The following is a 68,521-nucleotide window of genomic DNA, read 5'->3' on the forward strand; positions in this document are numbered from 1 at the left end:
ACGGAGAAGTTCAAAATAATAACTATAATAATCAGTGACAGAGTTTTCAATGTTATTCCGCTGATTTTACTGGATTAGTAGTTTTACCCATCAAATTTGACTTGATTCGATGCAAACAGATAATGAAACACGTAATGATAGATTATTTATCATACATTAAAAAGGTACATCAAAAGTATGAAATCAGTACACTTTTATGGATTTTTAGTTATGATTATAAAGAAATCAAGGTGAAATGGATTTGAGACTGACTGTGTGAATATGATTTGAAAAGATATCATGAGATAGAAATCTTACAGTTAGTAAAATTGAACTAATTTACTGAGTTGTATACTTGACCCTTTCCAGTGAAATCTAATATTCTTTTTATGTTCTACAGTTTCGAAGATTATCTACTAACTTCATAATCTTTAACATAATCAGCTGGTCATCAGTTATTATCCTACTAAGTTTATTGTGTAATGGATTTGATGAACTAATATAAGAGCACGATGAAGCGATATTGTAGAGATTATTTTAACTTGTAGATGGTATTCATCACAGGCCAACTTCATTTAGGATGTCATTGTTAACTAGAAGGTACTGGACAACTGTTCCACGATAGAATAGAATATGAAGTAAAACAATCTTCATAAGTGGTTTTAGATTACTGTTGTGGATTGATTGCAACTGGAAAATTGTAAGATTAGACGCTTATCGAGATAACTCAAGCTCCTAGGCTAAATCCCTTATAGAGTTGTGGATGCAAATTGCTATGTAAACCAATTTCAGGATGAAACAGCTGTATAGCGGTCCTTGGTTTTCAGTAGTGTGAATATGACCAACAAGAGTTAAGATTAGTATGGTGATAAAAAACCATCAATCATTTTGCTCAATCGCTGGCTAAGAAGATAGTTTTTGACTATATGTCTGTCAGTGAATACAAATGAGCTGCATTTATTCAACATAAATTGGTTTTATTACACATGCTCTTGAAATACAATAAATTTCGTAAAATCATGACCATAGGAATGTTCAGTAATTTATATTTCTGAAATCCCATTCTGTATCATTTAGTGATTGATAGAGCTCTAAAGGTTTCCACTATTTCTAAACTTGTCAGTAATCAATAAACTCGAAGTAAAATTCTTAGAAGTTCTGTCATGCTAACGCTTCTCATGTCAAAAAATGTTTCTTCAATTAATTTGTTAATCATCTAATAATAAGTGTATAAGAGTTTAGTATAGAAAAGTCTACACAGTTATAAATACAGTTTTTCACACAAACTCTATTACTCATAATGATAGCCAAGTATATAAGATCCTCAGATAAACATAATTGTCAGACTTCAATTTAAAGTACTTTTACGTTTTTCAAATGGTCTAAAATGTCATACAAATAATTTGCCATTATTAATAGTTGAATTATATTGATCTTGATCGATTATGTTTTTCTAAAGGTTCATGTACACATCTGTTCATATTTCAAATACTAATTTGTTTATTGATGTTTTCATTAAGTGACTTCTATGATAACAATATCACTATTTCGATTAGCTTCTGTCTCTTTACAGTTCATTTGGGCCTGATACACCATACCTATATAAAGCCGGGTTTCAATAATGACTAACTTTGATATTTACTTTACAATAGTAACAAAAAGTTAACAGTATCAATTATGTTGTTTAAAATAGCGTACGGCATTAAAAAACAAGCTATTGTTGACTAGCAGAATGTGGTGGCTTAGATTAAACCTAAACTACATATATGTTTTGGCCATAATTAACATTTACGTAAAAACAGTAACCAGTTTCAGATTTTTATCGTAAATTTTAAATTAATTTGGTTTTTGATTATGACAATAAAACAATAAGATGTCACTATGATTAGAAAAACTTGTACTCAACTTCTCTGTTCCTATCATTAGAAATGGCGGTTAAAGTATAGTATACTGACAAACTTAAGGAACTTACCAGCCAATCAGTAAACACTGCCTAACTGCTGTTTTGTCCTACGTAATTCTCCTCTCATTTACTACAAATGATTTTGTAGATGATGTTTATTTTATTTCTATTTATGGTTGTTTCCTTTGACCTGCATAATATTGACTGAAAGTATTTTATGGATTTGTGGATTACATATGTTTCTAATGTCCTTAATAATCTGTCTGTGACAGCGGAGATATTTTTATGTAAGATACAATTACCATCAATCAAAGGAGTTCAAATTTAGTACGCCTTACTGAAGCCGTTGTAATTGAAAGCTCTAAACTGAATCGATATATTCAAAAAGCTACAGTTATCAATCTAGTTTTGCCCTAGTGACCTCGTTTTCATAAGAATATTTTCCAATAACTTTTTACTACAATTTCTAGCATCTCAGTTATTATTTCTGAGCTTTACTCAACTAGTCTATATTTTTATTTACATATTAAATAATTTATCTTTGATTTTAAGCTGTTCTTGTGCTCTTCCAGAATATTCATATATTTCACCTACAAATAACTGATTGATTGATCAATATTAATTCCTCCGTATCATTGTCTCATCATTATTTAATCTCCACATGTTAATTCAATTTAATTCAAGACATTTCCGATGTAAACTATATACACATGTTTTATTTTTATGGATTAAGATTATGAGTAGCTGAGGGAATCTATGAAATAAATCAATTCATACTATTCTCTTACTATATTTAGAAATCAAAACATTTGTACTTAAAAATACTCGACAAATTCACAATCATGTTTCCCTATTAAACTATATCATTCTCTGAATTAATTTTAAAGAAAAAAAAATGGGAAAGATACGATTATTAATTCTTGCGTTAATAACAATTTATTCAGGTTTATATTATTATTCAAAGTAATTTTCGTCTGAAATTTCAACACCGCTAATACTGTCGTAAATATATGTCGACAGGATTAAGATAATAATAATCAACAATAATCAGTTGAATGGAATTTACGTAAATATTTAATTTACATTGAAACATTTAAAAAAGCATTTTCCCTGCTATTTACTCAATAATGTAACGTTTTTTAAAAAAATAATTTATGGAGTTAAAACAAATTTCATAATTATTCATCAATGCTTCATCATTGAGCCAGTTAATTAGATTGTTACTATATGAATCTTTGTTTTGTTAGTCTTCATATTTACATGTATACAAATGTATACAAAAAAGAGATATCCTATAAACCAAAGTTAATCATCAAAATCTATTGATTGAATGAAGTTATTCAGTAGAATGATTTGTCATATGGTAATGATGACAAAAATTAGATACTTAATTTCTATCTAATGGACAAAATGTCAATGGTAAGGGAGAAAACCCTGGGACGTATATATATATATATATACATATATATTGCTTCTAATTTTCCTTGTCATAATTTTCAAGTATAGTGAACAAAGTATTGACTGGAACAAATTATTACTAGTTATCTAATAATAAATATCATCCATATTGAAATAAAATGGGAATATAGAAATTTTGCATGGTTATTATTATTATTTATCTTTAAGTTAGTTAAATAAAAAAATAAAAAAATCAGTAATAAAAAAATGAATTAAATAGTAAAAGGCAAAATAGAAAATGTATGTATGATATGAATTTTCTTTTAATGTACAACTTTGTATATTAATTTATATTAATGAGGTGGCCATTCTTATTGATTTTCAAATGACTTATATAATAAAAATTGATACCAACCGATAATATGTATGATTATTGTTTAGTATCAGAAGGGGTTTTAAGGAGATTTTAGTGATTTCAATAGTTGAGATCATGAGTCGCTCAATTTTGTGGATTAGTTGAAGTAGACACTAACACCGTTGGATACCGGCTCAGTGGTCTAATGGCTAAGCGTTCACGCGCGAGACTGAAAGGTCGTAGGTTCGAATCCCACGGGACGGGATCGTCGTTGCTCACCGCTGAGGAGTCCCACAATAGGGCGAAACAGTTGTCCAGTGCTTCCAGGTTTTCCATAGTGGTCTAGCTTCAATTGACTTATGATCTCAAATATTATTTAATTGCAAGCTGAAATCACGTAGAGAATGACAGGTCTTATCTCTTAATATACATTTATTTCACAGTATTATTATTATTATTTTGATGAATGTTATATCGGGATAACATTACCTTATGAAGGTGGTATATTAATGGTGAATTGTAAGTTCATCTTTAAGTAATAAATCTCATCTTTAATTAATTAAAACCTAATACTAACTGGCATCTAAATGGCTGTAGCAAAATAATTACGTAAAATCTAGCTTAATGAAAATTTATTTTACACTAATCTTTTTTTCCAATAATCAATAAACCCAAGTTGGATTTTCTTCCTGTTACTGTAGGATACCATAAGTTTTGTAATCGACTGTGTTTAAAGCGAAACTATAACTAATAGGTGACATTGAATGTAGATTTTGTGACATCATCAATTAAAAATTAATGGTATTGTTTTTCGGCTTGGTAGCTTGAATAAGTAATTTTTACCGTTAAAAAATAATGTCTATAATGAAATCTCACGAGGTTATTGATTTACACTACAGAGAAGCTTTAAAATAAGACAATACAACTGTCGGTAAAAGCATACTATACTGACGACTTGGGACAACTTATCAGACAACTGAAAAGCAGTATTCATTAATAAAATAATTGACAAAGAGAAGCAACAAGTTTCACGATAATTAACTTAATCATTTCATGATAAATTGTTAATTATGTTGAAACAAAAATGTTGGGTTCGCATTAAATTGATTGGGTCAGTGTTATGAGTTTGGGCTGTCGTGCCGTAGAGTTTTCATCACCAAGTGACATCAGCTGAAATACAATGAAGCTTTTCCACATTTTTGTTGAGGAAGTTCAGAGTTAGGAGTTAACGTAGTACAATATTATTCAACTGCGCAAACACCTTTGACTAAACACTAAATTGTATCAAATACACTTACATACAGTCTGTATCAGGAGAAAGTATTTCTTGTAATCTACCTTAAGTCTCACTGTCACGTTCCATATTTGATGACAAAATACACACTTTTACCAATGTGAAGCAGTTTAGGAACCAAATATTACCAATTTTCACTAAGTTCATTATAATATACAAACTATATCTTAGTGAGCTTTCAATTTTGAGCGAAAATGTATGCGCACCACCTTGACATTGACTGGTTCAGTCAAGACCGTTATTACTTATGCTCAACTGTGCGGTATTTTTCTTTTGCTAGTGATTTTGCCGATTATTTTACATATATTGATAAAATCATGTATCTTGACAGATGCGATCATCAATCATAAGGTTCTTTTCGACCGACATGAAGAAAAACACAAATTTCTTATGTTTACTACGTGGATCATTGCTAACAAAAGAATCGTGGGCTTTTTCCTCTATCTATTAAAGATCTTTCAGTGTGCTAAGAAGATCTCATGATACACAGTTTTTTTAATAATAAATAACGTTTCTTATACGTAAGGATAACCGCAATAATATCTTTCAAATTCATAATGACTAATTTTGTTATTTGACTGTGCTAATTCTATTTTGTGTCCCATGATCACTGTTGATTGCATTATGAGCTGTACTTTTCAATTATAATATTGTCTTTTTCAGTATCAACGGTCATTCGACCTTATCATTTATCTCCGTTTCCCATCTCTCTGACGATCAGTCCTAAAGCATTGTGCACCTGTAGTCCAGTCAACCAAGTTTGCACAATTGATTCATCACTGAATAGTGACAAATATCATATTTGCATATTTGTTCGGTGATGATCAAATTTTATGGGTGGATTTGTATTATGTACTTAAGTCTAATTAACTCAACATAGTGTTTACTTTGTTGGAATGCCAGGTAGCTAACTAGAGGTGAACTAAATGAAACTAAGAACATTGGTTTCGCGCTATTTGGGACTCATCAGTGGGGTGTACTTGTAATCTTGGGAGAACTAATGCTTCTTGTAGGACTTGAATCTTTGTCGTACAGTTTCACAGTCTGAGACATTATCACTGTTTTGTTACTATCAAACGTAAAAGAAATCAGAGTGATGTAGTTTTTAATTTTACCTAATTCATAGAAATAGATTCATTTTATTGGTTCACGTTTAGTAATTAGATAATCTGTTGTTGTGCATAACAAATCGTCATCAAACCGTGTTTTAAATTAACTCGATGAGATGTGTTGCAACACTATATTAAAATGATGGTTTGAACTACAAATGACTGCCACCTGGTCAAACATTTTAATTTCACTTGAGGTAAGAAGATATAATATTTAGTCATTGAAGTGTTCACGGTAGTATGAAAATAAATAGACTTGAAATATGGAAGAAACTTTTTATTGGTATATCCTTTATTACCATTTAAGAGTCATGTCATTCAACACCAATCAAATTTGCTCTCTTACTTTCTTATTTAATAAAATACAGATAGCCTTCTGAACATGAAATCAGAATGCAATGACTTATCTCCATAGCATTCTGTTATTTCCAGGGGTCACCGAATTTGTAAGAATTGGTGACAAAGGTTGCCTCAAAACAGAAAAATTTCATTCCAAAACATTTCACCAACCTTAGACTTCTTAGCCTGATTTACCTACGGACACATCATAACTACAAGCAAACTATCGGTCATTAGGTTAACTATTCAGTGAATTCAAAACCCATAAGTAATTTTTCTAAATATCAACTAATAGTTTGAGAAAAAAGAGGAAGTTTATCAAGTTATTCTGTCATTACATTTTTATCACTTTAACCACGTTATGATTGCTGCCTGGTCAAGTATTTTAATTTCACCGCATATTCAACCGTACAAGCAAAACACTTTTTATTGTAGACTCATTTCAGCTAAATAACACAAGCATTAGCTATTTTATATTCTCACAAACTTCTTTTAATAGCTTACAAACTATTGTAAAACTAAATACTTGAAACATTTAACGAAATTATTACAGTAACTGACATATCACTTTACTTGTCTATTATCTGAATGAACAAAAATCCACTATACTAAAATTCATGCGATAAACCGATGCATGATGGGAAAATGTGACTGAATAGAAAGTACCACAATACTGAATATTTTATTCCAGGAATAATATACTTCATTAACAAAACGACTATTATTGTTAATATTAATGTTAGTCAGTTACGAATTCAGTATATTTCACAGTAGTACCATTGTTACATTTAATTATTCATGAAACTATATAACTAATAAGTGTTCATTATTTTACATACCATATGGCTTCATTATCAATCTCCTATATTGTAGATAACATTTTTTAGGTTTAGTTATCTACGAATTTCTAAGATGATTGAAATAATTTTCCCTGCTTATATGTTTTAGTCATCTAGACTGGATTACTTTTTTAATATTTTGTATCACATAAATGTGTTAAACAGTTTGTATTCTGAATTTTCTGTCCGTCTCTCGATTCAGTAATATGTTATTCTCATTACAAGATTCATTATAGACTATATTTACCGTTTAGAATGTTATGAGTAATGCTCTAGTGAAAAAATTACTTAACAAGACAGGTTAATAAACTGAAAGTTAATTAATCAGTACAAGAGAACGTTCATCACTTGGTTCTTATCTGTTAAGACTCATAATATATATAACATTTTACTTAATCATACTTGAATATAATTAAAACTAGTCTATCAAGTAGTTGTGTTAATGATTTGGCCTTAGTATTACAAAGTTCACATTTTTACACTCAATTTATTATTTTTATTTTCACTTTTCTATAAATCAGCTCACATTGAGTTGTTGTATTACTTTTTTTCATTATGCTTATCATTTTGTGCATTTTCTCTGAGCCATTTTGATCAATTTGTCATTGTCATAATAACTACAATGATGCCTATCACTAGTACAATGTCTTCTACGTTTAGTGTTATTGTTAAACTTAATCAATAACCATATTTAGTGTTAAAAGCTTTACTTATACTGATTCATGTGTATATGTATATTGCTTAGTAAAACGCAGACAATATGTAGAAATATCACTACAGAGCCTAATCATAAAGATGCCGTATGTTTTATGGAAGGTATTACTTTTAAAAATTGATAAAATTTTAAGATTTTTCATGTAACTTTGGTTATTTAATCAAATAAGATACCGATGACTTTTATGATAAAATCTAACTTAAACAATATTAGTGAATAGTGTTTTTACTTTCCAGAAGATACAAGATTAATCACTGATAAACAGAATGTAATACTGTTATGTGAATTCAATATACATTCAAACTTTTATTCAGTAAGGACCTTAGTATATCTTAAGTAATTACAATTAAAGTAATATGCATTAACAAGGAACTATTGCAGACGCTGGATAACTGATAGATATCATAAAATCTAACTGTAATAAATAATCAGTAGTGGTTTGTTAAAGTGGAGAGGAAAAAATTCTTCCAGTAACTGAAAGGAATTTAATTAGAATTTTAAAGCTGTATACTAGTACAATATTTTTTTATTTTCATACTAGAAAGGAAAGGTTTAAATATACACTGACGTTGTAGAGAATAAATATTAATTGCTTTTCATGATGGCATAAAAGAAGGAACAACATGGTATAAGCCTTACTGGCTTCCACTAGATGTATAATAATGTCATCTGAAACACCACAACTTGTACTCAATTACTCAGTTACACGAACTTTTATCTACCAGCGGCTCATCACAAAGAGTGAGTGCAGGCATACACTCCTACCTGTCTTGCAAAAGTAATTTGTATTGAGAAGGTGCAAAGTACGTACCATACCTACGAATATTGGTTGCCAACTGATAGCTTGCAGGTTGCATAGCTTAAGTATCATTATACAGTAAGACAATATCATTTACATACTGACGACCAGAAAATCTTTCTCCAAGTGACAAACACAACACCATTTAACTTCACCAGTATTGTTTCCAGAATGTCATTGATGGCATAATTAAAGAGGAATGGCGAAATTGTGTAACCATGCCTGGAATAGAACAGTGGACAGAAGTGGTTGTGAGCCAATACTCTGGCTGAGATGTTTGCATAAGGAGCCCTTAGGCTGTTCGTAAACCCCTCAAGCACACCCTTCTTTAACAGAATCCCAGAGCACAGTCCTATTCAACTGACAGAAGGGTTCACTAATATTAGGAAAAATAATATTTAGGGGATGGTGAATGTATAATCAGTGTACTTACGATTAGAAAAAAACCAGTCTGTTCGTGAGTCGATGTTTCACAGATTTTGTAAAACCTGCAAAGTATGATAGGCCAGTATTTTGGACGCAATCAGAAATAGACTGATCCCCTGTAGTTGTTGCATAGTTGACGTCTGTCTTTTTTGAATATTTGGGTAACAGTGGTTTTATTCCTAAACATTTCCAAATAACTCAGTTCAGTGACCAGGATCCTTAAATATGTATCAATAAACTCCGAGTTTAGTTTAAACATGAGAACAGAACAGAGAAGTTACGATGATGCATCACATACTTACAAAAATAATCGCATTCCAAAATATCCAACGAACAAATATCATTACCTATCACATCAATTAATAAATAAGATATAAGCAGGTTGCCAAGTTATTTACCAAGATTACTTACTAACTTTAGAAATTCATTTTATTTGACAGTTACTCTTAGTTAATAAGATATGTGTATTAAAGAGGTGATAAACTGATAGTGCATCTTATTCAAAATGCAGAAGAACGCTAAACGATAACAAAAAGATCATTAGCAGATCGTTGATAGATGGGATATAGTTGATTTTCTATAGAATAATTACTAAACTAAAACCACTTTGCATCATAATGTTGTGTAACACTGTACATATCTAGTTTTTATAAATTCGAAAATGAAATACTGATTCGTAAAATTAATGAATCAAAATTATTTAGTTGTAGGATTTAGTCGGAAAAGTAAAGTCAACGATTTACTTTTATCTTTTTGATATGACGTTTTGTCTACGATTATTATTGTTGAACTACTTCAACTGATTCATTATAAGTAGTTATACAATGGGAGATGGTCGCTCAGTTTCGTGGGTTGGCTTAACATTAACATCGCTGGACGTCATCTTAGTAACCTAGAGGTCAAGCGCTCGCGCGCAAGACCGAATGTCCTAGTCTTGAATCCTGCCTGCGGAGTAGCGGATGCACACTGCTGAGGAATCCCATGCTAGGACGAATCGGCCTTCGAGTACTTCTAGGTTCTCAATGGTGGTCTTACATTGACCAATTCATTATTTCAATCAAAAACTCAACAATCTCCACAACCCCATATTCAGAGTTATATGATAATTTGTAAAAATCAGTAAAAAATGTACCATTCCGTAATATGAGTCTAATGCCATACAATTGTGATTAACTAGTATGATTAATAATTATCATGAAACTTAACAGATTGTCAGTGACACAGTGACGTTTATGAAGCAATGAATCCGAATAAGTTCATCACGTAGTTTGGCATATTCTAAACGTTTGATAAACAGTTAAATATTTGTGGTATGTCGATTTCAACTTACTCCTAAGATTATTCACGTAATAAAATTCAAACAGATCACTGGTAACAACTGTGATTATGTGATTTCATAATTTGCAAGATAACAGGGAGAAATACATAACTCAGCCAATTAGTGTATAATGATAAACTCGTTTTAAAGATAACTTCTTCACTAAACAATTTCGGATGACAAAATCTATAACTATATGACTTCGAAATCGGGACCATAATCATTAATGATATTGAATGATTTTACTACTGTATTGAGAGTTGAGTGCGGTCCTATATGTGGTGCACTAAATGTCAACTCAGTGATCTGAATCTTTTGTACCTGTCCAGACCAACGCCTATCCAGTCGTAAAGTGTTTCCTAGTTGATGTCAATCAACAACAACAAAAATCGCTACGAAAGTGTAGCAGTTATTTAATTTTTTTATGAAAAGATGTTAGTAAGATAAATTTAGTAAAATCTTTAGCTTGGAATAAGCAGTTTAACACCGATAATATGAATGATTAAAGATCAATTTTTTCATTACACACAGTTATCGGAAAACTATATATTTATGGAAGTTGTGTATAACTTATAGTTATCCAAATAACCTTTCTGTCTTGTCTATTTAATTAAATAAAAGCTAATAAGATTATATAACATAATGCAAATACCCGTTGCCAATGTTGTCCAACTAGATTATAAAACCAAAAAAAATTATTGTCGAAATCAGTAAGCAAAGTCGATGAAACCTCAGTGATTACTGAACTTTCAAATCATACTGAAAATAGTTCATAGTGAGTTAAAATAAAAGATGGAACAAAAAATCTACTTAACTAAATCATAGAACTGTTACCAAGTGTCCAAAATGTTTTCAATACCAACTACAGTTCCACGATTGTGATGTTTACAAACTTACTATGACGTCAACTGTTTTAACATTAAGATAATATATTCAGAATGTATTCGGACAAATTGTTTTCTGAATTGACATTTACACAAATAATTAATATGTTCATAATTATGTCAAACTGACCCTAAATAATAAAGACGGAAAATAATATCACATGCTATTAATTCGAAAAATTGATCTCATATTAGTTACTGTGACTTCGTTTGTCAACTGATTAATCAATTTAATGTAATTTCATGTATATAATTCGTCATTACTTTCAGGAAACATTTATTTATTTATTCGCCATCTCATTTTTGTATGAGCTGTAAAACTATTCAAAGAAAACTTAGTTCTTTGGGGTTTTCAATAGCCTAACATAACTTTTCTAGTCCTTAATAAAGTTATTTGTTAACTAACATATCAATTTCACTAATGCGAGGTTCATAAGCTTGTAGTGTCAGTTATTATGTTAAGCTCATATCCCATTACTCATCACATGTCTGTAGCTTACTTTTGTGTAACTATAAATATTGATTAACGCTTGGTTAAATGGAAGATGGCTTACCAGCCATCTCCACCCTGCGTCCTTTCTCTTCTTTCTATTCCATTCGCTTTATATACAAAATATATGTATTCACTAGTCCATTCTCGTTATTCGGCTTACTTAATTCCGTTATTAACTAACGCGATTTAAGTCGATGATAATATACGCGGATAGGCGATAACAAACATTCATACGATCTAATTGGAGTCAGGTCCACGGGCCACTAAAAGCTTTCGATGCATTAATATAATACTGTTTCAAAAATTTCCGATTATTTATATGCTATTAAACAGATTATACTGGTGAATAATTCAGTAAATTATTTCTAGCATTTCATTGTTGTATAAATCTTTTATCCGGTACACTTTGATGAACTCGATTTCAAACCGTTATATTGTTTGCTTGGGGGAAAACTGACGGCAGTTGCACATTAGTTCATGGAATGTATTATGAAATACATCATTATTTGACTATGAAAAATATCACCAAAATTGAATACAAATACATTGTAAGTCGTCATTGGTAGTGAATTCTTCTTTTCCTCGAATAGCATGTTTGACACAGAATAAAAAGATGGCTGATGATTGTCAACAAAAGCAGCATTTTAGTCTGAGTAATCTGTTTACCAGATTCGAGTACTCAAACAGTATCTCCATAGTTAAATACAATGTAAACCTTGATTCATGCAAAACCTTTATGAACATTTGCTCAATACTATTCTCAATACATTTTTTGGACTTAAAAAGCGTAATTACAAGGACTTCCCTTCTAGGCTTCCTTGTTTCAATAAAAAAACTAGACTTCTTCCTTACAATGTGCAAACAACATCTATCACGACACATGTGCTTTAGGACTATGGAAGTGAATTCGCCACTGTTAGTTGTTCCATCCATGAATAGACAAGGAATATGAGGTCATTATAATTTTTACAGTAATAATTCGTTTAATTTATTCTTCATTGTATCAAATTAATGTTAATTTATGATTGTAAGGGTTTTAAATATCATGTTTTGTTTCATTGAAATACTCGTCTCTCTATCCTGAAACGATATCAATTTTCTCGGTAAACAGTAATAAAATTTTAAGTTTTGTTACAATGTTCAGTTTTTTTTTATTTAAAAGAGCTGAACGTATTTTTATCCAATGATTCCTACTATTCAGATTCGCTTGGGATTTATATATGTTGAAACATAGTTCTGTTAATTCAGTGGAGTCAAAAAAAGGACTCTAAAAAGATAATCACAAAAATGAAGAACGCTAAATGTATTCCATGTTGACCTAAAAAAGAAGAACTTTTCACGGAACGTGACAGGAAGCAACCATGAATGATATTATAGCTATATAATGAAAATCATTCATAGTGATATTCAACTGTATTCTGGCAATTTCCATCAATGATTATTTCAATATTACATTCGAGTGTATAATGACGATTTCTTTTGTGTGTGTATGCAGTTTGGTATTCATTTAAGCCATAATTACTTCAACTTAATTGATTATCACGAAAAAATGAATCTGTATATAAAAGAGTGATATTTTTCCCTAAAATATATTCTTGTTAGCCTCAGGCCAAGTTTTGTCTTCCTATATTCTGCAGATCAGTAGGATAAAGGATTGTGGGGGGTAGCAGTAGTATTTCTAAGAGATTAGTATATTATCAGTACAGATCCTTTCTCAATTGTCGTGCATAATCCACTCAGGCATATCATGTTTCAACATAGTTCACTCTGAATTTGTTAATCATTCGTTTGAACAAGAGAATATTATGATGTAAGAAACATTTCCGAGTTTATAGTGGTGATTGAATACATCTGATTTCCTGATACATTTTGTGTTCCTCATCATATATCATGATGGGTACACTCATATTCAAGTAATATTCATACATTGTAACCCAATACTGCAAATATGAGGTGCCATTAATCTGTCAGTACGTTCCACTAAGTTTATTTGGTTGGAATAATATGTAAAACAGTAAGGATCGCATAATACAAAAAGTATATTTTCATGTGGTTACGAAGCAGAGTTCATGTAATGTGATAACACCTACTAGAACAATATATTTCAAAATCTACCTTGCCATGAAATATCAGCTATCAAACTACTGATCTGACCTGATGAACATAAGTCTGTTAAATATTGATTAAATAGCTTGCATTATGAAAATCCGTATAAAGTATTACAAAAAACACTGTTATTCAAATGGCATCAGTAACGGGAATTGACTTGCACATCGAGATATGTAGTTTAATTACTTGTTATTTAATCAGTTATTTGTCAACTGACTTCATGATCCACCTCATGTATTTCACCAATCACATAGATATTTAAGGAATAATGAATAAGCGTCATTTTCACAGGTATTAGAACAAAATATTATTCTGATCTACGTTGATAACGATTTCATTCTACACAGAGAACAAACCAACAATTTAAAACTAGCAAAATATCTAGTTAATTATACTTCCCAATTTACATTATGGAATTGAGTGTATGAATCAATTAAATTCTTACTTCTTAGATTAGGCCAACCAAAAATCGAAATTGTCAGACTAGAACAGACTTCAAAATTAAGTTAGATGAATATTAAAAATACACTAAAAGAGCCTAGGGAATACGTTAAAGAAGGGAAAAAAAAAAAAGATTTAACTCACTCATTAGATTAAAATACTCACATTCATTACAAACTGTGTTGTTGTTGTTTTTTTCTAAATAGTCTTATAAAATAACGACAAACACATTTTGTTCAACTGACAAATAATAAAAAAAAAGAACAAACAAACTGGACTTTACATCACTTCTACTTTATGATCATGCGAACTGAAACTATAAAGAAAAAGTGAATTTTAGCATCAAGATTAAAGTTAGGTCAACTATAGTTTCATGTTAAGGTGGTTCAGTCTTAGAATACTTATGATGCACATGAAAATGAATACTATGTGAATGAACAAAAAACATTACTTGATGTTTTCTATTTTTTGTTTCTCACTGTGTTAATGTGTATTCAAACTTACAGACAGACGGTGATTGGTTTTGATTTAAATTCTTAGGTGAAAAATGTCAGAATTTAATGTTTCATATTATTTTCATTTTACATAAGACTAAATTTCTTGTTCATTTTATATGTTATAGTCTGAACATAAAACAGATTACATTCCCTATTAACTCCGTAATAAATAGATTTAAAACATATAGGAATAAAATTACGGAGAACATAAGTTTGAAAACGCTTCATTCTTATTCATATGCACGTCAGAATGTAGAATTTATATCTAGAAGAAGTTGTTTTCTACTAAGATTATATTTGAAGGAAGATACTTATCTTTTAAGTCTCAATCGAATATTTGATTACTATACCTTCATGAACTGATTAGTGAACGTTTGCTTGATAGTCTTTACTATCTTAAATCCCGTTTTTATCGTATTTATGTTCATGACATTAACATAACCTGAATCTAGTCTCCAAGTAACAATTAGTCGATGAATTAGTTATTGTTTCAGCAATGTGTGACTGAACCAGCGATGATGAAAATACCGTAGATATTTCTTTCATTGAGACAGTGGGAAACAGAGATTACAGTCAAGATATTTTGGAATTAAATTACCTATACTTCTACAGAAGTGTGGGTCAGCAAGAAACGATTGATGACATCTGAGCGTTCCAGGGAAGCCTCACTGACAAGGAAAAACAACTGGTCAGAATATACTGATGAGAGATTATACGAAGTTTGTTCTCACAGTAGAATAAAACGATCATCAAAACCACTATATCATATAAAGTGACCATTATCTTTGTCTTTGTATGTATGGGCACTAACTGACTTTTCAGATCATTTCACCACATTTGACCTTATATTACAGAAAAGTTACAATGCATGATTATGAGGTCAGAGGTGGATCGGTAAAATGATAAATACGAGGATGGGTACATTAACTTGAAACGCAGCTATTCTGAATAAACAATTACATCCTAGATTATGTACATGAAGAAATTATTTAGTTCGCTTCTTTTGAAGTTTGCACTGAACATAATATTTGGAAAGATGACTATTTGAGAATGAGGCCTAACGAACGTAACATATACTTGATTTAAAAAATCGTTTCTGATCACCAAGTCTACTATGATATCAACAGTGTTTTGGTAAGGATTCTTTATTAATGAGCTCTCAAAACCTAACATGAATTCGAGCTCGGAAAATTTGGATTTGTTTTCAACTATCTATTTTTCATTTTGAAAATCATAAACCATCTATTACGAATGGAACTAACTGTATTGCATCATAAACTAGGTATCATAATGTTTTGTTCTGGTATAACTTTTATTTCTTTATCAAATTTCAGTAACTGTTGATATCAACTGATAAGTATTGGAGGTTATCATCCAATGAAAATAATGGTTTTATAAGGATTAACACAAGAGTGAATTACGATCAGTTATCATGCATAAATACATTCCAAAGATTGTTGAACAAGTGACTCTATCTTAGTAATTATAATCTGTAATACAAGGAAGACATTTAACTCTATGCATATAATTTAAACCCATATATTTGTGAAAAAAATTGACACGATGAATATGCTCAAAGTATACAGCGAAAATCTTCGATCAGGAAACTATCAATAAACAAATGAAATTTTTGCATATGATAATCAAAGGGTTCTTGTATACTAAATGTAAATTAGACATATGAAGACGTGGGATAACATACTAAGGTTATCGTTTTTCGTTCTCTAATCATAGGAAAAACTTGTTATCTGCACCAGACCAACCTACCTTCTCCAAATAACAGAACTGTTTTCAGATTAGATACTAACACTACCTTACTGAACTATCTATTACATAATGTACTTAAAAAAAAAAGAAAATTTTATCCACTTTCTGGATCTTCAGAGGTGCATACTATAAGTCATTAAAATTAGCATTTATAAAAAGAACTATAGATTGTATCATATGCTGTCGATGCAATCCATTATTGATTAACTCTAAATGAAATTAACACAATTATCCAAATTTATTTACTGTAACAGCTAAAATGGATAACTTTAAAAGAAATCAAATGTAAATAATTGCATATTTGTTAATACTTACAATCATTTTCAGTAAAAGAAATAGAGCTGAGGATAAATGAATTCAATTAAAGCGTACTGTATATAGATCTTGGGGCTAACGATTGTTAATAATAATATTGTCTAGAAATATAAATAAACTGAAGATAAATAATCTGTTTACAGTGAGGAGATAACTGAATGAAAAACAATGAAAGCATCAAGATGCCTCTTATAGTGGTAATAGAAAAAAAATCAATAGGTGATATATCTTGAAATCTTCAGTGCATCAAAACAACTGCTGTACCAAGCTTTTGTCCAAAACGTCTAATGCAAGATACTATGATTTAATTTACAAACTATTGAAAAGCTGAAATATTCCCGATTACGATGAAAAAGTTAATAATAATAATAACAGTAATGATAATGATAGTAATAGTAATAATCCAAAGATTGATCACTGTATTATTTCTCCCTCCAGTCTAAAATTATAAATGATTAATCCATAGCTTAATGGTCCGAAATAAAGTCTCTGAAATTAAAAACAATGTAATAAACTAGAATTCAATGTCAGAAATACAAATAACGAAGTTTAACATTATATTCATAGATACTTTATGTCCAGTTAACCCCGACAGCATTCACTCCATTTTATATTGTACTTGTTTAATTTTACTCTTAAAATAAACGACAGTAGATTTTCATGTACATTTTCTCTGAAGTCTCAGCTTCACCATGATACACTTTTAGTATGTTTTAGTCAATAATCAACATGAAAAACCTTTTGAAAGTATGTCATCAATCAACACAATCATAATATTTGTGTTTTGTGAGAATTCAATGGTTATGACTAAACAGGAAGTTACGGATAACAGTTCTTCTGTGAAACATTATTTCTTAAATATTTTATGGAGTCTTTGAATTTCATTAAGTAAGCGGTGAGACTATAATTTATGGACGAACCAATCAGGTATAAGATGACAGGTCTCGGATTTAGGCGCAAAATTCACTCATCCATTTGGTTAAATATAGTTTTGACATTATAGCTGATGTCAGTTTGTGATGAAAACCCATCAACTGTAAATCATAATTCTAATTCTTCACACTGCTTTATAACCCTCATTTGAACCTAGTTATTAAGTGGATACCCTCAAGGTCACTTTAACGTCGCTCAAAGGTCGTCCATAAATTATAGTCTCAATAAGTAAGCTTCACTAGTCTTTTTTCTAAGTTTAAAAATCCCCATAGAATATTCAAAAACGAAGAATATTTGAGCGAACAATTGTTTTCAATAACTTCATCATCAGGCTCTACAGTTATAAGTCCATTTAGTAATTTAGTAATTCTAAACAAGACAGACTACATAGATAAGATGAATTCACTACTGAGTGATCAAACTAAATTCCAAAAGCTTGGGTCATGTAAAGACCTCAATGAAAAGACCGAACGTCAACTAACTGCAGCATTAAAATTCCTAAATCAACACCAACACATCTCTGAGCATACCTATAATATGCTTAAGCCTTCTGGAACACATACCCCTCGACTATATGGTCTACCTAAGATCCATAAACCTGATATTCCTCTACGCCCGATACTGGATATGGCAAATTCACCATACCATTCAACAGCAAAATGGTTAGTTAAGTTATTAGAACCATTGCACCAAGAACTTGCTAAGCATAATGTTAAAGACGTCTTTGAATTTGTTGATACAATTAAAAATATGAATATAAATGGAAAAACCATGCTATCACTAGACATAACATCTTTGTTCACTAACATCCCTCTGACTGAAACTATAGATTACATACGTGAACAACTGATAGAAAAGAAAATAGAGATTCCTATCCCAATAAACAAAATGAAAGAACTTCTCTTGAAATGCACTATGAATATCTACTTTAAGTTTAACAATGAATTTTTCCGACAAGTAGATGGGGTAGCAATGGGATCACCTCTAGGCCCGATCCTTGCTAATATTTTTCTAACCAAACTAGAAAATGGACCGCTTAAAGACATCCTAAATAAGCTTGATTATTACTGTCGATACATAGATGACACATTAATCATATGTGACGAAAATATCGACAAACAGGAGATGTTAGACGCTTTCAATAATGTCCACCCAGCCATTAAATTCACCAGCGAGGAGGAAAAGGACAATAGCATAGCTTTTCTAGATGTCCGACTCTCTAGAAGAATAGATGGTTCCATAAAGCGAAATATGTTTAGAAAGTGTACATGGACGGGTCAGTATACCCATTTCCAAAGCTTCACACCTCTGCAATATAAAATAAATTTGGTTAAGTGTCTCAACCACAGAATCAAGGTATTATGTTCTGAAGACAGTGTGGAGGAAGAAATAGTTATACTAAAGAACACATTACGTAATAATGGCTATCCGGATAATTTCGTCAAAAAATACCTCGTACAAAGTATTAAAAAGAGAAGACATTGCGACACGGTCAGTAAAAAGACCTTATATCTGCAACTTGACTTTAAAGGCGACATAGCGGGTGATATTCTAACACGTCGACTCAAAAGATCTGTCGAGAGGACGTTTCATGCCGCCAAGTTACACATAACTTTCTCGACTAAACCAGTACTCACACAACTAATCAAGGATAAGTTACCGAAGATGGGCTCCTCCATGTGTGTATACCAATTCAACTGCTCCTGTGGAGCTAGTTACATAGGCCGTACTCAGAGGGCTTTATCCTTGCGTGTTCGTGAACATGTACCAGCATGGTTGGGAAAAGGAGTCACCAAATCGATTAACAGCACCATTCTTTCTCACTTGGTAGATAGTGAACATCATATTAAAATAGAGGAAGCTTTCTCTGTTTTATATCAAGTTCCAGAATATCTACCTCAAGGAGCTAGATTACGACTGCTTTACACAGCCGAAGCCATCTGGATCAACTCCAGAAGACCTAACTTATGCATCCATAAAAAATATATCCAGCCTCTATGTTTACCCTGGCCTACGACTAGATCACCGAATACCTAGACTGAATATTATAAACCTCTTACCCCTTCCTTCCTTCATTTTTATTTATTTTCCTTATTATCATTATTTGTCATTATCTATATCTTAATCTTCATATCCATCATTCGCAATTTGTTGACCGTAATTACCTTGATAACACCCCCCTTATTACATATTATATTCACACAACATTATTATTATTATTATTATTATCTCAGTTGACAAAATTATTTTCAATTTTGCAATAGTACTATTATCTTATTGTGACTGAACAATTTACTGACCTTTATTGAATGATCTTTCTAATTTGCAAATATTACAATTTTTTGAAGTATATATATATATCGTAACAGATGCAAACGTTCACCATTTTTAACACATAACATTGTCAAACTCATTAAAACGTGCCTTATTTTTGGCCTTTGTAAAATATTATAATTATGGACTTATAACTGTAGAGCCTGATGATGAAGTTATTGAAAACAATTGTTCGCTCAAATATTCTTCTTTTTTATAAGTTGATAATATGCACTTTAAAAAAATATTGACAATAAACATGTAAAACTATGCAATGTAGTTGGACTTATTGCCTGTTGGTTGACATGATTGGCATTAGATCACTGAAATTTAATTAATGTTTGTTCATTAAGAATCTTGTTTTGAGCGTCTTACTTGTCGTCTACATGTGTTACCCATAAGTATGATCATTTTTACAAGTAGTTCAAGTTAATAATAATATCAACAATTGTGGCTTTACTCATTGGTGTATGTTTAATATAATACGCGATTATCAGGATACAATAATTCATTAGGTTCAATTTACTCCTCATATAATGTTATTTCCTACAATTCGTTTGTCGGTAAATACGGTACTGTAGAGCATTATATACTTCCGTTCTTGATCATAGATTCCAATGTATCTATGTTCATGTACTACTGTGTATTTTATTCCGGTATTCCCTACCGATAACCCGATAATTATGTGATTACTTTTGAAGAGAAATCAAAACATATCAAACTAAATACAAATGTTTATGAATTTTCAGAAGTATACATGATAAAAATGTTTGCACCCGATTCTTTTCTAGTGAGCAAAAAACATTTGGACACTACTGAAATCATTTTACATGTTAGCGGGAAGACACGACTAACATTGTACGTTGAATTAGTCCAATACCAATAGTATTCATGAAGCAACATATAACCATAATGTCACAGTGAATTTCGTATTTTTCTTTAAATCTTAAAAAGGTTTTCATCCCATTCGAAAATATTTTTTAGCCTGTTTCGTCTAATGAAATAAACAGCATTTCAGAAAAGAAGTTATTGAAGTTTTTTTTAGAACGGAATAATTCCTTTTATTTTTACCTTGATAATTTACCGATTACTAGCCATACGGTTTTGAACATTGACGATGTTATATTCCCATTACCCTAATACTTATACGTGGAAACGAGGAACCACTACATTTCCCACGATACAAGGTAAGAACACAAAAAGCTCGTACAAGTAAAGATTTATTCACTCCAAAACATGATGACTCTAGTCAAAAATATGTCCATTCATCTATTGGTTTGTATACCTATTTGATTATTATCTCACTGAACATGGTACACGTTAATTTGATACTGAGAATATCATACTGAAAAAAGTTCACACTGAAAATGAAGTCAATCTTATACTGAGTATGTTATCACATTGAAAATTAGATGAATATTATTCTGACTAGTTATCACATTGGATTAAAAAGGGAAGTATTATTCGGCAACAACCACACCAAATAAAAAAACACAGTCTCCCTTTTTTATCCCTTCTGATCGGAATGATCTTCACATGGTGAACGAAATAACTAATCTTGAGTAGTAAAATTCCAATATTCAACACTTCATCTACTGATTCTGACTTATCAGTCAGGACGACCGAAAATGTATTCTTGATTGCATTACATATTTTAGCGTTTTACTTATTTTTAGCTTTACAAAAAGCTCTCAAAGAATATGAAAGGACAACTTATTCCCACTTTATGGTTGGCGATTCTCATTTCGACAGGAATCAGAAACTGTATTTTAAATTTATATGTTATAGAAAAGGTCAAGGATCAGCTAGAAGATCTATCATTCATATCCAATGGGGGTAAGTCAAATTATTTTATAATATTTTGTTACCTGAAGGGTCGCTATAAGTACTCAATGTCAATCCTTTATACTTCGTAAATTTATTGAAGGTTACTAGATTATTACTCGAGAGAATGTGGATCATAATCATGATTGCATCCCCTAAAACACAACAACAGATCGTGTATTAGGAGGTTGACTGATACGAAATTCGAGAGCGTCCGATCTTTTCTGATTTTGGGGACGGCAACTTTCAAATTTGTCTATTTTGTATGTCAGTCTTACAGGAAGCGGCTAAAATATGCGGTACAAATTGTTTTCACCGGCCAATCTATGTTATTAGTAATGTAGATATTTCCATGAATGGAATGTAGGGGATTACGCCAAAATGGAAAACTATATCACTTTCTTTAGCGGATTTTATGAGTATCAAATGAATGAGGATAATGATCTTTAGTATTTTTTCTTCGCTGAAGCTAAACAAATTTATTTGATTAATTATTTCTTGGATGTAGATGATTTATTGGGATATATAAAGCCAACAACAAAAATTTGTTTATGTATCGAATTGGGGCCTTGTATAAGAATATAATGGCCATATCGATCTCTGACACCGTCATTCTTCGTGAAACTTCAACACTGCGCTCTCAATTTCTGTCGTTCTTCAAGCGTTTAAGTGATAATCGAGATCTGATTGGGATTGTCACAGACGATTTATCAAGGATTGTTGTTGCTATAGTGGAAGTGTAGCCGAACTCGCATCACCTCTGAAGCGTTCGTTGAGGGACAACATTATGGACGACGATGCAGACACCAACGAACTTTGCCACGTATGTCATCATACTCAGCCACTACAGGAAACTTCTGAAGAAGCAACTTGGAATACAATGTTTCATTTATAATATTAAAACTTTGCTTAGATCTTTGCTCCCTGTATTAGAAGTAAATTAAACGACACTTAGTACATTATTTTATGAAGTTACAATATTTCAAGCTTAACAGCTTATTTTGATCCACCTTCAGTGATAGCCATAGCATAAGATATAATTTAATATTCCTTCTCGCATTAGTCAGACTACATATATGTGATAGTACAGAATATTGATAATGAACCCATAAAGAAATTCGGTCTACAACAACAGTACTGACAACTCATTCCAACGTAGTCACACCATTCTATCATATTTTCTAACTCAAAAGATCAAGAATCTGTTTACTTGTTCATGATTTTTTACAGTAATTCATTAGCTATCAATAGGAAATTTGATGGACGGTAAACACTTATTTTACAACTATTGTCGTCTTGACATATTTCCTTCAAGTCTACATCGTTACATATAACCCTCCTTCAGATATTCGTCTGTTAATGTACAATTGATGATTCAGTGTTGTCTTTATTATTGTTAACTTTCTAAAATCATACAACATTGTTTTATTGAATTACAGGTTACTTTACTAGATATTTAAATATTTAGACTATTATCATTGAAACATTTGTCAAGTGACAAATTAACTGTAAATGCCTTTTTTTCAGTTTGAGTATGTGACATTGTCTGCAAAGCCATTTTCATTTTATCGAATGACATAATGGGATTCTTTCATGGTTAATTATGTGTACTTTCATGAATTCTAAAATGCTGTTAATTAATCAAAAGACAAGTTTGTTCACTGAATAATCTTTCGAAATTTTCACAGATTGAAATCATGAGTCAGTTGAAGCCGTCCAGTGCTTCCAGGTTTTCCATGATGGTCTAGCTTCAACTGACTCATGATTTCAATCTGTGAAAATTTCTAAAATCTCCACAAACCCCTTCTGATAATCTTTCGAAATGTTAATCATACAGTAATATTAGACTAATTCAGCATTTAGCATTAATCAAGTGTACCATTTGCATTAGGTTACCACGATTACATATTCAGATCATTAGACATCTATGACAAACTTTGTCAGCATAAATCTATTAGTGAAATGATAAGTTAAGATAATCCATGAAAATGGTTAAAGGGAAAACCATTTCTACCTTGTGAATTTTTAAGTTTATCAATTTTCAGGTAATAGTAATTACCATTGTAATTAGAAATTTATAACTATTTACAATAAACTGATCATTATAGCCAATAAATAGTTATCAATTTAGTCTAGTTTTATTTGGATGACATGTAAAATCATTCCATCTAAATGGAAATTATATGGGTACATTATTTTAGGATAACTAAACAAAATAAGTTCTGTTTCTATGTGATTATTAAAAGAATTAATTCAACCTGTCATTTCAGTATCTATAACCAATCAGTAGTATCATGACAGTCAAATAGGATTGATGTGGCTTTTTTTTCCAAGTTAAAATTTTCTACTACAAAACAATTGAGTCGTCTGTGAACTGAAATAAAATTTAACTATAACATTCCAAATGTCGGCATCCGATCAAAACAGTTTATGCCAGATGGATCTCAACTATAATCAGATTGCAACGATGTACTATTTACAGGCAACTAACGAATTCGTAAAGGTAACCCAAAGGGTTCTCCTAATTAAATAAGCACACATTTTAAAATGCAGGTTAACCAATCACTTATAATCAAATATTTATAATCACGATCCAAATTTTTATCAATAGGGGTTATGAATCTCAATCGTGTGTGAAATACAACTTTTAAAAACTTTTTAAAAAGTGGCCAAGAACATATCAAGGAGCAGTTATCAATATCGCACTATTAGATTCTCGGCTAATAACATATTTTTATCATGAAATGTAACAGAAAGCTTATTCATATATTCGAATTTATCTGTTACTATTTATACACGTCATCTCAAAACGATAAAAATCGAATTGAATAGCAATTTATGTTACGATCGAATTTCATTGATAAAATATCAGTTGCTTCATTGTATACATCATTCGAATACTTTCAGTTAACGATAAAACTAATCACATATAAACAGTTGTACATGGTATTATGTTATATGAAACCACATTCCTTTCATTTGACTTATTGAATTTATACCACTAAAAAAGGAGATTTTATAAGTTCAATAATACTTGGCAGCTTGCTTGGATATCTGGGCTACTGATTTTTCCTACCATCTAAATATTTCACCAAGTTAAATTTTTGTTGATTTTAACACATTAATTATGTCTATTAAATGCATAACTTATTCAAGTGCGTACATAATTGCTTATAACCCATCGCTTTACAAGGTACTAAAAAGCATAATTCGGGACACCTCAGTGGCCGGCATTGAAAACAATGAACACTAATCAGGCGTCGATGCCTGATCTGCTGAATTCCAACCCCCGAACACTAATTGGGAAGGTGGGATACCTTCGGTCCTTACTAGGTCCAAACGCGTATCGTAATTGTGGTGTAATCACAATTCAAGAATACTAGTTAAAACATTTACACGACGATTCCCTAGTATCACTACATGGTTTCAATACTTAATATCGAGGCAGATCAAGCAATAAGAAAAATTATGGCGGCGGTGTAGCTACATTTGTAAACATGGACTTTTGTGGATCTAAATTTGCATGTGTTAAGTTTTCAAACGACTTTATCGAGTCATTTGTACTAGTTTGAAATTTCCCATTCATGTTTAAGACTGTAATTGATCACCCGTCATCAATCGCGTTTTTATCGAGTTTGACAATAAAATGTCCTCCAAAACACTTGAGCAGGTACAGTTATATTTGTGTTATCAACATTTATGTGACTTTGGACTGAATTTCATATGCATTGTCTGTTTTTATTGATAAATTCACTGAATTTCCTGTTACTCGCTTCACTGATTCGCTTTCAATTATATGTGGTAATTTTAGTTCTTGTGAATATATCTTTCTTTCATATTAAGTTTACCAAAATGTTGTCAATTTTCCCACTCATCTGGATACGCATTTATGCTTAGTTTTCATTAATGATTTAGTAATGTGTTCCATTTATTAGTTCTGATCATTGTATTATTTGTGTTCTACCTAAAGTATGTAGGAAGCTTGCGTAGAGTACACTCTTACACCAGATGGAAAAAGTTAAAAATAAAAACTATTCAGAGGAGAATATCCAACATTTGAAAAACATTTCGTAGGACAAACTGGGATTTATTTACAAATGACTAATTGGGAAACATTGTTGATGTTGCCACTTGCTATATTAAATCCTACCTTGATATTTGTTATCCCACTGGAACTAATTTTGCATGTTTTAACCGGCTTACATCCCCATAACTAAAACGATTTCAGAGGGGAAAATAAAGAACGCATGGGGATAAGATCTCCACTGAAGTTCGAAAGCTAAATAGTTGTAGGGCCAGTGAATATCGAATCGATCGACGATCCCTGTCAAGGCCAAGGATAACCAACGCGCATCAGTTATTTGTACGCCATGGGCTGGCCCATGCGGCAGTGGTCTTACCTTCGCTTGTATCTACTTTAACAAATATATTTCTTTAATAACGTCCTTTTTGTTGAACAGTCTTCAAAGTATCTATGGTACCTTGATACGTGAATCGGGTAATCCACGGAAGGTGCTGACTACGAGGTGTGACTTCGATGTTAGCTGGTTCGTTATACCATTCCCGTCTAACTCGATTAAGTCTCCAATCATTGAACATAGATCATGTACGCTGGTGATCTACATGGTTTAATAAACCAAGAAATTACGCGTCTGAATTAGATGCTCATTCAGATACTCCTATCTTGTAAAAATTCTTGAAATATATGGAAACTATTTAAAAAGCTTACAAGTGGGAGACGCATTAGTGGAAGTCCCCAACTGTATGTTTGTTATGTAACTAAGTCATTTGTAGGTCAATAATCTGATGTGATTCTTCCATAAGTTAAGGGAAGAGTTGTATTTGAACTTTTACTGAAACTGACTTTCGAAAATATCTCCTTTCAGTTAACTCGTCCTACTGTTTAGGACTTGACCCAAACCTTTTTTTAGAAATATGTTGATGTTTTGTGTTATACATTCACGACCACTTTTAGTGAATTCTTCTAAACTGATTTTATACCAAAAATATGGAGAAAGATAAAGATAATCCCAATACCGAGGAAAGTATCTGGCAATAAGAATGCGAAATTTAGACTCATAGCAATAACTTCGTCTTTTCTTAAGACAATGGAAAAACTAATGCTACTCCTATTTCAGCATGCAATAAAGAACTATATTGATCAATATCAGTTTGCGTAAAAATTCAAGAGAAATACCTCAAGTGCTGCTGTTCTTCATCATAATATAGTTTTCAGTTTGTAAAAGGGCAAGAAGTATGTTTGATGCGTATTTCAAAATTATAACTCTGTTTCAAGACTACTACTATCAAACAAGTTTGCCAGAGTTAACACTGACAGCTGGATAACTAGATAGGTGTGTTCTTACCTCTCTGGAGGGAAGTATTCTACGTCTTTACTATATCAAAATGTTGTGCCACAAGGGTCCATTTTCTCCTCTTTTCTCACTTTTTATAGGCAATCTGCCATATCCTACAGAAAACACTTTTGTTAGATATGCAGATAATCTCATTGTACGTATAGTAATTTCTGATTCTTCAAATCTCCTCAGAATGAATGGGTTCTTATCGCTCAATGAATGATGGTTTCCTGTTAGTGGTCTCATATTTAACCTTTCTAAATGTAAAGCTGTTAATTTGAGTCTGAGGAATAAACAGCACAGAAACATCTAGTTGAAATCCCATAAAGTGTGTATTATCGATGATTCCGTAATAAAAAGTGTTGGAGGCCTTCTATTTTAATGTAATGTTTTCCTCTGATCTCTCTTGATCGTTGATTAAACAACGTTTTTCATTTGACTTATTATGTAAAGAAACCACATGCTTTTGGAATTATTCCATATTTACTGTTACGATTTATAGATTCTTGTATATAACCCGTTGTTCTTTACTGTTCCGCATTATTCTTTCCTGGCATTTAATAAAGGTTTTTGCTGTGTTGTAGAGAGTACTGAAGGCAGTTAATAAGGTATATGGTTAATCTTTAGAGGTCATTATGAATATGTTTGTAGATAGACACTCTAAAACTTAGAAACACCTGGCAAGTGTTACCTTATTAGTTGCTGACCATCCTTTCACTTACATCTTTCTCCTCGTATATAATCTAGTAAAACGAGGTGTCAATACATTAGGATCCACAGAAGCCAACAAAGGTCATTAACATTTAATTTCCTTAACTTATCACTCTTATATCAATCTTTCATTTATTTTGATGTAAGATGTAGAAATAAGACAAATTCAAATTTACGACACATTCCCAGTTGAATACGACCGACTGACCAGTCATTTTACGAATACTATTATTATTCCGTCTTGAGATAAAATGAATTATTAGTTTTTTAAGTAATTTGAGTGTGGATTTATATTTCGAATATTTAATTGCCGTGAAAATGATGCCGAACAGAGATCAACTATTATATATAACATTTTTACTAACTTACTGAATATTAAAAACTGTAAGGAATGATTCTCGATGTTAATGAAGATTTAATTTAGGTCGAATTCTTGCCTGTAATTAATGAAAGTTATCAATTAATTAGATGGAATAATAGGTTCATAAGTAAATTACGTTCTAATGAAAACATCATATTAAACATGATCTAATCTTATTACATTCATTTTTTACTGGTTGTGTTAATGTTTAGACTTTGTTTGAAACGAAAAGCACCTCCTGGATTTCACTGCTTGCTATCATTCATTTATGTTTAGTCCTATTGCATTTTATAACTATTGATTGCAGTTAATATAATAGACATTTACCAAATGACAGTTTTATTCATAAAATGTGAATAAATGGTATTATTTAGAGAATGAACATTAAATATAATTTGATTTAGAAATATCAGTTTGAGGAAAGCAAACGTTATGATACAAAAAATCAATGCTAGAATTATTCTATGAAAGTTTGTTTTACGAACTATGATAGTTATTAATAATCCTGATTCCAGGTTTAAGACTATTAAAGGAACCTGATACTAAGAATATACACAATTCTATGCATTAAATAGTACTTCCTTAAATAGACCATAATTTGCTGGAGAGTCCAAATGTTACATATTTACTGTATATTATTTGAATCTTAATTTTTGTAATTGGTAAGTTTATTCATTTTCATTCTACCAATGAGAGTTCAATATTAGTGGAATTATATACACCACATCTCTTGTTCAAAGAATATCACTTGTGAACACACAATTCAATTCAACTGTAAAAAGGTCAATAATACAATTATTTTTGTATAAATAAAATCATACAGTGTTACTACAGCTAATAATTATTCGAGGTACAAAACTCATGGATTTTATTTTTAAAAAGATTCAATATAGAATAATCGACTATTGAGTTAGGACTCCATGATAAAAGAGAGGAAAGTAAAAAAGTATTCAGTCAACGGATGGAATAGATTAAATGACCATAAGCTCAATGGTGAGTAAATGTGACTTGTGAAGTCAAACAAATTGTTCATTAAAATTAAGTTCTATTGGCTTTTAGTTTAGTGGTTTGTACATATCGTTCATACAGCAAAACTCAAAGCTTATCAGTTCATTTCTGTGTGGAACCGTGTGTGCTGCTGAGGATACTTTAGGTAGTCAGTTATGTGCAACCTAAAACCTGACGTATACATGCATCGGTCCAAGTTATCACACTTTATCATCTCTTGCTTTACAAAAGATTAGGCACGGTTTTGAAAGAATGAATGAATGAGTGGATCAGAAAAATGTAAGATAATCTCAGGTTTCAACAACCAAGAGAAGACAGAGTGAGATCATTTGAACCATTTTAACTGATTCTTAACCTATATCATCCAAAGTCTTCAACGGTCGGTCTTAGAAATAGAGTGGATCCTAACTTAATAGTCTGCAACTATTAACATGGCTCAGTCTCATTATCAACGGCTCCATGAAATTGTGCCATTTTCTGTTTTGACCGCTGTTAGCTTTCTTTCAACCTGCTTCTGGAGCAGCAAGTGTCGCTTGTCGAGCTAAGAGGTATTTAGGCATACCTAATACACGTTCCAACCACCTCAGCTGGTGAAGGTTCTCAACTTGGTCAACCTATTTAGCCGCTCGCTAGTTCCCTGTGCCTAACCGCAACACTACTCGTTCGATCGTCCAACGGAACATGACCGATGCTTCGAAGTCATATATGTTCAAAAACCAGAAGCCTAGGCTTATCTATTACTATGTTTCACAATCATAAAATAATACCGAATGGGTTGTTAAGCAGTACACACATCCTTTAGTTGACAGATAAACATCTCGCCTCAGCCACGATTGATTCAAGTTAATAAGGCCAAACTATCCTTTCTGAATTCATGCCAAGAACGACTGAACTTCGCAGACTAAGTATTTTACGCATTCCTAGATAGAATTATTTTTTAATTGAAACAAGGCTCTAGGTGGAAAATACAATGATTATCACCCGATTAATTTCATATACCTCTTAATTTATCCAGAATAAAACAGAGTAAGAAAATGTGTCCAAAAATTAGTAATTAATTTGATTAACACGAAGTTCTATAAAATCTAAATATTCAATAGTATTTAAATGAAAGCATAAATAACTTACAGGAAAATCGGCTCGTTTAGTTTGATTGTCACACCCAAGAATATGCAACTGATGATTATCATGTAATAAATGGCACACACTGTCATAATCCATCGGATTTCGAATACTGTCCATAGTGTTTCGATTTATATCCTTACTACTACTGCTACTACTACCAACATTTCGGTTATTGTTTAATCTCGGTAAGCTAGAACAACTAATAGAATATACCAAAGAATTTGTCAAAAAAAGAGTGAATTATATAAGTTCAGTAAAAGTTGTAAGTAATGACTATGTTACATGGAATCATTATTAGACATTCATAGTAAAGTTATATCAAATAGCTGCGTAATCAAATCAGCCAGCTGTTTAGATAACAAATTAAGTTACTTTTCTGAATTCAAATCATATCATATTATTTTACAAAACTTACTACGAAGAACAAAACTTCCGGTTTCGATAGTAATAAACCACTTTCATGGTGTTGTGTTCTCTGATCTAAACGGTTAAATTGTGAGGCGATTATTAAAGAAGAATTTAAATTACCAAAACCTGCGCATGAAGTGTATCCTTATTGTTATGAACGGGGAATTAAGAAGCCCAGACAATTACGAAAGCTATTTTCTTGGGACGTTATTGCATTTCATTCAAAACCTGTAAAACACTTATATTTATTTTTGTCCCTATCTTATTCTACATAACACGAGCTTTCGTTCTATGTATCATTCACTAGCATACCCTTTTTTGTTCCAAAAATATTGTAATTTAAACATTATATTTTGCACTATAATTTCTACCCTAATTCCCTGTTTCGGGCATAACTGTATTTTTCCAAATTATCCTACGTCGTGGTCAAGATATGCACTTATTTATTCATGTACATTTTCGTAGTAATCCGAATTCAGAGAATCCAGAGTTTAGTGTTCCAACTGTCTTGTCTTCTTTCACGTGTGTGCTTGCCAACCAATCAGGATTTAGAATAGTTCTCTCTACCCCAATCGAACTCACGCGTATTAGACTCAAGGTTAAGCCACTCAGCCTAACGCGTCAAGGTCATAATTTAGACTACACAGACCAAGGTCAAGTCATAACAAGTATCACGGGGTAAAAGCGATCCAAGGTCATAACAACTGGCGACGGAGAATTTTTTTTCTTTCCTATATTGATTGATCCAGTACAAAATGCCTGTTTCATTGGATGACCTTAAAACTATTCTTCAAATGCAGCAAGCACAAAATGAGGCAAATCAGACGAAGCTTTTGGATGCATTCGCACGAATGTTCTCATTACAGTCGTCCTCAGCTTGTCAATCAGATAAGCATGAAAGCATCATAAATTCTATTTCTGAATTCCAGTATGATCCTGAAGCTAATGTCATTTTCAGTTCGTGGTTTCACCGCTGTGAAGATATTTTCCGCGTTGAATGCTCGCATCTTGATGACGCAGCAAAAGTCCGCTTACTCTTAAGAAGACTGGGAACACAGGAATATAATAAATATGTGAATTTTATCTTGCCGCAAAATCCACGAGATGTATCATTCAAAGATACAGTCCAGATTTTATCTGATATTTTCGATGAACAGTCCTCATTATTTAATACTCGCTATAAATGCTTCCAAATAACGAAATCTCCAGAGGACGATTATCTCACGTATGCCGGGAAGGTAAATCGACAGTGCGAACGCTTCAAAATAAACGAAATCACAGCGGACCAATTTAAATGCTTGATTTTCATATGTGGTCTAAAGAATGAAGAAGATGCAGATGTCCGTACCAGAATGTTGGTACGCATTGAACAAGAACCAAATATGACATTACAAATGGTCACAACCGAATGTCAGCGGTTACTTAATCTCAAGCATGACACTGCGATGGTGCAACAGAAGGGTAAACCTTCCGGTTCTGATTCAATTAATGCGCTCCGATCCATAAAATCATCGAAACAAAACTGTACAAGCATGAAAAAACCTGCCAACCCCCCATCACCATGCTGGTTCTGCGGAGCATGGCATTTTGCAAAATTCTGTCCGTTTAAGAATCATAAATGCCGCAAATGTCATCGCATTGGCCACAAAGAAGGTCATTGTTCGTTAAATAAACGCAAGACTAAACATCGTAGTGAAAATTCAAAGCAACAATCAAATAGTCAGATTAAAACCACGTTTGCAACCTTTAAAGTTGGATTTAAAAATAGGCGGAAATTTGTAAATTTATTAGTAAATGGAAAACTTATACGACTTCAGTTAGACACTGCTTCTGATGTCACGTTGATTTCAAAGAACACATGGCACAAGTTAGGATGCCCATCCATCCGACCGACAGAACATGTCGCCCGAAATGCGTCAGGAGACATAGTAAAGTTGACAGGAGAGGTCCTATGCAATGTTCAACTTACGGGAAGTAAATTTACAGATGTTTGTTATCTAACAAATCGACACGATTTAGATCTATTGGGATTAGATTGGATTGCACATGTTGATACTTTGAATAAATTATTAGATGAGGTATGTTCTCAAAATGTTTCCTATGATTCTATCCAAATCCCTAATGATATTTCTAAATCAAATGTCTCCGACGAATCATCCTCTCTGGATATTAACGAATTAAATGCTTCTGATGAAACATGTTCTTATGATCTTTCTGAATCAAACAATTCAAATGTTATGTGTTCTCACCATGTCAAATCTAATACCGCCGATTTAGTACCTTCTCATAAAATTTCCAAATCGAATACTTCAGACAAAGTATGCGCTAGTGAAACTGCGGAATCTCATATACTTCGTTCTGATGTTATGTCTACATCAAAGTCTTCTGTTTCCTCTCAATTGTCGTCCGTATCTTACATAAATCATCTTCGACAAAAACATGCATGTGTATTTCAAAACAAACTGGGGTGTTATAAATTCACCAAAGTATCCTTATCACTAAAGGAAAATGCAAAGCCCATTTTCAGACCGAAACGACCAGTGCCTTATGCTGCTCTGTCAGTCGTTGACCAAGAATTGGACAGGTTAGAAGCACTAGGTGTTATTGAGCCAGTAAATTATTCATCGTGGGCTGCACCCATAGTGGTCGTGAGAAAAGCAAATGGAACTGTTCGCATATGTGCTGATTTTTCCACTGGCCTAAATAATGCTCTAGAAGATCACACGTATCCACTTCCCATACAGGAAGATTTATTCATCAAACTAAATGGAGGAAAGTGTTTTGCTAAAATTGACCTGGCTGACGCATATCTCCAGATAGAAGTTGATCCAGCCTCCCAACCATTACTGACGATTAACACCCACAGAGGTCTTTACCAATATAAGCGTTTACCTTTTGGTGTGAAACCAGCACCAGCTATCTTTCAACAAATAATGGACACTATGTTGGCTAATTTGCCAGGAGTCGCTGTCTATTTGGATGATGTAATCGTTACAGGTTCCAGTAAGTCCGAGTTATTCAATCGACTCGATACTGTTTTAACCAAAATATCTGAGTGTGGATTCTATCTAAAAGAAGAGAAGTGTACATTCTTCATGAACTCGGTGAAATATCTTGGTTTTGTTTTCGACAAAAATGGACGACGCCCGGATCCGGAAAATGTACGAGCTATCCAAAATATGCCTCCCCCATCGAATGTAGCAACTCTGCGTTCCTTCCTTGGTCTTATCAGTTATTACAGTAATTTCTTGCCACAATTGCATCGCCTCCGGGCACCCATGAACCAATTATTATCCAGTAATGTAAAATGGAATTGGTCCACTAAGTGTCAAAAATGTTTTGACGAAGTGAAGTCATTATTAACGTCGGATCTACTTCTTACATATTTTGATCCCTCGCTGGAAATCGTTGTTGCTGCAGATGCTTCTGACTATGGTATCGGTGCCGTCATATCCCATAAGTTTCCAGATGGAAAAGAAAAGGCTATCGCACATGCTTCCAGAACATTGACTTCAGCAGAACGCAAGTACAGCCAAATTGAGAAAGAAGGATTGGCATTAATTTTCGCAGTAAAAAAGTTTCACAAGATGCTGCATGGCAGAAAATTTACCTTAATCACTGATCATAAGCCCCTATTATCAATTTTCGGATCTAAGAAAGGTATACCAGTTTATACCGCAAACCGCCTCCAACGATGGGCTACAATGCTATTGGGTTATGATTTCGTTATCAAATACAAATCTACCTCTGATTTTGGCCATGCTGATGCATTATCGCGCTTAATAAGCAATCATAAGCTTGAAAACGAAGATACTGTTATCGCTTCTATATCAGTGGAAGAAGATGTAAGCAGAATGTTGTTTAATTCAACACAAATTCTTCCAGTGACAGCTGCTCGAATCGCTGAACACACTCGCCGCGATCCTATCTTAAGACGATTATCTACATTTATCCAGCGTGGTTGGCCCCCACGTATAACATGAACTGAAACAGTATTATCAACGACGCCAATCTTTATCCATCGTCAATGACTGTATAATGGTTGCTGATCGCGTAGTGGTTCCGTATAACTTACGCTCACTCGTCCTGAAACAACTGCATACAGCCCATCCAGGTACTGGAAGAATGAAAGCTATTGCTCGAAGTTATGTATATTGGCCTAATATCGATGAACACATCGAAGATTTCGTGCGTGCGTGCAGAAAATGTGCTGAGGTTTCTAAGTGTCCACGAAAAGCTGAACTACATTCCTGGCCATCTCCAGAAGAACCTTGGTCGCGTATACATGTTGATTTTGCTGGCCCATTCCAGGGTACGTACTTCCTCGTTTGTGTTGATGCTTATTCAAAATGGCCGGAGATTTTTCCTATAAATCAAATCACTTCGCAACAGACTATCATGAAGCTACGGCAGTTATTCTCCCGTTTTGGAGTTCCAGATGTTCTCGTGACAGATAACGGCACTCAGTTTATTTCTTCCATCTTCTCAGATTTCTGCAAGAGGTTTGGAGTCAAACATGTCCGTTCACCTCCGTACCATCCACAATCGAATGGTCAGGCCGAAAGGTTTGTAGATACCTTCAAAAGAGCGCTACTGAAGGCAAAAGGGGAGGGAAAGATAGAGGAGATTCTTGATGACTTTCTCTTGGTCTATAGAACAACTCCAAACCCATCAACACCAAATCAAATGTCCCCAGCAGAAATTATGTTTGGTAGAAAAGTAAGAACTGCCCTCGATGCCATGAAACCACAGCAAAGAGACATCGGAAAAAGAAACAGAAAGATGGAAAACCAATTTGATCGCCATCATGGGGCGAAACGCAGAATTTTCCAGAAAAATCAAAAAGTATACGTCCGCGATTTCCGATATTCACCTCCACAATGGACCAGTGGACGCATACTTAAGAGACAAGGGAACGTAATGTATGTGGTGGAAGTTGAAGGACAGAAGTGGACACGCCATGTCAACCACATACTGGAAAATGCTGGCACTTCACAGAAAACCGAGAAATTAGACTCAATGTGGAGAATCATTCTGGACAGTTTTGACATAAAATGCTCAGCGACTCAGAAGACCACGCAACCTGAACAAAGTCCTATTAGGAAAGCATCACGGAAACGCAGAAGACCAGATATTCTACAGGTAGACCCAAAGAGGAGAACATACGTTTCCGAAGGAAGATATCAATGATGATATCTCAGCACTTACCTGTATATAGTAACTAACCATTTTTTTTTCTTTTTTTTTAAAGGGGGAAGGTGTTATGAACGGGGAATTAAGAAGCCCAGACAATTACGAAAGCTATTTTCTTGGGACGTTATTGCATTTCATTCAAAACCTGTAAAACACTTATATTTATTTTTGTCCCTATCTTATTCTACATAACACGAGCTTTCGTTCTATGTATCATTCACTAGCATACCCTTTTTTGTTCCAAAAATATTGTAATTTAAACATTATATTTTGCACTATAATTTCTACCCTAATTCCCTGTTTCGGGCATAACTGTATTTTTCCAAATTATCCTACGTCGTGGTCAAGATATGCACTTATTTATTCATGTACATTTTTGTAGTAATCCGAATTCAGAGAATCCAGAGTTTAGTGTTCCAACTGTCTTGTCTTCTTTCACGTGTGTGCTTGCCAACCAATCAGGATTTAGAATAGTTCTCTCTACCCCAATCGAACTCACGCGTATTAGACTCAAGGTTAAGCCACTCAGCCTAACGCGTCAAGGTCATAATTTAGACTACACAGACCAAGGTCAAGTCATAACAAGTATCACGGGGTAAAAGCGATCCAAGGTCATAACACTTATTTATATAGACAAGCATAATAACCTCTTTAAGTCTGCTTCTATTCATATCTTTGATCACCCACACATAATCGTACTAAAAAGGTTGACAGAACTACTGAAAACTACTAGAAATCGATTTCGCAAGCTTTCTTTGAATGATCCACTTGAAAGAAACGATTACATGATAGAATATTATTTTCAAGAATGAGACAGTGTAAACCCTTGATGTAAATCCTCTGTACATAGATATGCCTCTTAGGAAAACAATTAATATTCCGTGTGACTATATCCCGTTAAGTGATTTTTTCTTGCCATTTCCTTTAAAAACTGTTAAATTCACTTTTAAAGGAAGCACTTTCGACAGATTGATGGTGACACTATGGCTAGTCCTTTAGGGCCACTGCTAACCTGTGTTTAGTGTATACATCAGAATGGTAGGCTAGAAGTCAGTTCAAGAAAATTGACTTTAAAAGAGGTACCTGGATGGTATGATAATCACGAATAACAAACGTGAGGATGCAAACAGCTTGTTAAAAGAATTCACTATACATCAAAATTATATTAGTGTTACATGTGAGAAGGAGATGAATAATTAGTTTCTCTTCTTAGATATACTGGTTAGTAGAAGAGATAATGTTTTCTTTATACAGATAGTAAATAGAAACCCTACATAAACGGGGTAATATCTCAGTTTCCACAGTCGCTGTCCAGTCCATAAAAACGAAAGTAAATAAAGGGCTAATTCAATGGGACCAGTAACTTCAACGCTAGTGATATTAAAGAAGCAGTAAAGCTTTTAACTGAAATGTTGATTGAGACATGGTAATTCATTGAAGCCCATAAGTCGGGAAAAAGCCATTTTATGATTAGATGTACTAGGTTTTATGACCAGAAAATAAGCTGATACTGAAACGACTGTGGTTTTTCAACGTTGAATTCATGAATCGATTTAAGCTAGACCACCAATGAAAACCTGAAAGCACTGAACGATCCGATGGTGATCTAACTCAGATCGACTCATGAATTCAACTGTGAAAATACTACAACTTCCAGTAATCCCCATACTGTAGTCTCGTTTTACAGCTAACGATAAATTTCGAGGGCATGACAAATATTGAAAGAATAATGATTGGTTTATGTATTATAGAAATATATGCTCAATGTGTCCAAGTGCATACTAATTCATGCCTAATCATTTAAGGATATAGCATGGTGGAAGCAGATTATCTCTGACCGTGAACACTTTCGAACTTGAATCTAAACTGGCAATAGTGTGGTTACTGGAGCTCATCATTATTACTGAAAAAGAAACCCTTACACTGTTTATTGTCTTCCACATCCATCTTAAAACATTAGTGATAACGGATTATACCATTTCTAAAATTACTAATATTATTAGGGCAACAGGTTTAAGGTGTGTAAAAGGGAAGTGGTGGACAGTTTTTATTAATGCGGGGGTGGGTGTCATTCGCTCTGAATGATACAGTAATGTACAAGCGTTTTTATTCACACCCTCCCCCACATTAATAAATGGCCGTTCACTCCTCCCTTTTATATGTGGCAGTTCACGCTAGCCTGAAGGTACATAGCCTACTAGGGGATCATGCACAGTAGCGTACGACGCACAAAGTGCACTTACATTTAATAAAGAAAGCAATGGATAACAGTCAGTAATAACACAAACCTATTATTATGAAAATCAGGAAATCGGGAATGGTTTATTCCCTTATCACTAATGTTTTAAGATGGATGTGGAAGACAATAAACAGTGTAAGGGTTTCTTTTTCAGTAATAATGATGAGCTCCAGTAACCACACTATTGCCAGTTTAGATTCAAGTTCGAAAGTGTTCACGGTCAGAGATAATCTGCTTCCACCATGCTATATCCTTAAATGATTAGGCATGAATTAGTATGCACTTGGACACATTGAGCATATATTTCTATAATACATAAACCAATCATTATTCTTTCAATATTTGTCATGCCCTCGAAATAATCAGATTTTTCAGACGACTTGAAAATACATAGCTCACAAATAGATAATTAGATAACAATCAAAAAACCACTAACCTTGAGTATTGCTTTTTCAATATACCCTTATTCGAAAGTGAAGAGTCCATCAACCACAACCCTACGTTTCTTGAATTGTAATGATCAGTTGATTCTCGATTAGATGAAAATTTATTGAAGTGAATCTCCGGACGTAGAATATTACCTTATGAAGTGGTAAAAGTAATGTAAATTATTAACATCATTAACCAAACAAGTATATATTGGCTAATTAGAGAAATGTTAATTTGAATAAGATTTAATTATACCACACTTAATCTTATAGGTTTCAGTGGAAAATAAAAATATTTCTTAAATAAAAATGACAATATATGAGCACCTCAAAACTATTGGTCGTCATTGCTTCCTGAAAATGTGTTAATTTGGCTTGAGTTATTTCGAATTTGATTATGTCTTTGACAAAGGCCGATTGAGATTGCTGAGGTTAAAGTTGAATATACTACATTTCTAGGACGTTAAGGTACTTAAAAGTGTTATATGAATCTAATCCGAATATAACATTTAATATGAACGCTAGACTATTCGATCAAAACCTAGGGGAATATTTAGCTGACTGATTCACTATCCCACATTAGTATTGTTAAATAAGGTAATAGGTAGAAGGAATGTATATTTGTTGTGAGAAGTTGCATAGCATTTACATAATACACATACATAGCCTTTATTCATCCATTCGCATCTTTCGGTGGATTTAGCAATCTGAACTGTCTTCTTGTCTAGTCTCCAAGTGTTCTGCTAACTTCATCGTCCGCTGTACTAAAACTCTTCATTCTGTCTGACAACTTAGAGGCCACATTCCGCAACGTACTTCTTACAAGCAATCTTGTGAGTAACATCCACAGCAGTATAACATCAATACTGACCTACGGTTGGAGATGTTTAATAACGACACATTTTATTTGCACCAGAAAAGATGTTTTACTAGGTTGTGGTACAACAATCGATCATCTCTTTTTCTTAAAAGAGAAGTGTTCTTCTTTGCTGTTGAATTGCGATATCAGATAATTGAACTCGAATGAGTAACTGAATACTTCGACAAGTTACATTCTAAGTTAGCTGAGTATATTATTATCGTTGATATTGTTTTAATTGATAAAGTTAAATAGACAGAATCAGCTAGTCTTATTTTATCAAGTCCAGTTTGTGAAAAACAGTAAGCTGTTGGGAAAGTTTAACAGTTCTGAACAAATAATAAACCACGAAATATCAAGCGTATAACTTATATTATCAAATATTTTGGAGATTTTATTTGTCAAACTTATGCATAGTAGATATTAAATATATGAGAATTAATTGAATAAGATATTTGAAAAACAAACCTTATTAGGTGAAATGAAGCTGAAAGAGGAAAAGGTGTCACGAAATCTACCAACAGTGTTGATCTTTCCCACTAAATTATCTTCTGATATGACATTAAAACTGAAGATGCCCTCTTAATTATAAATCAGGTTCCTAATAATCAACCAAAAGGCGTAAGATTACGTTTACTCTGCATAGATGAAGTAATTGATTTCAATCTAAAGAAATCCAACATATGCATATACAAAAGATAAACACAACCTTTCTGTTTACCTTCAACGATGTGCAGTTAACGAGAATTAAATTTTTAAGGGTTTGAGATTATATTTTGATTTATCGTTTCATCCTCTCCCACTAGATAAATCATAAAAGTAGTTACAGAATGTCGCTATTATGTATCGCCAAGTGTTCGAATTGTCAAACTATCAAGTCCATTTAACTTTCATGACTACTTCTACCTAATAGGCAGTCTTGAAACATTTGGAGCATATATCTTCGAGTTCGAAGGCGAAGCGCAGACGCACAGTAATGCAAACAGTAAACCCGAGAACTATTTCTTATCACAGTATGAGATAAACATTGCTAGTTGCTTTTCAGATGCCACAGATAGTAAAGCTACCTACAAGTATAGCAAGGAAAGAATACTACCTCGCCAGTTAGTAGGACTAGTGCATTAACGAAGATTGTGTCAGAAGCATTCAGATTTATAAGCAGCCGAAATGCCAACGTGAATGGAATATTTTTAGTATTTTGCTGGTACAAAGTTTTGTCCGGTGTCAGCTTAGTGACGGCCGCCCTAGCATAGGCAGTCTGTTATCTGCTGACTTCCTAGTAGCTCACCGTAATGTTTACAGAATCTGCATCAAGTATAACGTCCTGAAGATCGTGATTTCACATCATGTGAACATGCTTTCTTTGGAGGACGTTTCAACTGTTTCTTAAAGTGCACTAAGAGTGCTGAATGGTAGAAATGTCTATAGTATATTAGTACCATTTCTAGATTCCATCTTTATTCGAATAAAATTCATAGGGAAAATTCCGCTTCTTCCCGTTATCTTGGACATGTAACTGATTGACGAAAAAGGAAAAATGGATTCAAGCTTTTCTGCCACACGCTTAGCTACTTATGCAGGTAACGACCAATTTTGTTAAAGCCACCCTCAGGGTTATGAGTATGTACAAATCGAAAGTCCTCTTTTCTACGTTGTGTTGTATTTGTTCCTGTACAGTTGCCACTGGTTTCAAACAAAAATGTCTCTGAGAAAGTGATTATCCGTCACACATCGGATTTGCAAGATTTACGGAGAATGTTTTTCTCTGTCCTTATTATGAATGTTTAATTAGATAAAAATTTCTAATTAACTTTTTACAATACTTCTAATTTCTTTGTGTGATATATAGACACCAATCGAATAATTAGATTGGCTTGTAACGAAAATATGTGGTGTGATAGTGATTATCCAGATTTAAAAATTCGATAAGTTGTGTAATCATCATTATACAACATTTACGGAGTTTACATAAATGAAAGGATTCAGTTGGTGAAAATCACAAATTAGTGAAGACAAATGGAAAGGGATTTAAATTAAAAATAAGAAATGATTAATTAATGACGACAATAGTAATACGTTACTTTATTCAACTATATTTGAAATAACTCTTATAAATGTTTTAAACCTGCAATTGAGAGAATATTTGGTTACTAAACTAACTTAGCTTTTAATTATATGCTCTATAATGCAAATATGTGAATCGAGTAGATTCTTTTGAATACTTTCTAATTACATTCTACAATTACATATCCGAATTAGTAATTCAAATGAACAGCAAACTTTGAGATAACGTTAAACTAACATTCTATAAAAATATTTAGTCAACTCTTTTATTATATATTCTGTAATCTAAAAACCGTTTGTTGACATATATTCAGTCCGTACAAATAACCATTTTAATTTCGATCCCTGAAAGTGTCTTCCGTGAAGTTAGTAACTTATTATTTTAAAGCATTTCGTCCAACAGTTCTTATCAAATCAATATAGTTATTATAATTTAGTAAATATGTTTGATGTAGTAATTACATTCGTAATATGCATTGTGAAATTATAAATACTTATATTGTTATGCAAAATCATCACGACGTAGTAGCTGACCTTTACAGTTTCCCGTACTTAATAGTGTAAATGATAATTTAATTACATTTTAAAATAACGATATCTAGATGTCTGAATTATTTTTATAAATTAACGATGTTACTTAAAGTACTAATGTTTTGTGCTACAAGCAACAATCTCTACGTACATAATTTTTGAAAAATTTGCTTCATCTAATAGCATAGAAAAAGATCTAATTTACCTGCTTAATAATCTATGTACAGTTCACTCATAACGAAGTTTACACAATGTATGTAATCATTTATGACTAGTTATGTTCATATACAAGTTGATCTAATTAAGATTCAAATGAGAAAAGTCATTAGTATCACTTAACTGTTTATCAATGAACCTAACTGGAAGAAAGATGATGACTTCAAAGCCCTACCTACTCAGTGTATTTTGTTATAGTATATGCTATTTGTTAACAACAATCTTTAATTCTACGTAGTTGAAATGGCATTAAAAATCTACTGATTAACTTCTATATTGAGAGTTAAGTGTAATATTTAAAAAGATTATTACATGGTAACATGGAATTTATAGATCAATATAACGTAGTATGGTTTCATTTGCAGCAGCAATACTGACCATCAGATCAATAGTGTATAAATATAATGTCAAGTTCATTCCACCTTCAATGTGACTTATATACTAACTTCCAAGACATTTTGCTTATGCTTCATTATTTATTCAGCTCTCTTATTTTATATGATGTTCTTACCAATAATTACTCTCAATATCATCATCATTTTTTATTATCTTAACAAGTGTGACACAACAATTCCTATTTTATATTCCCTTGTTCTTACATACAGTTTTATTTCATTGATTAGAACTTATCACTTTAAAGAAGACACGAATCGAGCGAAGAAATTTCTTTTCAATTAGTTTTTCATAATGGCTCTACACTAATATATATATATATATATATATATATATATATATATATATATATATATATATATATATATATATATATATATATATATATATATATATATATATATATAAATTACTCGATGTTAATTTATGATCGAAATGTCATTGTGTAATTATTACGTAACATATCCGCTCGACGAGTATTATTTGATTATTGTATATCATATATATATAATCCGTGTCAGGTAGAAACAAGTGTCTACTTCAGTACAATGGAAGATGGTCGCGCAACTTCGTGCATTGGTTAAGATTAGGCATTAACACCATTGGATGCCGGCTCAGTGGTCCACTAGGTTAAGCGTTCGCGTGCGAGATTGAAGGCCCTGGGTTCGAGTCCCGCGAGCGGGATCGTGGATGCGCACTGCTGAGAAGTCCCACAACAGGACGAAACGGCCGTCCAGTTCTTCCAGGTTTTCAATGGTGATCTAACATCAATCGGTTCATGATCTCAATCAATATATACATATATATATATTAGTGTAGAGCCATGATGAAAAACTAATTGAAAAGAAATTTCTTCGTTCGATTCGTTTCTTCGCTATTTACCAAATGTCGAAATAAGAATTTTCATTGTCACTTTAATTAAGGCAGATAATTTTTTGTATTCTTTATGTATGACATTATCAATGAACCTATTTTACATTATGAGAAGTTTAGCATTTTCGATTTATAAAACAAGTTTTGACACAATAATAATAATAATAATAATCTTTAGTTTATAACTGTAGACCCTGATAAAGAATTTATGAAGAACTATTATTCACTCTAATACTCATTGCTTAAAACTAGTATAATTATGAAAATCATTAAGATTTTATGAAGAACTACAGTTAGCATTAACAAAGAGGGAATTCAATTCTTTTCTAATTAATTAACTTAATTTATTTTTCAGCATTAACTTTAATGATCCAATTTGTTTGTTTGTTTTTCTCTGTTAATTATCAGTTTATTATTATAGTTTTTTTTTAATACTTATAATTGCGACAAATATTGATAACAAAAGTAACTTTGATTATTCCGCTTATATAAAAGACAACTAAATTAGTAATTGTGTCTTCTCATATATTTTATATATCATAGTTAATTAATAACTTTTTTCTTAAAAAAGATTCCACTGTCTGGAATAGTCAAGGTAACTAATTTTTTATGACACGTTCCCCCACCAATAGACAGAAATATTGCGAGCATTTGCTTTAATATTTATATGTATCATAGAAAATTAAACTACGTAAAATCACATTTAGTATTAGTTAATCAATATATAGAAGGTAGATACTATAAACATTTTGCTAACATTATTTAGTTTGAATACAAACAAAGAAAGTTCTATAACAAATGAAATTAACTTACCTGTAGTTTTTAAGCGATCTGACCTACTCCAGGCAACCGTATCTTTGAAAGGTTCAAACGTTGGAGGTGCAGTTAATTGTGGTATAGGCTTAGCCCCCCAGTACCGCCATTCTGGACGATTCATAGGCTTAACTTGGTCTTTAACCCATTTAATATACATTTTCCCATATTGCAATTCTGGATCTATATATGTTGCAACATCTTTCACCTGGTTGTATATTCTGCAGGCTAATCAAAAGAAAGAATAATAGTTAGTGAGAAGCAGAAATATCTTTAAACTGAGCTACAACCGAAACGTGGCGTCCGTCCACGAACTTACTGATTGAATATCTCGGCTGTGTGGCTATACACAGACCTCATGGTTGGAGTCTACGAGATAACTGCAATCAGTGATCGGATACTTTGAATAATAAGGCTCAGAATCAGTCACAATGGTGAACATCCATTCACTCTTTGTACTTCTCGAGATCCTCAGTTTCAGTATTTCTTCGTATTTACTTTCTACTTCACCTTTCCAAACCATACATTCAAATTTCAGTTTTTCTTATTATCAGTATCACTCTCACTACATTATTTCAATTATTTTGCCATTCATCTTTTTAAACTCATCTTGTTCTGTTAATATGATATGGGAACTTGTGCCAACGCAAATATTTGTCGGGCTCTATTTTGTTTTTGACTGACTGATAATGAAATCAATGTGCTGTACTCTTCCTTGCCTAAACATCGATCCCAATGCTCAGAAGTGAGTAAAGATTGAAAAATTAACAGATCCATAAACTGAATAAATTATTCAATCATGTAATTAAAAGTGAACAGGTTTAAGGTGGTGGAATTAAATAAGTCATTAATGAATGGTAGACAAAAATTGACTGGAGTCAAGAATATCTGAACTGTATCATATTAATCACGATAACTGTAGTAAAATGGCTTGTCTCAAACTAAAATTAAACAAGTACTGATCAATCCTTGGCTTTTCAATGGTTCAATAGGAGTCAGTTCAGTCATTTTTTAATATCCACAAGTTACATGATTTCACATCATTCATTTGGCTTTCTATAGAAAAGTGAATTCACTTACCTTATTTTCTAGTCTGGCATAATTTTTTTCACTATCATTACGGTTTTTATCAATGCAATCAGTATTACTATTAAAAATTTATTTATTCATGAATTAGCGTGAAATCCATATTAAAAGGATTGCAAAAATAACAGAAGAGACAGTAGTCAAAGGAAGGATAAAATACTTTATGGTATTCAAGTAAACGAAAGTGAGGATACCTGACAACCACACAAGTCAGATATAAAAAAACTAACTGGTGTGTGTATGAGTGAAAATGAGTGATAAAGTATTCCTTGTCTCAACAGAACTGCGACGAATGCTTTTCTTCCAAATATCTCGTAATCAGTAAACAGGGAAATGAATGTTGATTGAAACCTAAAATAACAATTGGATAATTTGCTTTCTTTCCTTTTTTTATTGTTCAGTTGAGTGACTGATTAATTGGTTGAATATTAATTGTCTGTAATATTTTCAATGTCGTATTTCAGTTTCCCTTTATACAGATCCTGGACCATGACAAATTATTTAACATTTCTCTTATTTTCGGCTGTATTTGTTAGTCTATATATTTGGATTTTGATCCACTTTTACTTTTAGTGTAGGGTTGTGAAAATTGTCTAGTTTTATTGAAATAATGAATCTATCAACGTTAGAGTATCATTCAAAATCTCAAAGATGGTCAAGCAATACCATGGACTGATTGAAATAAGACTTTAACACCGTTGGATAACGGCTCTGTAGTTTAGAGATCAAAAGTTCGCGCGCGAGACCGAAGGCCCTGGGTTCTATTCCCGCTTGCGAGGTCGTGGATGAGCACCGCTGGACAGTCCTGTACTAGCATGAAAGGACCGTCCAGTGCTTTCAGAATTTTAATGGTGGTCTAACACTGATCGGTTCATGATTTCAATGAAACAGTTCTACTTTGATGTTCATGTTCAACAATTTGGATTATTAGCTAGTTTTTATTAAAGTAACACATTGTGCTATTGAATAAAAATAAAGAAAATCCAGCCAATTCCGACGAAGTAATTTCAAAAATCAAAAGAAGGTTGAGTGATGATCAAGAGGTTGAAGAAAAATATAGGGGGGTTAAGAGTAATTTCCGAATAAGAAATACGATAATTAATTTTCCACATAACAGTATGAAGAGACAATGAATAACTTCATGATGTAATCTCCTCCTACAGACTAACATAATTATCTCAATTACTGAGATTATTTCAAACATAATTTTCACATTTAAAGGGATGAGCTGTTTTCCTCTCAACCCATCAGAGTGATAAGACGAAAGAACTCACTCAAATGTGCTTGGATACAAGTTGCCACACTCTAGGTATATCAGCGCAGTGAGAGGAAAGGAACACAAAGAAGTCGAAACCATTATGCCATTGAGAATTGAGTGATAACCATAATAATGAAATTTAGGAATGAGGAGTATGGAATGATACTTAAATTTGAGAATTACTAGTTAAGAATGAAAACATCCCCCCTCATTGTTACAGGCTTTGAGACATATCAATTAGGATCTATAATCAACCAGAAAGTCCAAATCTCTTAGTAAATCTCAATTCAACAGTTAGTGACATCGGTGATTAATGCTATTTCTTGAATTTCCATTCCTCAACTTTACTCTAGTCTACCCTTGTACTGGTTAGGCATCTGGTGTTATGAAGACGGTAACTAGTTACGAATAAAAGATATTAAAATCAGCGGTTTTGGAACACCCATCGATCTATTTGCCATGTTTATCTAGTACTCCAAAACTAATGTAAGTATTAGTCATTAGGTCACTTCACCAAACGCGAGCAATTCTTCGATTACACCAAATACTAGTAAACTAGACTTGTCTTCTATCGTCACAGGACATGCTTTATAACCATAAAGTGACATAGAGATAATTGTTGCATAGTGTGCTGGATGTTAGATAGGTATATCGATATTTTTGTTTGTGTTGCAGGTGACAAGCATTGGGTAATCAAAAGAGCTTATTATATATATAAATTCGTACCTTCAGCGTTGATAGGACGTCGAATTCGTTCATCTTCACAACTTTTTCTCTCTACAAATCGACTTGCAATATCTGAATGAAAATCATGAAATGCTTCAGACAAGATATTTGACTCTGACTTGCAGCTTTTCTTTCTTTGATGATTACTACTGCTACCACCTTCGTCCATACTTGAAGCATAATCTGAATCAATAAATTCACTCTTCAACTGGTCCAACTGATCTTTAGTATATGCATAATTCATCTTCGTTTCTCCATTATCATTATTAGTGTGATTATTAGTGGAGTTGTTTTTGCTAATAACACCACCGACAGAAAATGGAGCTAACTGATTGAATGGTCGTAATATATTTTCATTTGATTTGACCATCCCAGTGTTTGGTATTTCTGCACTGTTTGTTAATCTAGTAGTATTGGTACCATTTGGGAAAGTGCAACCTGTTTGTGCATCTGAAATATTTGATTCTTCGGTGGGAGTAAATTCCCACTGGATTTTACTTGACAAGAAATTCTTTTGAAATAAATCATTAGGTATCCATATAGCGGTGTTGAATGGAATTTTAAAATTGGTACTTGGAATTGTTTCACTATTTCCTTGTTTGACAAATTCTACCATTACGAGTTTATCTGACACTGTGAATCCCAAAATACATTTAAGAAAATCAAAAATACAATATGTTGTTATGCAATCGAAAATGGATTAAAATATTAAACAACAGATATCCTAACTTACAAAATAGGTGGAACTAAAGCATATGGATGAAGTAGTTAAATTCAAGATAACGCCTAAAGGGTTTTTGTGCACAATTTATTCATTTATATGTTTATAAGAGCATTCTACCATTACGGTTGATGTTGGTTCATGATGAAAACCCCAACCATTATTTCTTATCCTAACTGTTAATTCTAATTCGTAGACCGAATTCGAGATTTCTCATGGTCAATTTAGAACCATCTAGTGTCATCCATATACTACTTTGATGCCACTATGAAAAATTAATAAAAACTAGAGAGTGATTAAATTCTCTCTGAAATTAGACTAGGAGTTTATCCATAACCAAAACTGCTTATATAAAGCAATGACATATGAAGTGGTATTTTAAGTTTTTTTGAATTTTTCACTAGTGTTTATGGTTTATAAGAGACAACAACTAAGGAATTTAGTAACTATAACATCAAATGGAAGTAAACTTTCGATGCATATTCTTGTCTCGTTATAGACTTATGTAATAGGTGGTAATTTCATAAGGACATGTATTTTTCTTTACATCACACTTTTCGTCGTTTATTGTGAATATATTATCGATAAAGCTTCTATACAAAACTATGAAGCTCCCAAAAAATAAATTAACTAGTTTGCAATGAAACGCGATTGTAAGGCGGAAACATTATTACTAGATGTCTTACTAAAGAAAGCAATGTAATTAATGGGTTCGTTTTAAACTCAATTGTTAACAGTGATCAAACGAGTTTTTTAGAATGCTTCGAAGTTTGAAGATACTACTCATAAAAAACAAGTAACATAAGTAAAAAGATAAAATAGTACCCTAGCTTCTATTAGTTCACCATATCATCAGTCAAAAACAAAATAGAGCCCGACAAATATTTGCGTTGGCACAAGTTCCCATATCATATTAACAGAACAAGATGAGTTTAAAAAGATGAATGGCAAAATAATTGAAATAATGTAGTGAGAGTGATACTGATAATAAGAAAAACTGAAATTTGAATGTATGGTTTGGAAAGGTGAAGTAGAAAGTAAATACGAAGAAATACTGAAACTGAGGATCTCGAGAAGTACAAAGAGTGAATGGATGTTCACCATTGTGACTGATTCTGAGCCTTATTATTCAAAGTATCTGATCACTGATTGCAGTTATCTCGTAGACTCCAATCACGTGGTCTGTACATACACTTATGACTTCATAGAGCGATACCACAGTTTATTGCATCGTGAACAATTTTCCCTAGGAATAGTGGTAAGAGATCGCAACAGTCCAAACAAGTGAAATATCAACATTATTGAGGAATGTAACTCATGAATAAGATCTTATTGTTCATTTATATATATCTGAAAGGGGTTCTAAGATAGTTATGATAATACAGGTGGTTATTCAACAACGTTTGTTTGATTTTTCCAAGCAAAACTCAATCTCATAACGATGAAAGTTATACTCGTTCTTAATTTTTGCAAACAGTCTACCAAAGATTATTTTATAGGTAAAATATTCTTAAAAATTTTAGAAAGTTACTAGTTCTTACACAAAGTAATTTGAATGCTATCGACCGAGCTCAAATTATTCCAATTGTTTTCACAGATTCAGTAGAGTGAATGCAACCATTTAAATCTGAGGCATTACATTTAGTAACGCACTGGTGAAAAAGCCGGTTCACGTAAACTTTCTATACGCAGAGGCACGGTGAAATTATCATACACCTCAGAATTATCACAACCCTTTCAACTGTGTGAAAAAAATTATTTCCCTATATACTGGAAAAATTAATAAACGGAAAAAAGTAGATAACTATATAACAGTAACCATTCTACATGACGGCTGATGAACATTGTTGCAATGAATGTCATTCCAATCTAGAGCTGAACTTCGATATTTTAACAAGGGATGTGCTATCTCAATATTCAAATTCTTCAGTGACCTAATAGGATCTTATTAACAGGGTAGTTTATGCTCATTCTCTTTTTATTCGTTTAATAAAGATTTATATATGTATTGGTTGTCCTTGTGAGTTTTCAGTTGAAATGTTTGGTAGTACAGTTCATTTCCTATCATACTGGAAAAATGTATACAATTATGCGTATAAGACGTTATTTGTTAGGGAATATTTTAACTGTATAGTTTCAAAATGTCTCACATGAATGCAACTAATTCGATGTATATATTACGGAATAAAAATAGCTCTACCTATTAATCTGTTATACATTTAAACCAAAGTTTGTAGATTTTCAACGGTTACTTTCAATAATTAGATGAAGACAAGTCACTCTAGGCTTATACGGTTATTTATCAGATGAGTTAAATGTTCCCTTATGAAAAAGAAAAAAAGAATCACCACAAAATGGAAATTACCGTTTCTAATCGATGAACGCGATTCGTAACCAGATAAAACTTTCGCAACATAATAAGGAATAAGATAATGCTTTTGTGAATGATTTAATTCCTTACAATTAGATATGCACTGCGGTACAAGAACAAAATCTCCTGCATCAACAGGGTGACGATGAAAATCCAAATATGATAGTAGTTCATGTACATGAGTTTCTTGAATATTTTCACGATGTTTTATTTTTGAATTAGGGTCTTCAAAGCAGATAATAAACGTGCAGTAATCTACCTATAAATTGTATAAAAGCAATTAGTTTGAGGAAATTATGAGAACCTACTAAGAATATCAGTATACAAGATATTTACTATCAGTTTGTCGTTTAGTTTATTTTAACATGTAAATGAATCGCAGTCATGAAAAATTATTCTACAGCGGTAATGATTCGACTTCCTCAGTGTTATGCATGAAAGACGTCCCTTTTCAGTTACTTCTGTTTGGTTAGCCGAGTAGTATCAAAAGCATTCACACGAACTTTTTTCTTAAAGCTAAGCTCATAAATGTGTACTTGACAAATAAATTACTATTACCACTATCCTTAATATTGCAATGTTTGGTATCTGGTGTTGAGTAACTTAAAATGAAAAATTAAGATTTGGTGAACTTAACATGATGCTATTCATTAAAGACTAGGAATTCGAAATGCAAAGTCTAAACAATGAATATCAAACCACACGCAAGAATTTACCTGTGAAAGTACAGTGCCCATAAATAACCGACTACCCTCGTTATACTTTGGAGCCAAAACAGTATGACCCAGAAGTAAAGCACCAGCTGAAGGAGCTATTCGAACATCATCAGCCCACCAATCAAGTTGTGAGCGACCATTTATGAAAGATCTATCATGAACGATAAAAATCACTGTATTACTGAAATATAATATTTCATATAAAATAAAACTAGGACGAACAACCTTGTTACCAGCCTATCTCAGGGCAGACTCTCTGGAGTTGTTCTTCAGCTTAAAATTTTAATATTCGAAAGTTTTAAAAGTGTAAATAGTGTTACTTGAAAACTAATTAAATTTTTTTTAAATTGTCAAAATATTGAGCATTTAAAGAGAATGAAATTCTTTTACGTATCATTTATATCAAATAGTAACGTTAGTCAGACGATCATTGAAAATTAAGGGCAATCAGACATCCGTTTCTTCTTGGAATGGGTCCCTGAAGCTTTACGCACCTAATATTTTATCCAGGATCAAACTCAAGGTATTCACACCTCGTGACGAGTGCACAATATTTTAACTGCTTAGTCGTGATTTAATGTTTTGCGTTTCTAACTACCAATGGCTGACAATATTTACAAACATTGATTGTTTGACGCCTAACATGCTTGAATCACATTGATCACGGGACGCTTCATTTGAATTTAGTCCCTAGTAAGTACATAATCGTATTTTAGTATGCAAGGTTGTTGAGATTTTTGAACTTTGTATTCTCATATCTATCTGTGATAACACAGTTAAGCTGCTTAGAGTGAAAAAGAACACAACAAATAATATAGTTAGTTCGGCGAATATAAAGTCATCAAAGCATGATAATATATATTACATTAAATACTTGTTACAAACTGCAACTGTAAAAGAAAAGTGTATTCACCTAGCGACACGATATCTGCTTCGTTTGAATTTATTACCAGCATGTTCCTCTGAACATTCATATGCAAGACACGAATTGCACATACAGTTATGATTATGACCTTCACCATACATTGTATGGGATGAAGAGGTAATAAACTGGTTTGAATCTGTTGTAGTTACTTCTTCTGACGTGCCAGAAATTGTCTGAGTTTGACAGTCATTCATTTCAAGCAATTTACTTCTTTGAACTTGCTGTTCATTAATCTTAGGGAGGTGAATGGAACTGTCTGTTAATAGTTTTTCACTTGAAGGGTTCGAAACTTGACAAGCACTATCTTTAAGCAATAAATAAATGTAAAAGGAATTTGTTTTAAGCAGAAGTGTGCATTCCTTAATATATATCTCCTAAAAAGAACTGGGGTTTTCGCTTATCTTGTTTCTGTTTGCTTTGGCTAAAAGGGTATTAATAGAAAAATATGATCAAGTACACTTGACCACTGATAAAAGTCTTCAAATCTTTTGATAACATAATGAATGTGGATCAGATACCAAAGAAACAAATAACTAAAAATAACATCTATGTCGCCGATATCAATTTCAAGCCATTTTTATGTAGATTTGTGGGTTAGCACAGTTGGAGAGTTCTAAAATAAGAAGAAACACTGTTCAAGTGCATGTTGATTTCAATAATTCTTCAACTAATATCACTTTTAATAATCGACGGGAACAGCGGCGGAAGATAAATTTAAGTTATGTGGTTTTCTGAGCAAATATTCCGATCTATCAATATTTTTATTTCAATAAACCATAGCAACGTGGAACTGTTAAATTTTACTCAAAACTCTCTTCATTTTTTGTTTATAACATTTCGTCTTTCTTTCTCCATCAAGACACCAGTGAAGGTACTCACATACATAATTCTAATGTTATTTCAGTGTATAAACGGTTTATTTTATAAAGTGAATCGGTCTTGTATGCTAAAAATGAAAGAAATCAAATATAACTGAAGAAAAGAGTGTTATTTTATGCTACGAGAGTAGTTGGCATCCGAAGTCGTTTAATCGATTTCCTTAAACTTGGTTAATTATCCCTCAACTAATACAAAAAGAGTTGTAAAAGATTAGATGATGGATTATCGAGCAGAACAGTTTCGCTAAAATGAACAATCGTACTCAAAGTCCTTTGAAGTTAAAAAATAGAACAGGATATAAAATTTCATTCTAGCGAACTTTTTTAACTGGTTAATAAAGTTATATTCATGAAATCTCATTTGATCTTACAATAAACATCATACTATCAAGTAATATGATTTCACTTCATTAGAAATAAGGCTTGAAACCAATTCTGATATAATTGAGTATTTTTGCTAGGTAATATATCTTTCATAGTTAACTCCTATAAATTACTTGTTTTCCTTTTGTTAGCAAGGCAACTTCATATATACATATTAGCAATTTATAACCTAAATATGCATGCTGAAATAGTAGTTTAAACCAGAAAGTTATAAATTTTATATATGACAATCCGGAAAATGAATACCAGCTGTTAAGTAATCATGTTACACATCTAAAAACCAATGTAGAACGGTAAAAATCCTTGAAAATGGGCATTTCTTTAATAAATAACAACCTTTAAAGAAATTTACATTATGTTTACGAAGACAGTGTAATGTTTAACTATGACAACAAGTTATCGGTATAAATCAGTTACTCTGGGAAACGTAAATAGTTATGACCTAAGAGTCATATTCAGTTAAAAATATACTATTTTATGACTCTTTTGATGAATAAGATAGACTAAAAATTTATTAAGGTCAGTGAGAAAAATTGGATCACATAATATTAGAAAATTCAAATTTATCGTTGACAATCATATTAAATTGTGAATGGGTACTGCTGAGATGTCTCAAACTAGGGGTTATGTCTGCCTGGGTTTTCTTTTGTCTTCTTAAACTGATACTACCCATGACAAAAGCCATCCTTATTTCTATTAAAATCAAATAAGATTATCACCTTAATTAAGCTTAAGATTTTGGCATGGACAAGGCTTTAAAGATGAGTGTTGACAGATATCTAAACGCTTAATACTTCATGTTACTTTGCCCAACAGGTTTTCACTACTTTATTTCGATAAGATTGAATCATATATAATGGGTAGACCGATCGGTTAGTCAAAGCATAACAGCAATTATTTGCGTTTTTTGTCTTTTTCGAAATAACTATTTATTTTTAATACTGTTGTTTTTAGTAACGTTAATTTAACTCTTTTTGGTATTATATCTCTTAGTGTATAAAAGTACGTTAACTACGGGACTGTTTCATAAAGCATTGTAGTCGATGAGGATAACTCCATGCTAAACTGCCACTTGTATGTCCTTTCCTGAGTCACTGAATGTGGACAACAGCATTTCTTTGTTTAATCAATTATCTTGTTTCAATATTGACTGTGATAACTGGTTTGGCTAACATAACTTCCTAAATGTTCATACAGTGATCTGTTTATTTATTTATTTACCTGCAAATACTCTGACAAGTTTGCGATTACTAGCCAGGATTACAGATTTCATCCCCACCATAACCGAGGACGACATACGTAGTTACCGGCCATCAAATATAAATTGGATATCTGTAGATACATTTCTTCACACGATGCCGCTTAAACACAAACATTCAAAATATATTCAACATCTTACTGCAGTGCTGTTTTGTGGCGTTGTATTAAACAATACTTATACTTGATTATTTTCTTAAAGAAGCTCGGACGAGACTGACGGATCAAACTTTAAAATGATTCGATTCAATCACCAAGATTTAGACAAATTTATTTTTTTGAATTGATATACATTTATGGAGAATGCTTGAAGTGTACGAATAGATGCAATTGCCAAAAACCAGGAATGCTAACTTTTAAAAACTATTTTCTTACTGAACCTTAAAATTTCTGTGTTAATGATATCGCTCTTTCACCAACATGAAACAATTAAAAATAAAATGGCTTGAAACTCGACTTTTAACTACGTTGAATCTGCATGCACGATCAGGTAAATGTGTAAAATGGAGCCGTAGAATGACAGAACCGGAGCAGTTTCGCTATACATTGATAAATGAGAATTTCCACAAGCTAATAGGACACGCTTTATCCATGACTGGTTCATGGGCAAAATAACTGATAAATGTTGTCAAGTGCTTTATCCATAGTTTTCGTATTAAAAATAGTTTTTAACGTTATGTCGATTACATGGATGACTACAGATCCAGACACATAGATACGCTTCCCTTTTATGTGACTGCTTTTCTAAACGAGCGACATTTATAACATGTTTATTTCAATATTCGTGTTATATACTTCCCCCTTACCGATCGTTGTTTCCTACAGAACCCTATGGTCCCCAAAATGATTATGAATTGAAGACTCTTAGAAGCTTATCGTACTTTTTTAGATGATTACTGAATTTAGTTGTTTTCTAGAGTACTAATCGGTAATACGTGTTAAATGTACAGTGTCACTTCGGAATATCAAAGTATTGTCAACTTTTAGGAATATCTGAATTAATATGAAAACTTTTCATTAGAACTACGGGTCGAGCTGAATAATGTTGTAGAATAAGTATTCATTGCGATTTTATTTTCATCCAAGAAACTCTCGTGAAGGTAGTGCATTTATACTGAAGAATCATGGATGAACAAACGCCACTTCAAAAATTATTAGGAAGTAAATAGATTTTCCTTGTATGAATGAGGTTTCTAGATTATGATCATATCATGTCTTTGATTTCAGTGGTTTTTTGAAATCAAAATGGGATGATTATTTATCAAACCTTGTCCGTATTTCTTCAAAAATGTGGGTGAAACTGAAGTGAAAGAATACTTTTTGTCACAAGTCTTTTAATGCTCTGAATTAAAGATCCAATGGGTCGTTAGTTATCAGGATATGTTTATCAAACATGTACCTAATCTACATTTACTTATAACAATAAGTTTAGTGTATTTGTGAGATCACGCCACAGTCAACGATCTCCAAACAGTAGCTCATATATATGGATTATTATAAGGGATTTTATCCTCATGTGCTCAGGGGTTCAAGTACGCTATATCATCATTTCAGTAAAAATTATATACAAACATCATTCAGAAACTCTGCTATCTACTTACTGTTTCGTCAGTCGTTCATTAGCTACAATATTGAGCTTACTTGCTAATTATAGATGTACAAAACTGAGTGATTGCAGAGTAATCATTTTTATTATGTCAGAAATGTACATAAAGGGGTTTTTTCAATTAAACAATCACATAATACATAATCTGTTCAAGTTAATAAACTACTGACTAACTAAACAGTAAATATCCAATTTCGCATAAATGAAAACCCTGATTCAGTTGATGGACAAGTGATTATAACAAAAATAAGACTGAATTAGGGTGGTTAAGAAAATTGTTGTACCAGGAAATGTTTGCCTTTAAAGCTTTTTAGAAGGATCTGAAATCAATTACACACATCAGTACAAACTTATGGCAAATCGAAAAAGTCAAATAAACCTACCTACATTTAGCATCATTATTAAATCTGATAAACGAGACGTACCATTGGTTAAAACAGTTTTGTAACACATAAAATAAGTTTATAAACTCCAAAGAGACACTCTTAGAGCCTGAAAGACATCAATTTTTGTTAACATTTATAAATTATTGAAAGTTGTTAACCACACCTATTTAACCTCGTTACACAATTTAGGCAGTCTTAGCTTGACATCAAACAGAGAACACATCTAACGAGATAATATCGGGAGATATCGGACCAAAATATTGCATCAATTATTGACTGCTATTCTACGCTGAGTAGTGATGCAACGTTACACTGAAATAACCACGATTAGTGGATAATGACTAGCAAGTGATAAGAATCGGGATGGAATGGAATTTTGTTGATGTGTTTATTACCTATCTCTGTCTGGATCATAAACAGTATCATCAAATACTTCTTGTTCCCTTTCGTTTCTTTCTCTTTCTTATTTTATTTCCTACTAATGGGAATACTTTTACTACTAGTGGTTCCCTCCAATTCTTTTAAACTCTTCTTGCTGTACTTGTGTGAACTGTACCAGCATAGACTTATACGCTAATTATCCACGCGCTACTTAATTCGTGTCTGATTATCTGTAGGTCTAGAAAAATACTGTCAATGTCAGAAAAGTGCAAACAAACAGTTGCACATTGTGATTTGTGGTGGTTGTTAGATTTCAATTAAGTCATGAACTTATTTAAATTAGGCCACTAGGTAAATTTACTCAGAGATTTCATGCATTCCCGAATACTATGAGGCTAATAATTTGTTCAAAAGTACGAAAACAATGAAGGTTTGACTAGCTTGTTGTTAGCCTTAAATTTCAACCCGCTTTAAGTGTATGTTTCTACAAGTGGAAACATAAATTGTATTACCATGTCCCGTAATTATCGTTTCCATATACTGCATGAGTTACTCCTACTATAGTTTTAAAAAGTACGGGCGAAAAAAACTGATTTCCGATTAGATAATTGCGTCTATGAGTAAAATTTAGGCCCATTTGCGAATGTAACCACAAATATCATATTATGTATTATGATCACAACATACCGGTGTTTACAAAAATCTTTTTCAAAATCTCTTCATCAAATACAGAACACATGAATTATTTTACAGCCACTGACCAGTGGTAGGACTCAGTCATTTATATGCCGCTGACTACGCTAAATCGAATATATATCACTAACGTTTCAGAGTTTAAATCATTTTTGTAGATTGTAAATAATGTGTAGAGTTTTACTTTTATCAATAAAATAACGGTAACTTCCTTAGGTCAGTACTTGTTTAGAATGAACTGAGCAACCACTACTTTTTGTGTATAAGATGCTAAACTTAAGATAGAAATTCCATAATTCTGATCAGAGCTTCGCAATAATGGGGAATCTTAACATTATCAGCTAATAGCAAAGCTTCGGAAAAGTTTGTGACGCATCTGACACAAAATTAGCTTTAGAATTCGTTTTAGAGATAATGTATAGCAGGATTCAAATCTTACCTTTCATGGCTTCTTGAGATGTCAAATTATGTGTCTGTGGATTTATAACAGGACGTATTCCACCTGTGATTTCGTTTGGAAATTTGTGTAAACTGTCCAGCACAAACTTATAGCACGAATTCGGGCATCCATAAAGTTTTGAAGGAACTCTGATACTCCATTCAATTGGTGAAAGCTGGACAAAACATCCACTCACAGCAATTGTAATAACATTCAGTCTGCTCTTCGAACAACACGTCATCATCAATAATTTAGAAGCCAGTTCAAGAACTCTGTTATTTGGTTTTATATTATTCATTAAAAGAGTTAAATAGAGGGGACGTGAGTTGCAAACTGTGGATAATTGTTGTATCTCATAAAATTCCTGCAAGTAAAATTGTGTGTAAAAAACATCATTTCTACAGTACCTACCTTAGTCAGTAAACCGTCTGTGACTAGTAATACACATTCCGCATCCACATGCGAGTAAGACGCCAATAACGCAGGAAAGACATAACAGCTAGTCCCAAAACATACACTTCTTAACCACTTATTTAACTCCTGTACATTTATGTAAGAAGCTACTACCAGCTTCGTTCGGAAGCGCTTGACCTATTCACAAATATGTTCATGAGCAAAGAGAGCTTACATAGTCATCGAATGTTATAACATTAAAATACAAGGCTTTGTTGTTTATAGCCATCTTGCACAAATGTTCGACAATATGAGAGCAAATCTGATCCCACACTTTGTAAATACTTCCAGAAGTGTCAATACAAAAAACAATACGAGATTCTCTCACATCACCGAAAATGGTTTTGCGTGTTGATATCCGTGGACAGTGATTTGCAGAACCACATAATCTTGATATTCGCATGCTATATTATTTCATGTAACGCTTAGTATTCCGTACGTTCCCGTTTAGTCCGGAGGTAACTTATGTTCTGGGGAAGTGTTAGATGCAGTATGTGAGACTCTGAAAGAGAAAAGAACGAGAAAATAAGTGAGCCGATTACTTAGTAAGCACATAAAACGAACTTACAATCAGTAATAGTTGTTATCGACGAAAATCGGAGATGCCACAAGCGTAAGATTAAGATAATCTGATTAATGAAATTAAAAGTTGGTAGTGTAGGATTTTGAACGCGATACATTAAGGCGATTCAAATACTCTCACAACTCGCAGCTAAAGCAACATAAAGATAAACAATTGTCATAATAATTAATCGTGGAGATTAATTCCAACCAAAAAGCTTAACACTGTTAGATACGTAATATACTGGTAAAATAATGCATTATGGACAGGGAAAAAGCAGTCATTTTAGCGTGCCTCCCTCGTCTCATAATTTATGCATTTACAAGAGTAAGGATGTAAACCATCCTCTCCCATATCCTTTTATTTCATATCGTCTCCAGCTAAGAGCGGTTTATTGGGTAAAAGCAGTCTCACGACGATAAGAATCTGACCTAACAGGCGTCACTTTTTAAGTGAGTCGTTTTGTAACCTTGGAACTTCTCACACAGAAGTTACAACCCAGTATATAACATTTCACTTTGTTCTAAACTGAGCAGACTGAACGAAAACTAAAGAAATCACTCGTTATACGAACATACGGTTCAGTAACTGACTACAGGACTAATGATTCAGGACCAATATTATTAGTATGCGGCTACGCTGGTAAGGTCTTAAAACCGAGGTTTTACATGAAACTATACTGAACCCTCTGTTGTACCTCACATTCATCTAAGACCTCTCAGAAAACTTCAGTTCAATAATAATTAACTATCCACATGATATTAAACTTCGAAGAGCCGTCAGATGTGAAACGGATTTACAAGTGCCCCCAAATGACCTCATATTCCCGGACGAACAGACACAAAATAATGGTTTGAAACCAAAATGTTGAAAAACACAATTCCTAGATAAGGGAAAGCGTCAGGCTGATTAGTTTATATTTCAAATAACAAAACGGAACATTAGAGATAACTACTATGTAAGTGCAGCTGCTCCTCGCTCTGCCAAAGAGCAACTAGCTACGGTAATTCCTGAGCCCGTTCAGATGTAGTTCAAGACCTACATATGCCTACATCTGGAAAACCACAAAACCATGTTATTCTAAAAAGTGCTGCACTTCCGAATCATTTTCTAAACTGGTTAGAATGTTAAGTCTCGTAAACATTATCTGTAGAAGCGACAGGTCATCTGAAGCTGTACGTTTCGCGTCTGCCCAGAGGATACATTGTGTAGTATTGGAGCATTCAGAGTGGCTTGAGCGAATAGAGCTGAAAAAGAGAAAAACAAACGAACAGGCGAGTCGAAAACTCATCAAGCGCACACGGTTCATTAACGTTGAACATTAGCACGGCGGACAATAACCAGCAGCAACAAAAGCTTTAGGTGAAGGTAATCTGGAAGTCCATAATAGAGACAGGTAGTCTAACTCGCTATAGCAACTGATTTTACAGATGCGGGTTCAAACCTAAAATCGCTCGTTTTATTCTGGTTTGTTCTCTGAGGGTCGTTGGCCTGGTATAGTCTTACACGGTCAATGAATTTTAGAGTTACAGAGTGTTAAGGTAAGGAGTATTGCAGTTGAAGTAATGGCTTTTATTGGAAGTTAGAGACATGAAGCAGTAACGTTAGGAACCAGGTTTCGTGAGATTTGATGTTCGATTTTGGTGTCTTGTAGTCTCACGGTTAAGAGCTGCGTCCGATTGAATTTAGAGTTAATAGTTACGTTTCAAAAGATGTGAGGCTAGGTATTAGAATCTGTCGGGATTACAGATACGTAGTCAGATTTGCCTATGTTTACTACATGTAAGTTCATGGTTGGTATTCAAACTCTCATTCATCCGTGTTTCCATCATTTTGAGCTCTTACCCGAAAGTTGCTTCCTGATTGGTAAATTCGAAGTCTACCAGATCTGCTGAAGTTCGCGGGTATGGTGATCTTTTCAGTCGGTAATCAGTAAAAGTGATCCGTTTCACCAAGTATTTAATGGACAACAGGTCCCTATTCAAATGGTTCAAATATTTGTGGACGGAATAGAGGAAGCTTTCGCTTAACAGGCTTCCGTCTCCAGTAGCTGTGGATCACCAATACCTCCAGGCAGGAACCTAGGTTTACTAACGATAACAGAGGAAAAATAAATTGGTAAATCAGTAAGATATTATCCTTAGCCCTTAAGAATAGGTCAAGTTTCCTCTTAAAGGACTCCTGGGAAGTCGCTTGGACTAGCTCAGCCGGCAGCGAATTCCATCAACTGACAACTCTTAAGGAGTAGAAGTTGTGTCTGCAGTGGCGTGTCCGCAGTCCTTTCTGCCGTGTTGTGTCCCCAGTTTCTGAATACTATCCCTTAGATTTGTGTTGGAGCTAAACATAAGTAGGTGCTTAAGGGGTTATCCAGAAGTTTCAAGGATGCTGTAAGCCATTAAAAGGTCACCTCTAAGACGCCTATACCCTAATGAGTAAGGGTTTAGTGACTATGGGTGCTCTTCATGAGGCTTGAATTGGAGTCCTTGAACTAGTTTCGTGGCTCGCCGTTGGATACGCTCCAGAATGAGGGAGGAAATACTATGTTTCCGTATTCTAAGTGGGGACCAACAAAACTGTTGAAGATTATGTGGACAGATCTACCGTCAAGCTGGCCAAAAATGCGCTTCATTGTTACCAGTGCAAAGTATGATCGAAAGGAATTTTGTCACAATTAGCGTAAGACTTCAAATTGTGGGGTATCAGCACTCCTAAATATTTTTCAACTTGATACACGTCTAGAGGGGAGTTTCCTTAGTTGTGACTGTAGTCTGCAACATGTAATCGGTACTAAAGATATTTATTCCCCAGTGAGATGCAAAATGCTAACCATTGTTGTCAGTGTTCTATCCGGACGATGAATAGTTGAATGGTAACTGCTAGGATCTATTTATGGATTTTTATCATATATATTATCATTTCATGATTATTAAGTAGTTAGTTTTTATGAGTTTATATTCCTTTTATTATAAGTTTCCATTTGATCTTTTGACTACCATTGTACGGTGTAATATTCTTACGTTATTCCCAACTTATTGGTTACATTCACTCACATAGCCACTTTTTTCTGATCTTGTATAATTGGTATTTCCTATTTTATGGTGCGATGAAGTCTGATTTTCTTGTACATAAATTGCGTATGTTCGAAACACGTGATTCCTATAGTAGAAACTGTGTTCTGGACTCAAACAGGCAGGTATATATAGAAGGATCAACCAGGACTCAGCGTTAAATCTAGACTGCTCGCACAGGTTAACGCATCATTGGTCCAATTCAGTGCCAATTTTATTGGATCGTGTTTTAATCGGCAATTTATTCACGTGATAACTAAGAGTTCCAAAAGGCGCAACAGTCAGTTGTGGTCAAACGAAACTCCGTGGCTTCATTGCGGGATTTTACTTAAAGTAAACATTCTAAACTGTCGTTTGTCATCATATTACCAATATAAATCAAGGTTTCAGGCTTCTGTATCATTCATGACACCAGATTTATTTTAATTCAAGTACATCAAGTAGGTTGACTGTTAACTGTGGATTAAAAATAATTGTAAAGTGTTAGCGGGACATAGATTAGATTAAAGCATATTCTGTGCACAATTGTATTGGTGCACGCCGATTGGCTAGTTCTTATCCAATCAGCTTCAGTTGATACTCTGAGAAGACTCTAGAATCTTCTCATGTAGAAACTATAAATATACTAACGTTTCACTTATTGTGCTTCTGTGGTGTTTGAATGAACTAATGACTCCTTTGTACTTGTTGAATGCCAAACACAGTACATTCGTTCGAGCTTATCTAGTACTTCTTGATCCGATTACATTATTTCCGGGATTCTTAGTTCGTACTATAGTCCAAATACTTCTAATCATCACATCGGCGTCTCGATTGAGCCTGTGATGGAATTGTTGAATATACATTCAGATTTTGGTGCTTTTGAGGATTACTTCTAAGGGTTCGAAATCTGGGTTATGGCCAAGGGAGATGATTAGGATGTTAATATTGTAGCACATTTCCTCACATTCATCGGAAAAGAAGCATATAGCTTATTAAAAACTCTGGCTATGCCGGAAAAGCCCATTTTACTTCCTTATACAATTCTCAAGGATCTATCGCTAAGCTATGTTAAGTATACAATTTTCGAATGTGGTGAAGGAGGAAGATTTCGTACAATGATTCATGAGGAGTTAAAAAATTCCACCACATTACGTCATCCCAACCCAGTGCATATTCAAGGTTACGCAGATAATTCATTGAGGAGTTGTGATGCAGTTCAAGAAGATGGGCACAAGTTTGCTCAATGTTTGTCCTGTGGCAAGTTCCACTCTTTTAATTCATGTAAATTTCGTAATTCCAAGTACGTTAAATGTGGTGATATTGGACATATTCATTCAGTTTGTAGTACTACTGTTCATCTTGCTGCAACTAATATTAAGTCTTGTAATTATGATTCTATTAAGTCCAGTGTTCCTAATGATCATTTATTTTTATCAACGATTTCAAAAGACAGTGTAGAGTCATATAGCAGTTCAGAGTTAAGTGAAACTCATGTTTGCGAGACAACAGTTTCTAATCAATCACTGTTATCATTATTACTGTTATTAATATCACTATTGTTCCCCCGACACATTAGATATTCCTTTTATATCTTCTTATCCTTCTCAACATATTTAATTCCTGACTGTCCTTTGAAATTAATCGTGACTTTCATAGCATCATTCTTAATTATTATTGCACAAATATTTACACTAATATCCGGTTTCACTCTGTATACTATTACATAAATTTAAATGTATTCATCCGAGTGCATTAAAGGATTTTTATTTTATTTTTCTAAATTGTTGGTTTCCTTCTGAGGTTGATATTCATTACGCAATTATTATTCTTATCGTGGATGAAACTTTTCACTAGGTGTTCACTTCTTTTCTCTCTTCTTTCCCTCTGTAGTGTCAGTTACTATGGCAAGCCCATATACCTTATTCTAACTTCCGGACATCCTATTTTATTCATTTTACTTGAGCCATATTTTGACCTTGTCAATTATTCGCTTGTCAGTCTTGACTGTTTTTATATGAGCGTATATGTGTGTGCCCTTCTTATTCCATTAATCACATGTCTGTAGCTTTATTTTGTCTGACTATAAATATTGAGTAACGCTTTACTAAAATGGAGTTGGCTCCCCAGCCAACTTCCATACGTGTCATTTTTGCTTTGCTGTGCTTCATTCGCTTCATGTACGAAATATATATATTCTCAAGTCAATTCTCGTTATTCGACTTATTTAATTCCGTTATTGGATAACGCGATTCAAGTCGACGATGATATACGAGAATCAGCTATAGCAAACAAGCATACAATCATAAAATGGAGTCAGATCAACTGCCACTAAACCTCTAAATAAATATTCTTAAGATTACGAAGTTTGTAATTAAGACAATAACTTGTGTTACACTTAAATTAACTTCTCAGACCCGTTTTATCTTCACTATGCATATATGACTCATACATATCGATATTTCATTATCCTTTTCACTCAATTGAGACTTTCATCGCATCACTCCGAACTATGACTGCACAAACATTTATTCTAGCGTCATATCTTACTACGATAATAAGTTGCTTTTTCTTAATTATTTTTTGTTACTAATTTGAAGATATATACATAGTCGTTTGTTCTTGTTTTATGTTCATAAACACGCCAGTTAAACTGTTTACGTATTTCACGTCTCCTTTATTTCTATTCCCTTATTTTCTCCATTTCCTTCTTTAAACTCAATTCAATATTCTTCTCAATTACACAGACCCGATTTATTATTGTTATTGTTCTACTATTATTACTCTAAATTTTTTTTAATATGGCAAGTATAATGCTAACATTATTGAAAATTGTGTATTACTGCATTTTTTGAAGAAACCCGAAATGGTTTCTTCACAACACTTATGTACCCATAAGATGTTTGTGAATAATAATAATCAATTTGTCAGACTTCTCAGGTTATTGTACCAGATGTGGTTTTCCTAATGACTCACTTATTTCTGATGAAATTCCTTGCAAATCTGAGGAAAATATGTTTAGTGAACCTAGACATGATCGAAAACCTAGTGTAGTTTTGAAGGATGCTGATTTTTCTAATGATCCTTTACTCTGCAATCACATTCTTAGTAAATTTGAGGAAGCTATTTCAGAAGAGTTAAAGCTTGATGTTATATCAAATATTATTTGTCCTCATAATGCATTTTTTCTTATGGGACACTCGTTCAGTGCGAAGCACAAGTACTAAATGAGCTCGAGATCGATTACAATTCGGATGATTTCACATCAACTGCTGTTTATCCTTATTACAAAAACACTTCTAATGTTGACTCTAACCAATGTGAGAAATATGTCTCAAATGAAGCCACATCATTCATAAATTGGGGATATAAAGATCCAACATTATTTAGTGGGTGAGGGTAGCAGCGGTTTCAGCACACAACCGACATGCTGATTACACAATCCCAGGAAGCAGGTGAGTCTGTTCCGATTTCGGTCGTTAATTCCAAGCCCTGTTTTCCCAGTACTTATGCATAACCAGTTAGTAGTTTGCCCCATATTTCTTATGTCACTATACAAAACGACTTCAACAGTTCTTTCATGTTTTAGACTCACTTCTCCCAGAGTATCAGTATCATGCCAACCAAAAGGTTGAACAACTCTTTTTTCAAGATTAAATAACTATCTCTAGTTATTGGTAGTTAAACTCGCAACTTAAGTATCTACTCTTTAATAACATCGAGTTATAAGGAACATAAGAACTGATCTCTTACTACGAAGTCACAAGCCCCGAGTGGGATGGAACAACCCGAAAGCACATAAGGAGGTCACGTACTGGAACCTTATTGCACCGCACCAATCAAGGTAACGACCTGAAGTGACTTCATTATACTGTAAGCCTGAAGTTTCAAATAAAAGTCCTTGTTACAGAAAGATAAAATTTCTATACTTTTTCAAGCATATGTCTGAAAAAACCAATTAACCTCGGCAAACTAACGATATTGGTAGTACGATGACAGATAAGTGATTTTTCGTATGAGCAACGAGAAGGATTAACTGTTTAGCCTATATGACGCAAATCCGCAGCTTATAATTTGAACCACTGGGATGAATAAAGGTGTTTTAGCAAACTCGAATTCCTAGACATGAAACCTATAACTTCACTTTAATCGATGAAGAGTCTCACATACTTGGGTAAATTAACAAAAGTTGTAATGTTGTTTGGTTACTTAGAGCGTGTAGATTACCGAAGTAGGTGATCTGTGTTGAATGAGTGGGGAGCTACTCGAGTTAAACCAACCAGCTACCGTCGAAGTCCCACCTCATGGTTAGTACCTAACGTGGATTACCCTTTTGGTGTATTCAGATACTATTGCGGCTTCAATGACATTACAACACAAATGACGTCACTATAAACATATATTAGCAAGAGTGGATACAAGAAACGGTGTGGCTGCTACCTCACGGACGAGTCCATTGCGTGCAGCTAAAAAATACGCGTTGGTTGTCATTGGCCTTGACGAGTATAGGTGAACTGCTCTATATTCAATGACCCGCCTGCCGTAATGATTTGGCTAGAGCCCAGTGATATTTCACCGGCCTTACAGGCATATTATCCCTAGTTCTCAGATTAGAAAGAATATGGCTGATCTCGACGAACGCATAGAACATTGTCGGAGATCCGATGTCAGATGTTATTTCGTTTACTACTATGCTTTTCCAAAACGTAACAGGACTCTAGTTTTTTAAATTAATCCCAAACACGTATGAAAAGCTATTTTTTATCTCAAAACGTAGTGAATTTTTTTCATTTTTCGGTACATGGCATTTCAAATTCCTTGAAAGTTCATTGACCAGGTGCTGCCAGAACAGTTTTTCCATAGTTGCGTCACAGACAAGCATTGATTCCCATCGAGCCATACAGTAGCAGTAAGGTAATAATTTAGTTTTATATGAAAGAACATGAATAAGTCATATGACGTCATAAGGTTGCCAAACTGCTCATCAACTAACGATTCCCCTATAAGGTTCTATGTTTTTATTTTTGTTTTTGCGCTGTTGGCTGCTTTTCACCATTTTTTCCACTTTTGTGCTAGAAATGGACTAATAGTGAAGGTACTGGCTCTCCCATGGGTTGTATATATATATAATAACTCCCACTAAGCTGTAAATATAATCTTATCTTGTTAGATATATAAGCCAACAATTCATTATATTCCGGGAAACAAATCAGACTAATGTCCGAAAGGTACGCTCATGCGTAGCCTTCACCGGGGAATTAAGCAAATTTCCAAGAGTTCCTACTTCGGTGAAGTTTCAGGATTTAGATTGCCGATATTCTTACAAAGATAGCCAGTAGCAGAACTAAGTACTGCTGTATGCCGATTAAGACAACTTATGTACACCGGCTTCTTTATAATACGAGGAGTCACAAAGTGAAGATCAGTCAAGGAAACAAGAGTTGTGTGCATAAACATACATTTGCCCAGTTATATATATATATATATTCATTGCATTGCTTGACTAACTATTTGTTTACCCGGCTAGCAAACTCTTGGCGATTTCGTGGAGTTGGTTTCCTTTACTAATTAGGCGAAAACGAGTGTAATGTTTGCACAAAACGTGATTAGGTATCCAATGTCTGCATACTCCATTGAAAGTTTATATTCATATTGCTGTAAATGGTTTACAGTAGAATGTAATATATTTAACATGTATCACAGTTCTTTTTTGCGTAACAAGGGGATGGAACGAATAGCGGTGAAACTACGTCGGAAAATGCGCATACACGCACTACATACATGTTGTAACATGAGTGTCTCATGAACAACTTTCGATCGCTTACTCCTATCTATCGTTCGATGAACAAACGTATCAGAAACAAGCGGCTAGTATATATGCTTTATCTATGTTAATCATCATTGATATACGTAATAAACTTCTGAGTGCTACTAACTTTTTAGGTGAATAAAGGCTATTCCAGACTTATTACATGAACACATATTCAGAAATGAGGATGAAGA

General features: G+C 33.0%; 1 protein-coding gene across 1 annotated transcript; it reads right to left on the minus strand.

Moving 5' to 3' along the window:
* Nucleotides 1-11,425: 11,425 nt before the first annotated feature.
* MS3_00002961 (uncharacterized protein) lies at nucleotides 11,426-59,606 on the minus strand. The gene is made up of 15 exons (XM_051210631.1): nucleotides 59,478-59,606; nucleotides 59,085-59,411; nucleotides 58,868-59,047; nucleotides 58,457-58,820; nucleotides 52,421-52,736; nucleotides 51,508-51,658; nucleotides 50,786-51,050; nucleotides 47,700-48,332; nucleotides 44,630-44,857; nucleotides 38,889-39,033; nucleotides 30,616-30,811; nucleotides 28,488-28,555; nucleotides 16,981-17,469; nucleotides 14,546-14,641; nucleotides 11,426-11,489 (listed from the first exon to the last, which is right to left on the minus strand). Exons 2-12 carry the CDS (start codon nucleotides 59,310-59,312, stop codon nucleotides 28,523-28,525), a joined length of 2,739 nt encoding a protein of 912 aa, XP_051070644.1. The 5' UTR covers nucleotides 59,313-59,411; nucleotides 59,478-59,606; the 3' UTR covers nucleotides 11,426-11,489; nucleotides 14,546-14,641; nucleotides 16,981-17,469; nucleotides 28,488-28,522.
* Nucleotides 59,607-68,521: the final 8,915 nt, after the last annotated feature.

The sequence above is a fragment of the Schistosoma haematobium genome, chromosome ZW, assembly GCF_000699445.3.
Source record: "Schistosoma haematobium chromosome ZW, whole genome shotgun sequence".
Classification (NCBI taxonomy): domain Eukaryota; kingdom Metazoa; phylum Platyhelminthes; class Trematoda; order Strigeidida; family Schistosomatidae; genus Schistosoma; species Schistosoma haematobium.

What these genes read in the sequence shown, in the direction of transcription:
- MS3_00002961 (XM_051210631.1), bottom strand. Translation starts at nt 59,312, where the DNA reads ATGCGAATATCAAGATTATGTGGTTCTGCAAATCACTGTCCACGGATA. An exon ending in AGCAGATATCGTGTCGCTAG is followed by an intron (nt 51,659 to 52,420) that starts GTGAATACACTT and finishes CGTTCATGATAG; the next exon opens with ATCTTTCATAAATGGTCGCT. An exon ending in TGGGCACTGTACTTTCACAG is followed by an intron (nt 51,051 to 51,507) that starts GTAAATTCTTGC and finishes TACAATTTATAG; the next exon opens with GTAGATTACTGCACGTTTAT.